The sequence below is a fragment of the Triplophysa dalaica genome, unplaced genomic scaffold (genome assembly GCF_015846415.1).
Source record: "Triplophysa dalaica isolate WHDGS20190420 unplaced genomic scaffold, ASM1584641v1 Contig17, whole genome shotgun sequence".
Taxonomy (NCBI): domain Eukaryota; kingdom Metazoa; phylum Chordata; class Actinopteri; order Cypriniformes; family Nemacheilidae; genus Triplophysa; species Triplophysa dalaica.
In genome coordinates, this window is record NW_026622651.1 from 1,555 (window position 1) to 73,643 (window position 72,089).

The 72,089-nt window shown below is 40.0% G+C and overlaps 4 protein-coding genes and 1 long non-coding RNA gene across 5 annotated transcripts; 3 read left to right on the forward strand and 2 right to left on the reverse strand.

Annotated features, from left to right (window-relative positions):
• The first annotated feature begins 20,647 nt into the window (after positions 1–20,647).
• LOC130417125 (uncharacterized) lies at positions 20,648–24,264 on the forward strand. Its single transcript, XM_056742428.1, has 6 exons — positions 20,648–20,853; positions 21,429–21,715; positions 22,052–22,242; positions 22,613–22,706; positions 23,225–23,424; positions 23,769–24,264. Exons 1-6 carry the CDS (start codon positions 20,758–20,760, stop codon positions 23,957–23,959), a joined length of 1,059 nt encoding a protein of 352 aa, XP_056598406.1. The 5' UTR covers positions 20,648–20,757; the 3' UTR covers positions 23,960–24,264.
• A 313-nt stretch (positions 24,265–24,577) lies between these two features.
• Positions 24,578–25,931, reverse strand: LOC130417127 (uncharacterized). The gene is made up of 3 exons (XM_056742429.1): positions 25,613–25,931; positions 25,231–25,423; positions 24,578–25,111 (listed from the first exon to the last, which is right to left on the reverse strand). The coding sequence occupies exons 1-3, from the start codon at positions 25,781–25,783 to the stop codon at positions 24,807–24,809; spliced, it is 669 nt and encodes a 222-aa protein (XP_056598407.1). The 5' UTR covers positions 25,784–25,931; the 3' UTR covers positions 24,578–24,806.
• Positions 25,932–31,751: 5,820 nt separating this feature from the next.
• On the reverse strand, positions 31,752–33,576 carry LOC130417126 (uncharacterized). The gene is made up of 3 exons (XR_008906148.1): positions 33,434–33,576; positions 33,123–33,180; positions 31,752–31,933 (listed from the first exon to the last, which is right to left on the reverse strand). It is a non-coding gene; the product is annotated as an uncharacterized LOC130417126 (long non-coding RNA).
• Positions 33,577–35,675: 2,099 nt separating this feature from the next.
• Positions 35,676–40,405, forward strand: LOC130417121 (uncharacterized). The gene is made up of 3 exons (XM_056742424.1): positions 35,676–35,906; positions 37,391–39,928; positions 40,017–40,405. The coding sequence occupies exons 2-3, from the start codon at positions 38,152–38,154 to the stop codon at positions 40,403–40,405; spliced, it is 2,166 nt and encodes a 721-aa protein (XP_056598402.1). The 5' UTR covers positions 35,676–35,906; positions 37,391–38,151.
• An 827-nt stretch (positions 40,406–41,232) lies between these two features.
• LOC130417123 (protein NYNRIN-like) lies at positions 41,233–50,424 on the forward strand. Its single transcript, XM_056742425.1, has one exon. The coding sequence runs from the start codon at positions 41,233–41,235 to the stop codon at positions 45,037–45,039; it is 3,807 nt and encodes a 1,268-aa protein (XP_056598403.1). The 3' UTR covers positions 45,040–50,424.
• The last annotated feature ends 21,665 nt before the right edge of the window (positions 50,425–72,089 follow it).

The following is a 72,089-nucleotide window of genomic DNA, read 5'->3' on the forward strand; positions in this document are numbered from 1 at the left end:
CTTCATCTACTAATTCTATCTAAATTACAATATTTTCAATTCACAGCTGTTACAATAGGTGGCAGTAAATTAATATTTTATAAGTCTGTATATTATTATTACATTACTAAATTGTTTATTTTATTGGTTTGCTCAAGGATTGAGATTACGCCAGATTAACATGTTGGAAGATGGAGTGGCTTTCAGTTCAACAACACTTACAAAATGACAAATAAACTCCGAAAGATACACTTAAGAAATAAATTCCTATTTTGTTGAATTAAACTGTGGTGTGCACCGTGGGCTTGAGGAGTTTGTAAAAAATGTATAATCCATGTGCTTGAACCAAAACAAGATGATAGAACTTGGTATTTCATTAAAAGGAATGTACAAAGGCTTTGAGAAGAATAAAAAGAAAGCACCAATTCAAAATCGATGGACGATCAAGACATCAGGTTGTTGTAATTGATGAGTCCAAATTCACTCATAAAAGGAAGGTAAATATATAAATGTCTTTTCAATCACAACGCTAGTTCAGTAATTTAATGCATTGGTTAACCAAGATTTTGTGTGAACATTCCTTGAAGCTCTCCCAAAAAAATAAAATTCTGTTATTATGTCATCACCCTCAGTTTGTTCCAAACCTGTATTAATTTCTTTATTCTGCTGAACACACAGGAAGAAATTTGGAAGAATGTCAGCTCTAGTCCCCCATTTACTGCCATAGTAGGGAAAATAAATACTAAATGATAGGGATGAGCGAGTACAGCATTATCTGTATCTGTATCTGTATCTGTTAACCATATGAATTATCTGTATCCGTAGCTGTACTCGGACTGGGCGGGGCCTAACCAGGAAGTGGGCGGGATTTAACCCGGAAATTGGGTCGGTTTGTCTTGAGATGGCGGGGCTATAACCGGTATGTTATTTTAAGCATGCAATTGATATGGGTTGATCAAAAATTGTTATATTTAATGCTGATTAGAAAAATATTACCATGACAGCATCAGCATTGAGCTTCAGATCAATGGTTTTGATCACGATAACAAACGATCTATATACAGAATAAGTTTGCAACAATGAATACAACACATGCGGTTGCAATTATTAAGTAAAATGTAATGAACAAGAGTTTTCATCTCAACATAACTTTATTTTTTTAACTTTTAATTAAAAACTGGTTAGAGCCAGCTGACGGTTTAAAAAAGACAGGCAGAGACGCATTCATACCAAGCACCACGTCTGAACAAACCCCACGTTTACCAAACTCTACTGGTTAATAAGTAAGTACTACAAACTGAAATAAAAAACAAACCTGAAGCTGAAGAAACCCTAAACGTTAACGGAAAAGACCCGCGAACCTGAGCGAGGGAGAGACAGAGAGAGAGAGAGCTGCGAACACAGTCAGCAACACAATACATCTGTATGTGTGTAGAGGAGGGGCGCTGTGACTATCACAGAACGCAGACACAGTCAGCTACCCAATGAGGATTTTTATTCAATCCGAGCACAGATATTGACTCGTATTACTCGTATAATACTCGTATTCGGCAAAAGTGCTTTATCCGTACCGGATACTCGTTTCAGCCGAGTATCCGGCTCAACTCTAGTGTTTTATGTCCCATTTACCGATTCCACAGACCAATTTAAGATGTTGTTTTTGGTTTTGTTGTGCTTCTTGTTTCATCTTTAACACTCTGATTGTGTCATGTAGTTTTTGGTTAGCTTTGATTTTTCATTCGTTTTCATCTGAACCAGGGCGTAGCTAGCTTTTCAAAAGTGCGGGTTGGATGTGGTTTGTTTGTTAACAATAAAAACGATGAATACAATGAAAGAAGGGTGCATAAAAGATATAAAAGCTTCCCATTTAAATCAGTGATACAAGAAAAAGTATAAAAACACACTCGAAACACACAAAAAATAAGTCAAAACTTTGTTGTGAAAATACACAACAGTAGACTTGCTAAAGAATAAGAATCAGAAATACTTTAATAATCCCAGTGGGAAATTATTTTTGTTACAAACTCCAGATATACAAACAGCATGTATCAAGAACAAAATATAAACATATATATATATATATACACATATATAGGCTATATAATTATATACATGCAACCAACAACACAAGTAACTGACCAATGAACATCTGACCAACCTACCTCTCATTTAAAAGAACCAAAAGTGCTCTTACTGCCCTCCTTACAGGAGACAAACTGTGCAGCAATATTTTTTCTGTTTACCCTGTCCAGCTTGTCTTTATGTACATCGCATATCGCAACACTGTTGAGGCGGGTTTGGGTCATGGTGCTGCATAGCCATGTTTCAGCCTCCGGAGGCTGCTGAAACTCTCTCTGACTCTTCTGATGACACAGGCACAACTAGGAGGAGTCAGGCTACTGTTTCGACTGGGTAAAAGAGACAACGGACCTCTGGATTCATCCCTTGAAGAACAGCAACAACTTCAGTACTAGACTGGAAGCTGTACTTCATTCTGAACAATGCACGATGTCTGGGTTGATTTCTGGGTACTGTTGCACAACACCATGTATCTTTCCAGTTAAGAGAACTTGTTCCAGGTGCCTTAACATTTGCATTCCCTCCTGCTCAAATCTTTCTCTAAACTGCATGTCAGCAACGTCCAGAACTTTGTAGAATTCAGTCCTGTAGTAGTCAGAAGGGGACACATGTACATGTGCAGGAGAACTACCTGTGAAGCGCTGAGGTGGGATACGGACACGAGGAGAGGCAATAGGAATGAGATGGGTGAGATGGAGTGTCTCACACATCCTTCTTGCTTTCCTGTAAAGACCCTGAAAACTCTGTGTTTCTCTTTTTGCTGAATCTTTCCTTGACACAGGCAACAGCTGAAAGCATACCATCTAGGGTCTGTGTTCTGTGCTGGAGGGACATATTCAAAACTTCCAACTCCCCTGTGATCTGCAAAGCACACACAAGACCAAGGACAACATTTCCCTGCGGAAAAGTCTCATATAGCCCCTGTGCCTTACTACCCGCATCAGACTCACTCACTGCCATCTCAGCCAAAGTCTTGATTATGCACTCGTACTGGTTGAGCACAGTGCGGATGTCACTAGTGCGGACCGTCCACCTTGTTGGACACAGAGGTTTTATAGTGTGACATGGACCCTCATCCTCCTCAGACCATGCAATTCCCTTAAATATGTCCTTCAGTTTCCCTGACTGCCCAAACAACACTCCCAACTCATTGACCCAATCCAGAGAATTCCGGATAAATATTGAGGCAGTACAGGACCTCTGTGTAATTAGGTTAACACAGTGGGCAGCACAATGAACATAGGGAGCCAGAGGTTGTATTTTTCTTAAAATGGCCTGTGCTCCATTGTATTTGCCAGCCATATTTGCGGCCCCATCATATGCTTGGCCACGCATCCCAGTGATAGGCAAGTGTAGGCGGTGCAAAACATACATGACTACTTTTGCTAGATTTTCTCCTGATGTCAAAGAAACCTCAAAAAGACTATTAAATTCTTCATGAGGGACTAAATCCTTGTCAACATATCTCAGACACACTTGCTCTTTTCCAGACACGTCTCGTGTCCCATCCATCATCACTGCAGGTGTGGAAGTGATCTGATGTTTTCAACTATTTCACTTATGATCACTCTACTGAAAAAAGTCAGGATTTCATTTTGAACCTTAGCTGAAGTATATACATCCTTTCTACCACATGTCAACCACTTGGTTAGAGAGGGGTCATCCTCTGATTTGTACTTCAGAACCTGTTCAAAATCTCCCTCACCACATTCATGGTACCTAAAAGGTAAGCCCTGGCTAGCCAACATCTGCACAGCACCAATGATTTTGAGAAGACATCCCCTTGATTCCTCTTGCTGTTTCACACTCACACTAGATAGCTGAACCTGTACTGATCGATCTTCATAGATGTACGTAGTCACGGCTGTCCTATGACTATCAGATCCCTCATGCACAGTAAATCGCTCAAGGGCTTTTTTCCAATTTTTGAACCCAGATGAAATGAATGCTGAATCAGCATTCTTGACAAGAGGTGATGTCTCTGAGTTAAAGGCTTTGGAGTAGTAAAAGCTCAATACACCCTCAACACCAGGACTCACATGGAGCCATGGATATTTCTGGTACCACTGAGTTTGAAAACTCATAGTATATTTGGGCAAGGACTGTTTAGCAATTAATTTTGGATCTGGTTGGTTGGGCTTACTGAACTGATGGCGAGTAACAGCCACGTCTGAGTTCTCCGCTCCTCTCTCTACCATTTCATCTTCATCTTTATCCTCTCTGAACTTTCCCTCACCCTGTTCTTCTTGTCTGCCTGCCTCTTGTCTGCCTCCTTCTTGTCTGTCTGCCTCCTTCTTGTCTGTCTGCAGGCTTCTTGTCTGCCTTCTTCTTGTCTGTCTTCTTCTTGTCTGCCTTCTTCTTGTCTGCCTGCTTCTTGTCTGTCTTCTTCTTGTCTGCCTTCTTCTTGTCTGCCTGCTTCTTGTCTGCCTGCTTCTCCTCTGCCTTCCTCAATCCTGGCCACATCCTCACATTCACCCTAATCAAAACATTTGAAATTAAATTGTGAATTTGATATAAACACACTGGTGCACCTGGGATGGAAATGAGCACCACCCATGACCCAAACACACACACACACACACACACACACTTTATATATACAAGGGCAATGTTTTGCCATTTTACTTTAACTTCTAGCACTTACATCATGTTCCATTTTCAAACTCGCAGAAGAGTGACCCAAACTATTACTGTATTTATTTTAAAATCATTTTACTCTACATTTCTGGAGAAAAGTAAAGGCAAACCCACCCCAAACATCAAAGTGCATTCTAGCACTTACACCATGTCCCATGTTCAAACACTAAAAAGTGTTCCCTCATAGGTTTGCTCATTCTTTCAATTGATTCCTGTTCAGACTGACCCTGGCTATTACTGTATTAATTTTTTACTGTACAGTTTGAGAAAAGTAAAGACAAACTCACCCCAAAAAGTACAGTCTTACAGTATTTATTAATGAAATATAAAATAATTCGCATAATTACGTTTATACAAAAACAAACATCTTGATTAGCTTTTTGTGACAACATAAATAAATAAGGATCTGGTTTTCTGGTTTTCACACCTTTACTTTTATTTAGGCAGAAAAATAGATAAAACATCAGAGAAAAAAAATCTAATCCAAGGTTAATCAGTGACATAGCAATTTAAAATTTAAAATGATAATTAAAAAAATACTACAAACATTTTTAGTGTCCACTACATCAGTTGCAATTGAAACATTGCCAGTCCTGATCATTTCCAATTACCATTCTGGGTATATCTACTACACATGTAGGATGATACCACTTTTGGCATTTGAAGCACTGGACCATGAGCTCATTGTAATGAGCGGTTCTGCGACGACAATAAACTTGAATTGCAATTTTGGTCACGTTTGCCTCCACTTTACTCTCTTGAGTCTTCATTCCAAATGTGATGCAGTTTTTTGATAATGAAGCATACAATTGGGCCCTTAGTCTGCCTTCATTAAATGTGCATACCTCTTGTGGATGAAACTTGCACAGAGCATATGCAAATGCTATTGAAAATACGCCACAGTTGCTTAGATTTGATTGCTGCTGCACAACTGGTTGCAGAACATCAAAATGGTCTGACTTTGTCCTTACCACCCAGGACAGTCTCTGTAGGGTTCTTGGGTCCAGAGGGCCACTTTTACTGTCATACACAGAGAGCTGATTTTCACCACAAAATATATTGCTTACTGTGATAAGTTGGTTTTGCCGAATGTTCAATATCTGCACAAACTTTTCTTTTGGAGTTCCCACTATCCCTCCACGTGCAATAACACGTAAGGGTAGAACTGACTGAAACCCATCAATGTCCATATTGTCCTTTGCCATGAGGTAGCTGGCCAGGTCGATAGTATCACAGGTCAGCCAGTAATCCTGGTGAAGGATTTGTTGCAGCATGTTTATTTTGGGTGGCCTGGATAGTCCTCTAGGGGCAGTTATTTCAAATGGACATGACTTGTTCCAGATTGGCCCCTCGATTTTCGATCGTCTTCTCCTGATATTCTTCACAAAAGCTTTCTGTAAATACAGAAAATACAAATTGTTACGCTTTGTATGTCGCTTAAAATTTGATGCTATTTAAACACAAAATGTTACTTTTTAAGGTTGTGTGTGATCTGTGTCTATTAAGTGTCTTTTTAACAGAGAACAGCAGTTTCAGTGCTAAGTTTGGATCAGGACCTTCTAGAGAACCAAAAGATTAACCTGGGGGCCAATGAGATTAAATGCAATAAAAAAATGTAATAATAATAAAAAATGCTATTGAAGCATAATTTCAAGGGTTATTTTAAATATTCTAATGATTTTGCCTTTCTCTTTTCTTCAGTCTTCTCAGGTGTTTTGGGCTCCACATACATTTGATCAGCACTATCACCGTTCCTCTCGGCCTGTGATGTGTATATAGATGAACAAAGCAAATTGAAAACCACAAGATAAACATGGGGGCCTATATGAGATTAAATGCAATCATAATAATGCAATAATAAACCATGCATTGCAAAAATGACATGGTACTAAAGCATAATTTCAAGTGTTATTTAAACCAAAATTTGTTTTTCTAAACAAGCTGTAAAAGTTGTTTTAAGATCATTATACATGAAGATTAGATCAGAAGACACGTTACTGTTAAATGCATACTTAAAATGTATGTATTTAACATATTATTTGTGCAACTTGCTGACAATGTCTTAAAAGGCTATACTGCTATCATAATTATACCATTTCATCTAACCAATTAGTCTTTTATTTCAGATATTAAAGATATTTAGAGACAAAAAAAACTTCTCGTTTTTCCTTGTTTACTTCTGTTTTTTTTCTAAGACTTCTGACAAACACACACACACATTTGATTTATATGATTTTTAGCAAATACATAATTGATTTTAAATAATAATTGTCCATACACACAGCAAATTCTTCTAGATTTGTAATAGTTTATTATAATTATTATCATTATTATACCCTCTGATTAAAATGACCTTGCTTGTCACATCTCTGAATAGCAGAACCTTCACTGTTGGAGAAACGTTTACTCCTTTACGCTTCTGACTTTTCTTTTTCCACTGTTCCATTTTCACAAGAAAGGACTGGAAGAGATGTAGTATATGCACATACATCACTTTTTTTTTTGAAAATAAATTCCAGGATCTTGTGTTTGTAACTAATGGTCATTAAATGTTTTGAAAAAGGTACAAACAAAAAAAATTTCTCCATACTTTCTTTCTTGATCTTTCTGTGTCTTCATATTAACGGAGCTGTGCATCATGCATCCTTTGATATATCTGCACAAAGTCATCCATTCGTGTGGGTCTCCTCCTCTGGAACCTAATTGTTTTGAGGTCCCATTGACTTTTCTCCATAATTCCCTGTGTTCAATTGTCCTGCGTAAAGTTCAGAAAAAATAATTATTTAAGGCAACACATTAAAGCACAAATTCACCTTTTTATCAATGAGTTATTAAAATGAATAATCAAAGTTTTACCTGTTTATTGGACTGACTGACTTTATAAATCTTGCTGAAATGCTGGTACGCTGAACCTGTTGGTATATCGCCTAAACAAAGTATTATCTGATAAGATAAAACGGCAATATGAATATATATATGTGTGTGCTTATATTGTTTTCATCAATAATATGTTAGTTTAGAAAACGTACTTAGCATCAGACCAGACCACAGAGTTGCATGTGGGAGGAAGTGCTTGGCCAATCTCGCAATGAATGTTGGTGCATGATAATTGTTTTCTTCACCATCATGGTCAAGAGGTGCTCTCTCTATTACCTGCTGGAAGTGGCTCTCGAGAGGTATGGTTCCCACACCATTCTGGAAAGAAATGTTTTACATTGTATACAATTAAATATTCATGTTTATGTACTAGCACACTACGTTGAGTAGTTAGACAGTATGTGGCAATACGGGTAGATGAGAGCACGCTCTCAAATAGCAAAACTATAATATGTCACGACTACGCCACCCAGCATTGAACCAGCTGGGGAAATACCCCTACAAGGGCACACAAGTTCTTTCTCCCTCTCCCTCCCACAATCACAAGACATGGAGACGTGAGGACGTACAGAAAAATATAATTCTTTATTTGATAATCATAAATAATCTAAAAGGCTACTAGAGTCAATAAAGCAATGTTGTTAGCAGGCCAGGCCACTTGTTGGTATATGAGCACAAAGCTCAGTCAGTACACAGACATGCAGACTTTCGGGACGGAGCTGGGGTGCACCATTATCTAGGCAGGCTAAGTGGAGGGCCTTAAATTAGCCCGCAATGAGGACACCGTGCCCACAACTTCGCAAGTACACACACACACACTAGTGAAATACACTACAAGAAAACCTCTACCGCACACCTAAAAAAGAGAATTTCCGTCAATAGGCATAAGATGGCTAGCCTGCCCGCTTTTGGGTCCCCCGCTCCTGCGAAAGAAAGAAAACCAATTAACCAAGTAAATAACTGCAGCCTCTCAGAAAACAGCACTAATGGCTAATGTCTCAAACGATAAACAACAAAGAAACACACCATTGCTTACTGATAGCAGCAAGGCAAAAAGCATAAACCCAAATAAATCAATTATATCCTAATCTAAAGCCAAACCAAATATTACAATAGGAAAAAGAAACAAACAAACGTAAAATAGCCGTACGCAACAGCTGCACGCAAAACAGCAGTAAGCAAGGCAGTTGTCAGAAACGACTGTAAACAAATAGAAGCTAAAAAAATTATAACACAAACGATTAAACAAATAAACAAAAACAAATAAACAAAAAGCAAAACAGCAGCGTCGAGGCCAACCAGCATCGTGATCAATCGCCGAATTAAACCCCCAATCAGCAGGACTTCCGTTCAAGCATCGGGCAAACCATTCCTTCCTCCCATTTACGAGCAGGAGAGCAGCAGTCACTCCCAATACGCAGTGTTACACGTTTGATCAAATCTCAGTTAGGAAACCGGAACTTCAACAGCGATGTATAGGGAAACCCTCGCCCAAAACGCTCTGTTCCTCCAAACAGACACCAGCTCACGCAACGAGCAGTAGAGCGGCAATCACTCGCAGCACAACATGTGTGTGCGATCAGTTTACTTTTCTACACTGGAACTACAGCAGCAATGTAACGGGAAAAACCTCAAGCAGTATGATTCGCACCTCCAGACAGACACCAGCTCACCCCCAGACAGACACCAGCTCACCTCCAGACAGACACCAGCTCACCTCCAGACAGACACCAGCTCACCCCCAGACAGACACCAGCTCACCTCCAGAGCACTCGAGCACCGGCAACCAACACCTCGATGACGCAAGGGTTATGCAATATCCTGCCCCTCTAGGGATGCCCCTTATATAGTCCAAATAAGGCCCGCACAATAATCATGGGGCGGGGACAAGCTTAAAGGGGCACTTAACTACAAGTATTTGTTTCAAACATTAAAAATTTGTGTCTGTTATTTTGTGAAGACATTCAAAATGTATGGTCATTTAATATACATTGTAAATTATACTAATAAATAAAGATAAATAATTCTGCATCAGGAGTTTGCATGTTCTCCCCGTGCCTCGGGGGTTTCCTCCGGGTACTCCGGTTTCCTCCCCTGGTCCAAAGACATGCATGGTAGGTTGATTGGCATCTCTGGAAAAAATTGTCCGTAGAGTGTGAGTGAATGAGTGAGTGTGTGTGCCCTGCGATGGGTTGGCACTCCATCCAGGGTGTATCCTGCCTTGATGCCCGATGACTCCTGAGATAGAAATGGAATGGAATAGAGTGGAAAGTTTGTCCATTGTTGCCATAACTGATATGAAATTTTGAACAGAAACTGGACTAATGGGCTGTTTTAAGTATAGAATAAAATAAAATGACAGTTAATAAAAAGTTTCAGTTTGTTATTATTAATACATTGTTATAATACATTATTAGGGATTTCATTCTTGGTTAAGTGACTTGTCTAATTAAAGTGTTATGATTTACTGATTAGAGTTAGATGAACTACTTTGTGAAGTTAAATGTGGAATGCAACACTTGTTACTGATGAACATCAGTTACAGCCCATATGTCTATTCGGCATCTTCGATTTGCTATATGCTTTGAAGACGGAGGCAAAAGTAAGTAATCTCTGAAAATGTATTTAATTTCCCAAATGATATACAAAATCTGCAATAATATCACAAAATCTAAAAATGTTTTATATTTTTTAGGTAAAATGACCTTGCAACTGCCCAGAGCGAAGATGTGAAAGTTTTTTTTTTACGTGATTTTAAACGCCACTTACAAAATCATGGTAGGGTATTGAAAACCATTTAAATTATTAACTTTGCCTCCGACAAATTTGTAGATTACCCTGCACATTTCAAATGTCAGCCCTGTTCTTGCAAAAACAGAGAAAATTGCAGTGACAACAAAACCTTCTGGTGAGTACACTGACAAATGTAACTCAATTCTACAGATTTAAAACAAATAGTGTTGATAATGATAAAATGATAATAACCACAGTGGAATTTGTCATATTTTTCTCAGATGAGGAAGAACCCTGTGAACAGACTGACAATTTACATCAGGAGGAACAAGGAAAGTTCCAGCAGCATGTTAAACTCAAGAAGACATGATAGAGAGCAGCACGCTCGACAGGAAACAATGATGTTCATTGATCCAAAACAGGGCAAAAGTGAGCGGTAAGCCCCTATTAATGGGGCCCCGGCCAGCAGTTCTAGTGCTGGGATTTCCTTGAGACAAGTGAAACTTCCTCACCCTTCTGTTTCCGAAGGGGTTCTCTGAAAACGAGCATGACGCTCATTCAGTTTTGCCCCCATTTTCCCCTCTAATTCCAAGTCAAATGCTCCGACGTGTCCGAGCAAAATTGGCGCTACCTGGATCAGGATCGGCGATCTCGCTGTCCATTGTGAGATTGGACGGCGATGTCGCTGTTTGTAGTTTTATGGGGGCTGTAATTCCGTACCTTCTCGTTTGCCGCACCACGGAGCGTGTTCGAGTCAGACTAAAAGCGCACCATGGCATCAATGACCACGGCTTCCGAGCCTCGGACGAGCACCAGGTCCAGCCGCCGCGACTCCCCGGAGTTAGTAACGAACGGCCATTCCCGGTGGACCTCCCATCCAATGCCTTCAGCCTCGGTTGCCAGGAGACGACAGATCTTGTGGTGCTTCAATATCCGCATTGATTGAATCCTGGAGCACTGTCCCAGGATGTGAGAGACCGATTCCAACCGTGCTGAACAGAGTCTGCATGATGCTGCTGTTGTTTTGGGCCTTCCTCTGAGTCAAGACTCACTTCAATTCAATTCAATTCAAGTTTATTTATATAGTGCTTTTCACAATGTGCATTGTTTCAAAGCAGCTTTACAGGGGCAAACAGGAAAAACAGATAAGTTAGAACACAGCACAGTCCATGGTGTTTATACAACGAGTAAGATCATTCTAATAAATAATATCTAATTTCTAATTAAATAAATAAATGAATGAATGCAGTCTCCCGGTGAGCAGGCCAACACTGCCCTGCTGTGGCGAGGAACCCAAACTCCAATGATTGATTAATGGAGGAAAAAAAACCTCGGAAGAAACCAGGCTCAACCGGGAGGGCCAGATCCCCTCTGACGTGTCATAGCTGCACTCAAACTGGTGACATGTGATTTAAGTTTAGCATTTAATACCAGATATTCTAACTTGAGTATTAATAAGACAAATAGTCCGTCTTTGCTCTTGGTTGGGGATGTAGTGGTCTGAGCTGGGATGGTCTGATGGTCATATTTCTCTTGGCTGGTGGTGGAATTGCCTTAGATGGAGCTGGGATGGTCAGTCAGTCTGCAGCTGTAGCTGGCATAATCTCAAATTGGGGATGGGCATCTGTCGGTCGTCTGGACACGGTGGAACTTCTTCCTACCTCGGGATGCCCATAGAGGCGGAAAGAGAATAAAGAGAATAATTAGCGTAGCTGCTGTTCATTAACTATGCATTATGTGAAGGCTTGGCTGAAAAGTTGTGTCTTTAATCTAGATTTAAATTGGGAGAGTGTGTCTGACCCTCGAATAGTATCAGGAAGGCTATTCCAGAGTTTAGGTGCTACGTATGAGAAAGCTCGTCCCCCTTTGGTGGATTTTGATATTCTAAGTGTTGTCAAAAGTCCTAAGTTTTGAGATCTTAGCAAGCATGATGGGTTGTAACGTGATAAAAGCTCGGTTAAGTAAGTAGGGGCTAAACCGTTCAGGGCTTTGTAAGTAATTAAAAGAATTTTAAAATCAATACGATACTTAATGGGTTGCCAGTGAAGCGATGATAAACCTGGGGTTACGTGATCGTATTTTCTTGACCTAGTAAGAACTCTGGCAGCTGCATTCTGAACTAACTGTAGTTTGTTTATCGATGATACAGGACAACCACTAAGTAGAGCATTACAATAGTCAAGCCGTGAGGTCACAAATGCATGAATAAGCTTTTCTGCGTCTGCAACACATAAACTATTTTGTAATTTGGCAACATTTCTAAGGTGGAAGAAGGCTGTTTTTGTGATATTTGAGATGTGATTTTTAAATGACAGGTTGCCGTCTAATATAACGCCTAGGTCTTTAACTGTTTTTGTTGGAGTAACAGTGCAGCTTTCAAGTTGCAGGCTGTAATCGGAGATATTCTGGTTACTTGATTTTGGTGCTATAAGTAATATTTCTGTATTGCTAGAGTTTAAAAGGAGGAAATTACTAGTCATCCAATGTTTTATGTCAGTTTGGATAGTTTGAAGGAATCATCTGGTCTTGATGAGATATATAGCGGAGTATCATCTGCATAACAGTGGAAGCGAATTCCATGTTTTCTAATAATGTTGCCGTGGGGCAGCATGTATATGGAGAAAGCAGGGGTCCTAAGAAACGATCCCTGAGGTAATCGTAATTTACTTGCGTAAGATTTGATGATTTCCCATTTAAATGGACGTATTGATATCTGTCTGTTAAGTAAGATCTGAACCATTGCAGTGCCTGTCCCTGAATACCGATATAACTGTGTAAACGATCTAGTAGTATTTTTATCGTCTACAGTATCGAAAGCAGCACTAAGGTCAAGCAGGACTAAGAGTGAGATGTTACCTTTATCTGATGCAATAAGAAGGTCATTTGTAATTCTAACGAGCGCAGTTTCAGTGCTGTGATGCGTCTAAAGCCAGACTGAAACTTTTCGTTCATGTCAATTATTTTGTAGGAAGGGTACACAGTTGAGTTGACACTACTTTTTCTAGTATATTTAGACAAGTACGGGTAGATTTGAAATTGGTCTATAGCTTACAAGTTCATTGGGGTCTAAGTTTGTTTTTTTGATGAGAGGCTTGATTACAGCCAGCTTAAAGGGTCCTGGGACATGTCCTAGATTAATTGACGAGTTGATTATGTTACAAATGGGCTCAATTACAGCAGGTAGTAACTCTTTTAATAAAGTAGTCGGAATGGGGTCTAATAAGCATGTCGTCGGTTTGGATGTTGCAATTATTTTAATTAAATCTTCCTGATTTATAGGAGAAAAAACACTCTAGCTTTTCTTTTTGGGTGACGGTTTGAAAGTAATTCTTCCGACACACTTGGAGGTTTGGTTTTAGCTATGTTGTCTCGTAATTATTTCGATTTTCTCAGAAAAAAACTTCATGAATTCATTGCTACCAAGGTGCGGCGGACTACCCAGGTCAGGTGAAGTCTATTGTTTTGGTAGTTTAGCAATTGTACTAAATAAAAACCTTGGATTGTTTTTGTTATTTCTATGAGGTTACGGAAGTGCTCGGCTTTTGCCGCTTTTAGTGCCTTTTTGTAGCAGCTTGCACTCTCTTTCCATGCAATTTAAAGACCTCTAATTGGGTTTGTTTCCATTTCGCTCCAGTTACGCGTTTCTCTTTTTAGGGCGCGAGTGGTGTTATTAAACCATGGTGCTGTGATCTTTTCATTTATCCTTTTTGACTTCATAGGTGCGACCGCTTCTAATGCATTAGAGAAAATGGTGCCCATGTTGCTGGTCATGTCATCGAGCGATCCATATTAGTTGGAAAGGTTATTAGAGGAGTCAGATCTGGCAAGTTCTTTACGAAACTATCTTTAGTAGTTGAGGTGATTGTTCTACCCTGTCGATAACGAGATATTTAAACTGATTTCTGCAGTGCGCAGTGTACATGTTATAAGACGGTGATCGGGAAACATTGCCGCTTTGAGGATAATATCGATATTGGTTAGATCGGGCTCCGTGAGATATAATCAAGTCCTAGGGTATGATTAAGGCGATGAGTAGGTCTATTGATGTATTGTGTTACACCACAAGAGTCTAGTAGATCTTTAAACGCCACAGCTAATGGATCGTTAGCAATATCTAGGTGGATATTAAAATCTCCAACAATCAGTACTTTATCGACGTTAACCAATAGATCCGATAAGAAGTCTGCGAACTCTATCAGAAAATTAGTGTAAGGCCCAGGGGGTCTATACACAGTAACCAATCTAAGAGAGAGCAATGATTTTTTACTTTTGTTTGGAAATGTTATGTTCAACGCAAGCATTTCAAATGATTTAAATGTATGCATTGTTCTCCGAGTAACGGTAAGAAAGTCTCTAAAGATTGTTGCGACACCACCACCTCGACCAACCGGCATGGGCTCATGAATATAACCGTAGCTTGGAGGAGTAGACTCATTTAGACCAAAATAATAATTTGGCTTAAGCCAGGTTTCAGTGAGGCAAAGAATATCAAAACTGTTGTCTGTGATCATTTCATTTACAATAACTGCCTTTGGATTTAGTGATCTAATATTAAGTAGCCCAAACTTTAGGCGTAGGTTTTGCTCATTAAATATATTGTCTTTTGGTTTAATCATGATAAGATTTTTTTTTTTAGGTAACGCAGAAAGGTGTTTCGAGGTGCCGGGGTCGGACGAAACCGCCAAGCTGGGTCGCTCCTCCTCAGGCCGCCGCTTGCCGGCGGTCGCCGTTGCAGGCGTTTTATGAATGACCGGTCGTCTGAGTCTCCCAGGTAAGGGTTTCGGGCGAGGCCCACTCGGCTCCCCTGGAGGCCGAAGCGCTGAGCGGGGAGGAACCCAGTTTTACCCCGACCGTTGACCCGTGGACTTTCGAGTGGCTAGGGGGCCGCCTATGGAGGCCCTGTGAGGTCCGTGTTTTTAAAGGTCTGAAAGACACCAGTCCTAGGACTTATGGCCGTTCAGACACGGTTCTTCGGATTCTCACGGCGCAGCGAGTCCGCCCGCGAGTCCGTCAAGTCACCACCTGACAGCTGCACATGAACCAATTGCAGCTGATTTTTCAGTAGCTCTAGAGAGCCTCCTATAGGTCTGAAAGCCACCAGTCCAGACTATAAATAAAGTCCAGGTATGGATGTCCGAGTCGACACAGCGGACCTCAGCAAGCCCGTGGCAGACAGGGTGCACCAAACCCGGACAAAACCCGCCCACGGCAGCTGATTTTTCCAGAGCTCCAGAGATTTTTTGGATCCCGTATTTTATCTAAGTCCAAACCTCTGGAAAACTCATTGCCATTCAGACATGGAAGTCCAAACCGACTAAGCAGACCTCCGCCGAGTCCGTGACCGGGAGGGTCCATCGAACCCGGACTAAATCCGCCATCGGCAGCTGATTTTTTTAAACGCTCCAGAATGCTGAGGCCCGCAAGCGAAGTGTACTCAACGGAGTCTTACTCTAAAGCAATATGGTTTGCAAACACACGGAAGGAAATGAAGCATTTGGCTTCCCACGCTGGGAGCTAAATCCGGGTCGCTTGGCTGAAACCAGAGGTCCTGACTGCTGGACCACGCCGGACACCTCAGCAAACGGACTGCAACTGTTTCCCAGAGCTAAAGAAATGGAGTAGCGACCCCACATTTTCAAGGCAAGTCGGAGCCCACCCAGGGACAAAGGCTTTGTGGAGAGCAGCTGCAGTTTTCTGACCCCAAAATGCTGAGGCCCGCCAGCGAAGCTTACTCAGAGTCTTACTCTACAGCAATATGTCTTTTTAAGGGAAAGAATCTGCTCTGAAATAATACCCTGCCCCGATGACTGATGTTATTGATGCAAAGGATGGTTGAGATATGATTTGATATAGCTTTCCTGTAGCTCAGTGGTAAGAGCATTGCGATAACAACGCAAGGTTGTGGGTTCGATCCCAGGGGATTGCAAATACCTAGGTAAAATGTATTATATAAAGCAATGCAAGTCGCTTTGGATAAATGCGTCTGTCAAATGCATAAGTGTAAATATATCCAATTCACTGTAAAGAAAAATGTTTCAGTTTTAATAAAATGCACACGGAAATGACAAAATCACACTCGGGTCTTAAATTGCTCTCCTGAAATCAAAGAACATCCAAATGAATGCAGCCTCTTCACATATAGGATCCTCTATAAAAGCAAATATGCATTTTAGTCACTGAGATGGTCTCTGTGTGATAAAATTGTGTGGTATGAATGTCTTTGTTAATGAATGAATGAACAAGGTTTTCACTTGCGCTATAAAAGGGAGAGGAGATGGAAATAAACTGGGTTTACTAACGAAAACCAGCTCCCGACCAGGTTAGGTTCACAGATTAATGTACTATGGTTACTGACTCTGAGTATAAGTAAACCTCTCTTTTAGAAACAGGCTTGAGTTTCCCTGCTTTCTCGAGTTTGACATTCCTCACTTTCTGAAACTGAAAGCCCAGAGTTTCCCTCATGTCAGGGTTAGTATACTCAGAATTTTCACAAAACCTCATTTCTCTCAAAAGTTGAGAATGTCTTAATGCCATGTATCATGACAATTTCATAAATGATAGAGAACTCTGTGTTGACACCACTGAACTTGATCAAGTTCAGAAAGGGAACCTATTTCGCAAGAAATGTGGCATTCATTTCACCAACACATTCAACTACATTAGACATTAAAGGCAACAGCATGGCAGGAGCCAATTATATGCATAGATTCTGTTAATGGAATGCATGTGACAACAAATTAATCTCATGGGTTGAGACTTCCTATACAAGTTCAGAAGTCTTCAATTCTTAAATGTTTTGGATGTGAAGTTGAGACATGCATGGGTTACATGAGTATTGCAGCAAATCGTGGAATCCCTGGGAAAGAATGTTTTCACTTAGAAAGGAAAAAGACAGCAACATCATAAAGCACTGCGCACTGAGTCCTTGCAGGAGATCTTTCAAAAGGGACTTTTTTCCAAATCAAGACAAGAAGAAAGACAGCCAGGCTTGCTCAGAAGATGTTGACTGTGATATTCCCATTTTTGGGGGTGAACATGGCCTCTCTGAGTGCTACTTATACTTCTCTGTGTATACAGGCCAAAAGGACCATTGGTGCAGGTTCGGAAGAACTATCTGCACATTTGACACTACAGCTGGATAATGGCACTGCGGGTGTAGAGGAACAAAACACATAATAGGTAGTGTCCATTGATACCTTTGTAGGTAGTGGCTTTTTCATGAGCATCCCCAGCTGCTACAAAATGGAGTGGAGACCACAAACGAAGAAATTGAAGACATTGAGGAAAAAATTGTTTGTCCGAATGACATCCACCAGCATTTTGAACAGTCACATAGTGATATTATTACACAGACCAGTGGCAGGAATCTGCACGGGACCACTGGGATGCCCTTTTAAGTAGGGATGGGTATCATAAGGTTTTAAACATTATAACTACTTTTATTGTTACTACTTATCGATCTGGTACTTTAACGGTACTCTTATCGGTACTTTTTTTTGTGTTTTTTATGAAAGATAAAACTAAAGCTGGAGTTGTTTTCACTATTTAAAACATTCTTTACAGACCTTACGTATGTTAATGCAGGTAAAAGATGACTGACACCCGCCTATTATTCATAGAGAATTATAATAAAAATGCATGGGGGCCTAAGTTTGTTTGTGTTTTTTGTTGTTGTTTAATAATACAGAAATGGTATTGCAATTATGTGTTGTGGCTGGAGATCTTCTCTTTTGTGATGATGTGTGTAGTGTAGCACATGCACATGCATCAGCAACAGGCCCTGTCAGGTTCATGCCTTAGACACTTTATACATTCAAATCCTTGCTATCAGATGCTCAGATGTAATTTCAAATCATGGTCTTGTCCTGGCTGAGCAGTGTAACATGTTTGGGCTTAAAAGTTATACAGGTTTGGAACCTCTTGCAATGTACACACACAATGTATTTCATCACCACAAATAATTGTTTAGGTAAGCTCTGCTTTATAATTTCTTAAGCATAATTTACTATCATTCATTCATTTTAAATGCAGTACTGTGAAAGCATTTTTTATTTAGGCTATTCTTTAATGTGATGTGAGTTTATTAAATAATTACATACTAATTTAAAGAAAACGTATGCAATGTTTATGTCGGTGCTAGGCTAGCCCCACCCAGCAAAAAGTCATCGAAAAGACGTCATTGCCAGACGTCCAAACAACGTCGAAATGTGGTTGAAAAGTGAAAGGTGAAACGACGTCTTTTTCGCGTCGTTGATAAGACGTATTTTTCGGTTTGTTGAAAGACGTCTATAAAAAGTTTTGTCTTTTTCCAGACTTGAATTTAACTTAATTTTAAGCATAAAATAATTTTTATGTCTTCAATATTATATTATATATCTCAAAATAAGACAACTGACTAAAAGTACTATGAAACATTAATTGTCAGTTACATAACATACAAATGATCGAAACATTTGAATAACAAAATGTAATAAGAACACTTTAGTTTGCACGGTGCCCGCTATCGCCAGATCGCCCAGGGGCCGTGTGGTCTCTCATGACTTTGACTAGGATGTGGTCGGTGGCCTTGCCGTTTCACATTTTGACTGCATCTGCAATGACAAAGAAAAACACATTTGTTCTCAGTTTGTAACTCAAAAGGAACAATTAATTTGTTGTAAAGATGGTTCAGTTCTCATATAGCCTACATGAAATGCCTCGATTCACAGGAATATAGATTTAAGGCGCAATGTACAATAACATTGGACCCGGAAAAGGTATTTTACATTATACAACAGCGGCCTTTAACATTATAAGGTTCAGATGTAAACAGCACATAAAAGACAGGAAACCATGTGTGAGCAGCAGTACATTTAACGGAAAAGACGGTCCGTCAACTGTTCTGTGAAAGCGTGAAAGAAACTGTCCCCTCAGACTGTCTGTGTCCTTTTTTGATGATTATTACTATGATTATTATTACTTTCTTCATAATATGTCATTTTCTTTTGTTGTAAGCTTATGCTTTAGGTTGAGTTTAAATAAAACAGTTAAGTAAAAAGCTTTTACCTGCGCGTGACGGTCACAGACCACAGTTTATATTCCAGGTTTCGCGGGGTTGGCTCGCGCAAGCAGCCGAGAAGTAATATTTTTATATAATTTTTATATATGACATTTTTAAAGTGTATCTATGGAAACACACCTTGCGTTATACCACTTTATGACAAAAGTACATGGATTAGTGTTACGACCTATGGCTCGAAAAGGACGCAACAAAAACGGGTACACAAGAAAGTGCAAATAATGTATAGAATTTATTATTCATAAGAAAAACAAGAGCGCATGAATTAGTCAGGAGTCAGTGGTGTGAAGTAAAGTGTAATGAAGCTAAGTTAAATGTATAACGTGACCGAAGTCAAATCAAGCAAAACAAAGAAAACCAAGTCCAAAAGGGCCACGCTCCCGGTCAATGGCAAATTGCATTATTTAAAGGCATGACCAGAAATCAGCAGCAGGTGTCCTCAATAAACCCATCCGGGAACAATCAGTTACTTAAAGCAACGATGAAGCAGTTGCCGTCACACCCCACCCCTTAAGACAGGGTTCTGTCAAGAAACCCTGTAAGCATAGAACAGAATTTACAAAAATGAATTACTGACAGGGGACAGTTTTCTGGCAACACTAGGTAACTCCCTATCAGACAAAGCAAGAGTAAACAATTCAGCCAATGAAGAATCTACAAGTGGTTCCCTACCTAAGTTGTCTGTGGAAAATGGAAAAGTTAGATCAGACAAATCAGGTACAAAAACCGCAACATCTGCCTTTGACACTCCCCCTGTTCCCTCGGTCAACAGATACTCAACCTTTTTGATCATAGCCCGAGTTGCCACAGCCACAGTGTCGCCTTTTCCCTGAATAACCTCCCCCTCAGACAAAACTACAGGTGATGAGGGTACATTAGGCCAAACTCTAACTCCAGCTAATTTGTTACCCAAAATAAGATGAACACCTTCAATTGGTAATACAGGACGAAGTCCTACCACTACCTCACCAGTCACTAAATCGTAAGTAAGCTTCACTGTATGTAAAGGGACTGATAATAATCCGTGTATCATTCGTTCTTTTCATATTCAATTGAGATTGCAAAATTGGAAAATTAAAAAACGGTTTGTTATTTCGTTATTCGTTTATAAATGTGATACCAAAAAACAAATAACGGGTCATTTTTCGTACTTTTGATTTAATGCTCAGATCAAAAATAGGAAATGAAATAAAGGGGGCACGACCGATTTTGATTTTGATATTTACTTTGTTCGATTTGCGTGAACCGGAAGTTATCTTCGTGTGTGTGCGTGGGGGTTGCAATTGGAAGTTTTTTGCCAAAAGTTAAAAGAAGCCTGAAAACCCTCATTCTTGCAGTTTGCTTGATTCACTTCTTCAGTTTAGCAAACGTTAGCCTTCAATACGAGGTCAATCATGGAGAGTTTCAGTTTCATCTTGTTCAGAGGAACTAAACGGGTGACTGTCAAAGAAGACGACATGACGACCGAAAAAATCGGCAGGATCTTCCAGGTAAGTTAACTTACTGTAGTTTCATCTAAAAATAAGTCTTATTTATTCTGTAAAATTGCACTGACATGATTGTTAGCTACCGTTACTTTATTTTATAACTGCTTAGGGTGACCATGCGTCCTCTTTAACCAGGACATGTCTGGCCAGGAATTTGAGATCGCCCAGAATGTCTGGGATTCGGCTTTTGCTTTCTACAGTCACCATGCATTATGTTTACATTATTACATTTTTTGACACTGACACGTACGTGTCAGCTTGCAGGTCATGCATTCTGATTCACATGGATCCCTACCGAGACGAAAACAGGAATTTTCTTAGCAATGCTAAAACGCACATCAACCGATCACTTGTTTAGCGTTCATGTAAACACTACATTCAGATTCACCAATCGGAATTAATTCAGTACTATTTAATCAAAAGGTGTGCAGGTAAACAAAATGAATGGCGACGATAGAAAGCATAGCCGAATCCCGAATATTTTGGGCGATCTCGAAATCCCGGCCGGACATGTCCTGGAAGAAGAGTACGTATGGTCACCCTAACTAACCCTTCCTTCACTGTTTACATTTGCAAAGGTACATGGCCCCAGTCTCTACATCACCGATGACAGCAACATAGCCATATTTCCTGGGCCTGATGGCCGTTTTAGCACTTTAGACCTCATTGCAAGAGGACATTACGAGGTGCACGGCGAAAGCAGCGTGGAAGACTCATCTACCGGCAGTGTGCCAGCAACACAGCCTACCCGCTTTTCTTTCCACCGCCCAACCACCGCTGCAGGTTCTGCTGCAGGTTGTGCTCCAGGTTCTGCTCCAAGGGTTTCAGCAAATCAAAGAGCTAATCTGACAAAAACATTCCAAAGGTGACCAAATAAAACTTTCTACATCACACCAATGTTAAGAGTATGTTAATACGATTACAGTTGTGTTCAAGGCAATGATATGCTTGTTATGGTAGCCATACAGATATAACATTTATTCACAAGTGTGACTTTAGCATATTTGACACTGATAATACATCTGCAGAAGAATGCGCTTTCAATGAAATGGCTTCATTGTGTTATCAAGTCACTACTATATCTGCATAATTCACCTGGATGCATTTTATAAGCTGTATAATGAATATGGCTGTATCATAGGAATAAAGCCTAAACAATATAAACTGAGTTAAATAAACGTTTTCTATTATCAATATTCAGGAACATCTTCATTGCTGAACTTGTGGATGGCAAGTTGGAGACTAGCACAACGCTGACTGTGCGTTTTTCAGAATTTGAAGCTTCTGTTATGGGCATCCTCTACAAAGTCAATGATGCCCTTGAACAAGAGGATTCACGCATCCTCACTGATGGCCAGGGGAACAAAATCATGGACTCTGAAGGAACCAGAGGTATAACTGAACACTTTGTATAGTTTATATGAAAGAAATATTAAATAATATATATAAATCCAGGATACCTTTACTGTATTACTGTATTCATGAGATGGTGGTCTAGTGGGTTAAACCACTGAACTGGTAAATCAAAAGGTTGCTGGTTTGATCCCAGCAGCCACCACCAGTGTGTCCTTGAGAAAGACACTTTATTCCATGTTGCTCCAGGGGGATTGTCCCTGTAATAAGTGCAATGTAAGTCGCTTTCAAAGCGTCTGCCAAATGTAAGTGTATGCTTCGAATTAACTTATTTGTATTAGGAGTTATTGCCCATCTCCTGAGACATGTCATGCCATTTGCATAATTAATGGACTATTTTTCTACGCAGGATCAGCATTTTGGAAGCAAAATGCAAGGAAAATATTTGCTGTGAAGGAAGAACACTTCTTGCAGTTACAAGCTAGTAAAAAGAGGAGACTGAGGTACTTAATTTGAAAAATGCACGTTACTATTGTGGCATAGTTGTTTGTTTTCATAAATTCGTAGATGAGGAGTAACTGTAAGATGTTTTGCCAATATAGGCCTGTTACAGATAGTCACAAATTGTTCCAGGGAAAGGCAATTGACATTTGTACCGGTCACCCTGAGACGTTTTAAATTATTCTAAATATGTATAATATTCAATGATAATTATTCAAATTAAACCCTATAGATCCTTGTGTGAGTTTCAGTTGATCTTTGCATGACAGAGAGGGTGAGGGATAAAATGTAGTTTAGAATGAGTTCAAATGTTAATTTGCAGCAAGGTCCTTTGTCTACTCGAGGAGTGGTCATTCCTAGTTGGCTGAACTAGTTCTTTCAGTTTTTCCTGTCTTACTATAGCATAAAACCATCTGGCTATTCAATACTATGTCTACAGTGCATAGTAGCTATTGACAGGGTAAAATTGTGGCATTTATTGGATATAATTTGCTAGTTGTACATTGTGCTTGTTTTTCAGTCGACGAGAAGATACAGGCCTCGATCTGGTTTTTGATAGAATTGAAGAGGTGGTCCTGGCATCCCAGGGACTGCAAGAAGTGTCCACTACAATGAAGGAGCTGATGGAGTTTGCAAATTCCAACCGCAGAACAACACTGTCCCTGACTGAAGCCCAAGCAGCTGCTGTTAGAGATGCCTTTGCCTGTATTGTCTGCAAAAGTAATTAAAAAAAAATAGTTTTCTTTAAAACCCTGTATTACCTATAATTCAGAAGTTGTTTAAAAAACATACACTTTTCCATGTCTTTACATACGAATGACAATTGTTGATATTAAGATAAATATGGAAATCCCAGGTCAGGTGTTCTGACAACCACAGATGTGGATACAGTAAATAAACAGATGGTACCATACCATGCCATAGTACCAAAGTTTAGTCTACTTAACACACATATATATGTGCAACTAATTAACTCTTTCCATGAAGAACATAGACCGAATATAGCAATTCAATTCAATCAAATACTGTAGTTTTTTAAACTGTTTTCTGATTTAAATTGGCAGGTCAAGTGGTTGAGCCCATGGTTTCATCCTGCTGCCAAAGCCTTGTTGGCTGTAGGAGCTGCATTGAAGAGTGGCAGAAAAATTCTGCCTTTTGCCCAAAATGTCGAATTGATGATTTTGGTGCCAACATTCAAAGACTTACTGGCCTCGCTGATGCATTGACTGCATTGGGAAGTATATTCTGGGAGTAACACTGTGTACAGAATGTAATCATGTGTAATTGCATTGTTTTACTGTTCTTAGTGTTCAATTTGTTATTGGGTAACATGTCAAGTCTACAGTTTAAGAAAACTCTTTTTTTTGCTCATGTTTTAATGCTGTGAAAGCTAAGTTATAATCCCGGATTTGCACTACTTTGTTGTATGTTTTCTTAAATTGTTGCATTTGGAAACATACTCTAGGAATTATATTGTACACTAAGTAGGCTATTCATAATAGCGTAGTTTTGCCGCTTTGTGTTCTATTTCTTCTTGAACAACAGGTTGAGTTTACAGTTAAGCACTGTTTCATGTGTGTAGTTTTATTAGGTCATTTTAGTTTTTATACCAAGTTACAATTGTAGCAAAGTTAACAGTTTAAATTAAGCATATAAAGTAGCATTCAAATACTAGTGCAATACTTTGTCATTGTATGCAAGATTTTATTTCATCTATAAGGGTTCAATACAACAGAGTTTAAAGCAAAGTTTTATGTGTCAAATTATTCAACTGACAAGTTGGGCGCACAGTGGCAGCTACATATGATTTTTATAACAATCTGTATGCCTAGGTTTTCTTAAGAGCAGGGTTATCCAGGGTGCTCTCATAAAACATACAGTAAAAAATGCAACAATTAAGAGGGTATCAATAGAAGCTGTATGCAGACTGAATACAGTTTGATGAAGTAAAGAACAAAACACACTGAGACCGATCAATAGTCTATTCAACAGTGATTTTATATCAAAACTATAATAGCATAAATGGTGGACAAACTTTGAATCAGCACTAACAAAGTCTGATGTCCTAGCTACTCAATACCACAGCATTCCAGTTACTTTTTTCAGACATATCTTTGGGTGACATTTATTAAGTGCAACAAGGCATCTTGGAAAGGTGTATAGTCATTGTTTACCACATGATTAAAAAGAAGAGAGATGTCAGGGTAGGTATCTGCAAAGTCTTGTTCTGCATGACATCTATCCTCCTCAGATGAAAATGGGTCAGTTCCAAATACTGACTCCCAAGTCAGCGAGGATCCAAAATCTTGCTCATACATGTTTGCCACAACAGAGGCATTGGGCAACAGCTCTTCAGAGATTTTAGCTGGACAGCCACCTGCTGCGAGTTCATTGGGTATCCCACGGCCTAAAACAAGTAAACATAACTAACAAAGCAATGCCATTTATGCTGTATGTGGTTGGAGTTTGAAAAAAATAAAAGAGTTGTACTGCTTCAAAGAGTTGTAGATACTCAGTTTAGCATACCTGGGATCCTGTGTGCATTCCACGATTGCACCACTCTGCCTAGTCCAATTTGACTTAACTGACATGTCAGGTTTGAAATGCAGAATTTAGTCAAATTGTCCTCCATGTTGAGGACTTCTTGGTCCAGCATGTGTACCAGGGCGTGTTTCAGTGGGTAGTTCACCTCGGGCCAAATCCTTTCCACTCGAAGATTCTGTTGGAACACAAACATGATTTTAGATGGTATGAAAATGTAATAGGTTAAAGATTAGTTTGGGAAATTAATTCCCATTTTAAATGCTTTCACTCCTTATTTGTTAGAAGAATAAATGGCCAGTCTCTCTTTCTTTACTATGTTTGATTATATTAGTTGTACTGTTTGTCAGTATTACAAAAACCTCACCCTTTTTGATGTTGTTTGAAGGTATGGTGGCCTGCTAGGGTTGTATCTATGTCTTGACAGCATCTCTTGCATGTACAAGCACATATAAAACTCCTTGCCATGGTCAACCCTGACTTGGTCCCACATCCCATGGTTAACCACTGCAGATCTGGGATAAAATAATGTGTACATGTGCAAAGGGCTGCACTGAACTTAACTTATCCAATAATGAAAATTACATTCAATGAAAAGAGAATATACATTGAACAGAAACTATTATGACAATAACATTGGTTCTGAATGCATTTACCTGTAAACTTCCTCATAAATCACAAGGTTGTTTTTCACTGGCATGGTGGCATTGGCAACAATTTTGCTGCTGTAGCCATCAACTGCCACGACATGCGTCACTCCAAACATCACAAGCTTCTCGTTTGGTCCAGGTGAATTTTATGGCCCATATATTCAGCATTATACGGGATGGGATTTAGATTACGAGCACCCTGAAGAAATTTTGTATATTTTGATTAATGCAGCTCTTTGTCACATGAGGCCAAAATATTCACTAAACATTTTTACAACAAATAAATTATTATACGCATGGGTGGTTATAATATTCTAGTTGTTTTAAGTTCAACTCAATATATTCAATATATTTAAGCTTTTCTAAAGATGATCTACACCAATCAGCCCTATTAACATTATGACCACTGACAGTTAAAGTGAATAACACGGATTATCTTGTTACCATGGCACCTGTCAGTGACCGGGATATATTAGGCAGCAAGTAAACATGTCCTCATAGCTGATGTGTTTGAAGCCGGAAAAATGGGTGTTTAATGTTTCTCGGTGTTTGAGAGTTATACCTAACCTATATTTAAAAAAAACGTAATTTCGTGTTAAAATGCACTGTGGCCACTCGTTAAAATGCATTGTAGTTCGTTCCTTGGCTAAAAGAACTATGACTGAGCCTGGTTCTCCCAAGGTTTTTTCTCCATTCGGTCACTGATTGAGTTTTTTTTCGTCTTTCTTTGCCTTTGTGGCCTTTAACTTTTGGCTTGCATAGTTGGGGACATATTATTTTATATTTATAAATATTATTACAACATTATTTTCCTGTTATCTGTAAAGCTGCGTTGAAACAATCTGTATTGTAAAAAGCGGTTACTTGATATTGTAATGTGCGTTCTTGAGATTGTAATGGGGTAGGCTATAATATCACAGATTTTGTAATGCGTTATATAACTGCGTTACAGCAAAAAGCAATAAATTAGGCCAACTGTAATTGCGTTACGAAAATCTGTGCATAGTTTCTTCTGCTTTTTAAATGATCTGGCGATCTTTTTCCAGTAGCCCTGGGGATTAGATCCATATTTGGTCCATGTAGAGGGCTTGGCAGTGTAGTTGAATCCATCCCCGTTTCCAGGTTTCTTCCCGTTTCTTCGACGCAGAAGTATAAATGCTTTACTCCCAGTGCCAACACTGGCAGGTGGTCATTATGTCATGGTTAATCAGTGTTATTAAAGGGGTGGCATAATGCCCTTTTCACAAGATGTAAAATAAGTCTCTGATGTCCCCAGAGTGTGTATGTGAAGTTTTAGCTCAAAATACCCCACATATATGTTTATATAGCATGTTAAAGTTGTCACTTTTTGAGGGTGACCAAAAATGCACCGTTTTTGTGTCTGGCCCCTTAAATGCAAAGGAGCTGCTGCTCCCAGCATAGGGGGCGGAGCTACAACAGCTTGTGTCCTAAAAAAAAAAAAACGTTTTTTTTTTATTTAAATTTATGAAGCTAATGTGGAGTTAACTATCTTCTAGTCATTGATTAGCATATTATGTCATAATCTATAAATCGTGTTCTGGGGTGGGGGTTATGTAAATTGGGGTTGGTGATGTCACTAACCCGTGAGGAATGTCGTGTAGTCCCTACCAGGCATTTGTTGTAGTCCTTAAAAAGTTATTTCTCTAAAAGCAAATATCTCCCTTTGCTTTGAACTTTGAGTGTTGTAACTTTGCAGATGTTGTTTATGCTCAAACAGCAACATTACACACTAACTAAAGTTAGAAAAGTGAAATCATAATCAACCACCCCTTTAATATTATTATTATTACTATTATTATTAGACCACATAACAATATCCTGTAGGCGTACTTGATTCTTAGCATATAACTTAGCCTACCTGGCGTCGGAATTCGTGGTATGGCTGATGAATCTCTCTCAGGATTTTCCCAACTCGACATTCTCCTGCACAGACTCCAATTGAAGACAGATAGCCAGTCATGAACTTGCGGCCATAAGACGGGCCTGTCTGTTAAGAAAAATACAGCTATTAGCTACAACTAGGGCTGGGCGATATATCGCATGACATGCGCATCTCGTCAGTAAAGCCGGGTCCTTGATTAGTAGTAAATCGCCATCACCTGCTTTCAAATGGAGCGGCATTTACTACACAGAGCCGTAGTTCACTGACAAGCTGAGCCATGTCGCATTAATTATCACGGGCGATAATTAATGCGATATATCGCCCAGCCCTAACATTTGAAAGACGGGCAGGATATAAAATGTGAAAACCTAAATAAAAATCTTACTTCATATATTGATCCAACCACAGCCCTCTCCAGTTCTGTGTCCGATACATGTCTTTTTCGCTTAAGGTTGTGCTGAACACAGAATCTTCTCACACTCATTTCAGAACATCGCTGGATACCCGTCTTCTGCAGCGTAGCGGAAATCTCCTTATGTGTCTTGAAATTTTCAAATAAGTATTTAATTAAATCAGCATATGATTCCAGTGCGGCCATGGTGTCGATACGAAATTACAAAAAAATACTGAGTCAATCACTGCAAGATTGAGGTTTTTCAGGCTTCTTTTAACTTTTTGCAATTACGGCAAACTTCCAAGTGCAACACACACACGCACACACACGAAGATAACTTCCGGTTCACGCAAATCGAACAAATTAAATATCAAAATCAAAATCGGTCGTTCCCCCTTTATTTCATTTCCTATTTTTGATCTGAGCATTAAATCAAAAGTACGAAAAATGACCCGTTATTTGTTTTTTGGTATTACATTTATAAACGAATAACGAAGAAACAAACCGTTTTTTAATTTTCCGATTTTGATATCTCAATTGAATATGAAAAGAACGAATGATACACGGATTGATAATGTATTCAAACCCATTCCCGGAACTAACATACTCTCCCCGATGTCAGATTTCGAGGAAAATGGCAAAATGGATTCTAGAATAAACGAGTCCACAGCTCCAGTGTCATGCAAAGTTTTTATAGGAACTTCTACAGTTCCATCCAATAACGATTCTCGACCTTCTGTAATGAAAGGAGCATAACTAGATAAACATTCATTAGAAATTTCAATCTCAGTCTCAGTGTCACCTAAAGGAGCAGAATTGGCCATAGCCACAGGTTTGAATTTATTTACATCAGCGAATTTATTCTTACTCTCTAGTACCAAACAATCCGTTTTCCAGTGTCCTTTTTCGCGAAAATAGTTGCAAGTGTTCACCGAATCAAATTTGCTTGAAACGTACAACCAAATTGTGGTGTGGAATTCACAAACTGAGCTACATTGGCTCCCTCACGCGTCTGGAACATAGAAACAGTACTCCTATGAGTAAGCACAAAGTCATCAGCCAACGACGCAGCCTCTTCCAGAGACTGAACTTTGTGTTTGTTAACGAATGTTGCAATCTGTTCAGGAACAGAGATTTTAAACCGGGGGTCTCAAACTCAAATTGGCTGGGGGCCATTGCTGTGACTGACATCTCATAGGAGGGCCGTTTTAACATTGAAGCACAAAAAGATAGCACAAAAAGATAGCACAAAAAGATAGCACAAAAGTTCTGGAAATTTACTTTAATTGCTGAGATGTTAGCTCACAAATCTTTTAAAACATTACAAACATATTTGTGTCATGCGTAACAAAAATACAAACAACAGTGTCTGTGCATTGTTATATAATTTTACATTTTTAACAGTAACCTACTTTATTTTAACTTAAGTAACTTATCAAAGCTGTGCTAAAACCTTACACTGAACAACTGCGATCTCTGAATACATTTGCAAACTATTCTATTTCTTCCCAGACACTTGGCTGCGCTTCTGCTCACACAACTGAGCCACGTTTGGACTGATGGAGTTCACAGTTGAAACCCTGAGTGCAGCTTCAAGATGAGCATCACTAAGGCTGGACCTGAATTTGCATTTATTGAAGTTCATAGTTGAGAAAAGTTTCTCATGCAGGTAAGTGCTTCCAAAAAGGCACATTAACCGACTGAACACTTTGGAAATCTCTGGAAAGCGTGGAGGTAATTCTCTCAGAAACTGCGCAGTCTTGTCTGCATTACCTTGTGCCTCTCTGAATTTAGTTTTTAGCTCACTGCTGCACTGCAAGTCAATAAGTTCCATTTGCAACAAATTTGGGACACTCTCCACATCAGATGAGAAGGGGTCTGCAAACAGTCGGAAAGTGTCACGGTGTGCCTTGAAGTCAGCAAAACGCTGATCAAATTCCTGAAGTAGGTTTTCAACAGCAGAGGCATATTCATCACCATTGAATGCTGTGCCCTCCTCCACAAGAGATCTGTATGTTATGAAATGAATGAGATTTTTTGCAGAAAGCTGAGTTTTCCACAATCTCAATTTTGTGGAGAAGGCTTTCACACTTTCATACACTGCTGTAATGAGCTGACCAGGGCCCTGGAGCTTCAGGTTAAGGACATTCAGCTCCTGTATAATGTCCACTAGGAATGGAAGGTCCATGACCCATTTAGGATCATCAAATTCAGGAACATCCATTCTGCCATCTTCCATAAATCTCTTCACCTCTGTTCTTAACTCATAAAATCTCTTCAAAACATTTCCTCTGCTGAGCCAGCGTACCTCAGTAAAGTACAGTACCTGCTGGTGTATAATGCAGTGCAGAACAACTGCTGGATCTGCATTTTCTTCTTCCAACTTTCTTTGTACCAGCGCTACCAGTCCATTTTTTTTACCTGTTATAGATGGGGCGCCATCGGTGGTAATGCCTACTAGTCTGCTCCACGGAAAACCAGCGCGTTCAATCGCGTCACACAGCTGCTGAAATATATCCTTGGCTGTTGTACGGCCGTGCATTTGACACAAACTCAGCAATCTTCCGTCACCTCAAACTGGTCATTAATACCTCTGATGAAAATAGCTAGCTGAGCTGTGTCAGTTTTGTCTGTACTTTCGTCAATCGCCACAGAGTATGCAGTGAAAACTCTAGCTTTCACGCGCAGCTGATTATAAATGTCACTCGATAACCCTGTAATCCGCTCTGCCACTGTATTTGCCGATAAAGAGAGATTTTTGAACATGTTCTTCTTTTCTGGACATAGAATATCAGCGACCTTCAACATGCAGTCCTTCATAAACTGCCCTTCGGTGAATGGCTTTCCTGCTTTAGCGATCATTTCACTCACCACATAACTCGCTTCAACGGCAGCATCAGCGTCCTTTTTGGCTCTGTGGAAAAGGCTTTGCTGGGACGTTAGCTCTCTCTGCAACTGTGTGGCTCGTTTTTTTCTCTCGTCTTCCTGGTACTTCTCATATTGGTCTCCGTGTTTAGACGAATAATGATGCTTGAGATTGTATTCCTTCAGAGCAGCAACTTTTTCTTTGCATATCAGACAGGTTGCGTTCCCATTAAACTCCACAAAAAAATACTGCAGTGTCAATCTTTCTTGAAACAGTCTGTGTTCATCATCCACTTTCCTTTTCTGTTTGGAATTAGACATATTTTCGTTCACAGCCAAACAAAAAAAGGAACTGCTAAAGCCCAGAATCCAGCTAACGTTTTATCGCGTCTTCCGGCAAGCGCAGTGGTTTTTTTTAACCGTGTTTTAGTACATATTGAATTGTGTAGTTTAAATTGCTATAAAACAACTACAAATAATAATTATAATAATTATATATATATATATATATATATATATATATATATAATGTATATATATATATAACGGATTGCGTTATTTTTTTACGTCAGTTGCGGGCCAGAGGGAGGGGGAGTGGTGGCCCACAGTTTGAGACCCCTGTTTTAAACTGTTCTATTATAATCAACTCAAGGAAATCATCAAATCTTTCCGAATTAAGAGAAGTGTAACATCATACCTGCCAACTTTTCAAAAAACCTTGGAGTGAGATTTTGTCAGGAGTGATCAAAATTATGCCGCGCATGCAGCCACACAAGTTGGTGCCTCAGATCTCAGAGAATTGGAATTCATTTGATGTTGTACCCTGCATTCTGGTAGGTTGTGCGGAGGCCCAAATCCGTTGATAGGGGCAGCCTGCTAGAGATGGATAACATTGGTTACATTCTGTGAATCAGACATAGCTGAAGGTCCGCCCCCAGGAAATTTTGGATTAAGTAGATGTGATTTCCTGCATTCTAGTGGATTTTTGAGTGGTCTGCTAAAGATGTGTAATACCTGAACTTATTCTAATTTATGTTCTTCATAATGACTTGTAGGGCCTTCTAGACTTGAGCTGAACAGTCAACCTGAAAAATTATGTTGTGCCTAAATGACTGCCTATGTACCACAATAAAACCTTATTTATAGACCATTGTTTAGGATTTGACCTAGATAGGTTAATTGATATTTTGATTAGAATGGTATTTAACTCATTCTTAACTGAAACCTAGCCTATGTTGTGAATAATTGTATTCTTAAAGGGGTCATTTGACTCGGCTAAAAGGAATATTATTGTTTGCTTTAGATGTAATTCAATGTGTATACACGATTTAAGGTTAAAAACTGTGTATTTTCCACACACCGATCATGTTTGTATCTCCTCTTTGCTCCACCTCTCTGAAACGCGCTGATATTTTACAAAACTCATCGGTCTGAACAGTGAGGTGTGCTATGATTGGCTAGGTCACTAGTGCAAAGTGATTGGTCTAATACTGCACTGAAATGTAACAACTCTTACCATATTCGGAACATCAGGCTGCGCAGGCGACGGTACAATGAGATATAAAAGACCACCCACCTTACTTGAGTATACATTTGGGCGGTCTTAGTCAAATCAACGTGATGTACATGCGTGGGATGTGGTTACAAGAGGCGTTTCAGGAAGGTCTGGGTTCACATTCGCTTTTAGATTGCATGTATCTTTTGTTCCGACACTTATTATTTTTGAATTTTATGTGTCTAATACATGCATGGGCAACTACAACACCCCAAAGACAGAGAAAAACACGTATTTCCGCCATATGACCCCTTTAAGAGCGCTTCATGATTAATGTTCAGCCAAAAACGACACAAGATTACTTAGGGAGGGACATTATTCTTCATTCAAAGCCACACACAACAGAAACAAATAAAGGCCAACAAATAAAGTGCTGAAACAGTACAACTTTTTAAGCAATAAAACAGATGAATTTAATGGGTTTAATAACTCTACTCTCAGTTACAAAAACATGCCTACTTCTATTGCTCAAATTTCTTGTATTTATGTTAAATTCTTTGGAATACATACCTGTTTGGTCAAACAGATGAGAAAAATTCTTCATCCACACGGAGTCCTTTTCGTTGGACTTTTGATAAAAAGATAAATGTGATAGGAATAAATAAACAATGCTATAACCTCATGTCTTGAGCATGCATTAAACCACAAAGTAAAAAGATGCTCTCCTGCTGCTTGTTATGACAGCTGAGCTTACATTCACAACAATAAATCGTGTTCAAAGACACGCACACGCGCACGCACACACACACAAATAATTTATTTCAAGATTTAAAGTTTAAGAGAGTCAGTACTCAATTGGACGTCATTTCATTGTTACATACCTAGTCTCAGATTCATCATTAGACTTGAGGTGGTAGTTTCTCTCATTGTCTTTCAGGGTTTCTCTTCCCCTGTCGCTAACTTGGGGGTGCAGCAAGCCATCAGCGCCATCTACCGTCGGGGAGTTTGAAAAGGAACGAACGAGTCTCGCCCCACGATCGTTATTTTTTTTGCGTGAGAAATTGGATGTGTGGCGTGAGTGCGTGTGAAAATAGTGAAATCCGTGTGTCACACGGCGAAAGCGTGAGAGTTGGCAGCACTGTAACATGTCGTTGTTAATCTCGCACAAACTCCAAATGGGTCTCACCCGGAACCATCCGGCACGACCTAAATATTGATAGGTTTCAGGCACGCACTCATACACTTTCAATATTGCTGATTTAACGGTGTCATAATCTTTACACTCATCAATAGTTAGAGCAGCGAATGAAAGTTGTGCTTTACCAATTAAAACGCACTGCAACAATGACACAATTCTTCGTAGACCAACCTTGTATTTCAGCAACACGTTCAAACAGAGTAAAAAAAACATCTGGGTCTTTAATCTGGGTCTTTAAAATTTAGGTACAAGTTTTAAACTTTGATGAAGTTTAAAACCTCCACCAACACCAGATTCTACTGAACTATCGATATTCATCTTACTTTCTTGCAGTAGTTTGAGTTTGCACATCCTGTGTTTGTTCCATTTCAACTGATAAAATTCCCTTTTCTATCAACTTATTTTTTAACTCAATTAATACTCGCATTGAATCTCTTACCACTGATTTTAATATGATACAACTCTGCAACTCTGATAAGTTGCTCTTTTGTATATTCCGTCAATAATACATGTGAAGGTGAACTAACAAATTCTTGAACATCAGCCATAAACACTTCACACACCGCAAGTAACTCCCGTGCAAACAAACACTCGGAACCTTCCCGCTATCTACCTTTCCAGCGAAATAATCTTTCTATCTTATTAGACCCTGATCTTCATGCAGTTACCGGTAACTGGTTAAACCAGCGACAATTCACAACACCATGGAAGTGCTCCCGAGACAACCGCTACTGCCCGCTTTCACCAAAACACTATGAAAACAACAAACTGGCATGTCTCAAAAGGACACAAGCCGCTAAGCCTAACCGGGAAAAATTCCAAGTAAAATTAAACAAATTTGCACAAGAGTGACTTACCTGTCCATGACTTCAAACTGCTATCCACTACATCAATCACTATCAGGTGCCCCCCAAAACAGAAAGCGGGTACAATGCAACAAATTATTCAAGCAAAATTTCTTTCCAAAATGTAACAACCAACCAAACATTTCGAAACAAAGAAATTTCACCATCAAATCATTCTACGACTAAAAAAGACGAGCCCCCATTTGTTACGCCCTATGGCTGGAAAAGGACGCAACAAAAACGGGGACACAAGAAAGTGCAAATAATGTATAGAATTTATTAACAAAATGAAACTCTACATAAGAAAAACAAGAGCACATGAATTAGTCAGGAGTTAGTGGTGTGAAGTAAAGGTTAATGAATGGAAGTGTAATGAAGCTATGTAAAATGTATAACGTAACCAAGTCCAAAAGGGCCGCGCTCCCGGTCAATGGCAAATTGCCCTATTAAAAGGCATGACCGGAAATCAGCAGCAGGTGTCCTCAATAAACCCATCAGGGAACAATCAGTTACTTAAAGCAACGATGAAGCAGGGGCCATCACAATTAGAAAAAAATTGCAGTGCGGGTTATTTTGTATAATTCTGATCATATTCTGTGTACTATGGGGCTTTTTATTTACCCCGATTATAAAGAAGTATTCATAGGAATGTTTGTAACAAAGACGTGTTAGTAGATCAGAAATCACATTAACTTAGAGATGAGTATTGGAGTAGATCAGAAATCACATTAACTTAGAGATGAGTATTGGAACGATAAGATTGTTTGAATGATATAATCAATACATTTATGCATGATTCTTGATTTTATGAACTATTTTAATCATTTTCAGTAATACAAAATCCAGGGATGGTGTGAAGGCCAGACCCAAATAAATTATAGCACAGCTCATTTTTGAAAAGCCAGATGGCACAACTTATTTTTTAAAAATTAAGTCAAGGTTGAGATTCCACTATTAGACATGAAACCTTGTTGCCTAAAGATAATGGTGGCAGACAAGGACAGTTAGGATGATAAAAAATAAAGTTGATTACCTGATTGGTTCACCTTTGAAAAGTTTCACTATAAGTAGAGGCTGGAAAACACCAAGTTTTCAGATGTTTTGGGGACTTGGAACATCTCACTTTGTTTGACTTGTACAAATAAAGTTGAAACTTTGACACCTGGACCTTCCTTGTCTGAGCAATTTTTTTGAGCTTGAAGATCAACATTTTCCACAACATATTTTTGGCGCCCAACGTGGGGCTGGGCAGAGGCTGAAGGCATCGGACGACACCCGGGGGCGAATCATCCGGCTGACTGCACAGATCAGGTGAGCATGCTTTTGCTTAAAGTGTAAATTTTTATATCTGTGTGGTCTGCCGGAGGTGAGTTCTGGGTAGAGTTGATGTCTATAAAAAGCTTCTCCAGTCTAAGAACTAATTGACACTAATATTGCAGGAGGGCCCCAGGTCTCAAAGTAAAGAATGAACGAAGGCGAATGAATGATGTTTTGAGAAGGTAACGGCCTTTAGTGAGTGGGCCATGTAAATAAGTGTTACCTGTTTTGAGAAGGTAACGGCCTTTAGTGAGTGGGCAATGTAAATAAGTGTTACCTGTTTTGAGAAGGTAACGGCCTTTAGTGAGTGGGCCATGTAAATAAGTGTTACCTGTTTTGAGAAGGTAACGGCCTTTAGTGAGTGGGCCATGTAAATAAGTGTTACCTGTTTTGAGAAGGTAACGGCCTTTAGTGAGTGGGCCATGTAAATAAGTCTTACCTGTTTTGAGAAGGTAACGGCCTTTAGTGAGTGGGCCATGTAAATAAGTCTTACCCGTTTTGAGAGGGTATTTGCCTGCTTGGAGAAGGCATGTATTTATTGTGAATTTACTGCAAAGAAGAGAACCACGTGGGGATGTAGAATAGTTCTGTTTGTCTGTGTCAGTGTCAGTGTCTAAAGAAATGGAGAGAGTAGGAAGGAGGGGCTGCTGGCCACAGTCCCAGAATGAGCGGTGACTATGTGTGTGTGAGAAAGCATGTGTAAAGGAGCAAGGGAGAGAATAGATAACTATAAAACTATAATAAGTAAAGCTTTTTATTTTAAAAGGAATGAGTTTAAGATATAAATAAGAGTTATGAATGTATTTTGGTAATAATTTGATTATAGATAATATGATACTTTGAAAAAATAAGAAAATGTCATTGTATGCTGATATATTGTGACCAAAGTAAAAAAGAATACGAGGTGTATAGGAGACGATCAGGGCATTGCCTTGTGAGAGCTCATATAGGACAAACACCCAGATAAAAGAAGGTGATATATTAGGGATGATCACGGCTGAAAGGCTGTGTGAGAACCAACATAGGAAAATCACCCATGGTCACAATATGATGCATGTACTGCATTTTTTCTAAGCATATGGAATAATAAAAGATACGATAGTAACAAAAGTTATAAAAGCAGAAATACTTTGAGTCTAGATCTGAAAGTATCTGATTTATTAGTCTCAACCAAATACATTTTTAGTTGAGCTGTAAGAGTATTCCCCCTGGGAAAAATTGAGTCTTATAATTTCTAGCATCAAGTTTTATAAAACTACCCTTCCCCAATAGCTACTGTGTTTTATTTTTATTTTATTGCAGCATATTGGAGGATTAACATTGAGGTTTTTGATAATTACTCTTCTTATTGATTATTATAGAATGGTATGAAACTCTCATTGCCCATATTGATCAATGATCTTAAATTAATGGTTAAATTTCATGTCTTAAACTTTTTCCCCATTGGTGATTTTTGCTTTATGTTGTTTTTATTTCAGTACACTGCATTACAGTTGCATGGCTGAAGAGGGGCCAGGCCTTGATTATGAAAGAAGAGAGGCCTTTCATACTAAGATACTGACCCTAAGAAAAGTACTTTTTGAAACTAAGGGAATTGGAAATCATTTTTGGGAAGAAGATACATACATTGATGCCCAGGGGATAGAACAAATTCTGTTAGAAGAAAGAAAAGACTGGTACCTGAGTCAACTGACAGAGATTCGAAATCTAGAAATTGCCCAATCGGAGTGGCCTTACATAAATTGGGAAGAGATTGTTAAAAATTGTTGTAAAGTAAATGTATTGAATCACTACCTGAATGAAGTCTGTGCTTACCAGCATAACAGATCTAATTGTCCCTCAGGTCTGACTGCGAGAACTTTATTGGTTCAAAGGATCCCTATTGGTAGGCTCACAGGGGCTTACTTTGAGATAGGAGAGCTGCAGGGGTTTTCCTTAGGGCGAGGACAAACTGGGCGGCTTATTGGTTTCCCCGAGGTGAGAGTCTATGCAGAAACTCGATATGTAAATTGGACAAGCAAGATACTGTGTACTTGGAATGAAATTGGAGAAGTGGTTCCTCAACAGTTTATGGCAGTAACTTTGAAAAAATTGGTGATGGAAATAGCCCCAGAGAACCCTAGGTCTTGGTTTGCACCTTAATGCTTAAATAAACAAATGAAAAACATTTAAAATCTCTGTATTTTCACTTTATAATAATACATTTAAGAATAATACTGATTTGTGCATTGTTTTAAGTATGTCATCCACCCCTGTAGATTTGTTGGGGTCCAGATACCCGGTATGCAAAAATTCAATAGAAAGAATATCTAAAAAATGGGCCGCAAGAACCAAAAACTTGAGAACAATATGGCCAGAAAATGGTACCTTTGATGTAACAGTGTGTGAGGAAATGGAGGGATTAATTAAAAATTATAAACCAAAAGACAGTAGCAAAAAACGAGAAGAAAAGAGAAAATTAGAACAGGGAGTTCTCAACCTGTTCAGAAACGAAGGAGTTAATTTCCTGAAAAATATGAGAAAAATAAGAGAAGTGTTAAAAAAGGATGATGAGAAGAATGAAGAAAACTTTGAGAAAATGACTCAGCCACCTCCCTATGAACCTCCCAGCCAAAAGTTAGAAAAGATACAAACATCAACCCAAATGCCAAAGGTAGCAATATCAGGAGATGTCAAAATAGAAGGGCAGGTAGAAATAGGTACAGAATCACCTGATAGAAGGGAAGCAGAAAAGAGAAAAGGTGACAGGGCAAGTCAACAATCCCCAGTTTATAGAGACCCAGAAGATGAGGAAGGCAGAGGTGCATGCAGTCCCGATCCTTATAGAGAACTGGCAGAGGCACTGAAAAACATGACAAAGAGACGTGAGGAGACCTACGAAAGTATGACAGAAGATCTAATGCAAATACATACAGATTCTGCACATGCTTTAAGTCAAGTTTCAGGCAACACCTCAGAAGAAGAAGATGAGGAAGAAGACGATGCCGTAAAAGCCAGTAGCCAAGAAAGGACACGCCAGCCAGCGAGCAACCAAAGAGTCCGTTCGAGAGCGGCCACAAGAAGTCTGCCAAAAGGGGAGCGAAAGCTGGTCACAGGCAGTCTCTATCTCCAGGATGCAGACCTCGAACCGTGGCCACTGCCCTGGACCCGAACTCCAGAAGGGAGACTGAGAAGATCTGCAAGTACCACCCTCCTTCCTGAAGCCACAATACCGAAGTCACGCGGCACCAAAGAAGGGAAGCAGTTCCCCATACTGATAAAAGGGGCTCAAGCACAATACGTGCCATGGGCATCTCAAGACCTGGATGGACTGGTTGCACGTCTACCAAACCTAGATGAAGGGGCAGGCAAGTGGATAAGAATGCTGGAGGAGGAGACAACAGGGAAGCTATTGGCATTGGGGGATATCAAAGCACTCCTTGCCAAATGCGTGGGAAGTTCCAAGCTGAATGAACTTTTAAGAGCAGCACACATCCGAGCGATTGACATCCCAGATCTTGATGGACACCCATTCGACAGATATAGAAGGGATATATGGCAGGGGTTACGAGACGAATTTCCCAATCGCATCGATCCCAGAGCACTCAAGGGAGAACAGATGGGAGAAGAAGAGAACCCTGCCACATACATACAGAAACAACTGAGGAAGTGGAAGAAAGAACTTGAAAGAGATCCTGAAGAAGACTTATTGATGACGACATTGTTCAGGAATGCTGTTGTTGATGCAATGCCTCTGCTAGTTAAGACCAAGCTGGAAGATGTAGTGGGTCTGAACTCCAAGTCACATAAAGAGTTCTGTGATCATGTGACCCATGCAGTCAGACAGTATAGAAGTAATGAACTAAAGCTGAGGAACCAAGAAAAAGAACTTCAAAGAAAACTGGTACAGCTGCAGCTCGAAGAACTGGCAAGAAAGAAAAAGACGCAAGCCATGGTCAAAGACAAAGATGAAGAAAAAGATCATGCAGCAATGATGGCTCCAGTAAATGTCCCAGTTCCTATGACACAGCAACCGGGTGCAGTCACTGTGCAACAGATACCTGGAAGTGGACCTCAGCAGCCAGCACCTATCGTCATCTATGTGAAGCCTGAACAACAAAATAGATTTGGCCCAAGACCTGGGCAGGGAGAGCAAGGAAGACAGAATAGAGGAAGGAACTCATGCTGGGGATGTGGTCAACAGGGGCACAATAGAAGAGACTGTCCTACCAACCCTTGGAATACAAACCAGCAACAGAGTTCCCAATGGCAAGCAGGCCAACCACAACGACCTCCATGGCAAGGTCAGAGGCAGCAGCGACCCCCAGGGCAGGAAGGGCAACAGCAACCCCAATGGCAAGAGCAGAATCAACAGGGACCCCGCTGGCAGGACCAACAAAATCAACCAGAACAAGGACAACAGCAACAGGGACCAGTCAACCCATGGCGTGGTCCAGATATCGGATACTAGGGCTGCCAAGAAGATCCTACGGGGAGGGGTCAGCACCCACTGATAACGGAAGATGCTGTCACAGAACCGATGCTGCAGGTCAATATTGAAGGCAAGAACACACCAATGATGATAGACACTGGAGCAACTTATACATGTATAAGTTCAAGTCATGCCTCACACCTCCCCATGTCTGGCAAGTTCACAAAGACAGTAGGATTTTCCGGGCAAACGCAGCTAATTCCAATAACGGCTCCAGTGCGTCTGAGGACAAAGGACAAAGAAGTAACTCTGCCTATTCTAGTATCAGAACAGACCCCTGTTAATCTGCTAGGGAGGGACGCCCTATGTAAACTAAAGCTACAAATATCATGTTCCCCCGAAGGTATTTACATAAGCAGCAAGGGAGTTAGGCAAATGGTAGTCACAGCCCCCCAGGCCAATGCCTACTGGATAGGAGATTTAGAGGAAGAGGTAGGAAAGACAGTGCAAAAATGGGAAAAGTTTGTTAAAGAACAACTAAAAGATCCTAAGCTACCTGAATTAGAATTCCACTGTACCATGATATATGACCCACTGAGAAGAGTAGACATAGAGAAAAAGTGGTTGCAAGAAACAAAAGACAAGAAAGTTCCCCTCATTTCACAGCACATAATTGTAGGACCACAAGGAGCGGCATTACAAGTTGACAGGAATGATTTTATTAAAGAATGGTTCCAGATCCCAAATTCAGTCCCCCATATAACATTATATTTAGAGCAGGGAAGTGAGAACAAAGAAATAGGCCCAATGATGAAGAAAGCCAAGGGAATACAATGGAAAAGCACAGACAACCCCTTAATTTTTATTTCAGCAGATAAACATTTCATGAAAATTGCATGTGCAACAATTATGCAGGGAACTCCTAGAGAGGTGGAAGTCAGTAATCAGAGAAACATGAGTTCGGAAATCATCCTAGAAAAAGAGATGAAACAAACGGAGCTAATTGAAGAAATGGAGCAATTAGTTCCTGAAAAATTGTGGTCAAAACATGACACAGATGTTGGGCTGATAAAATCTGCTAGCCCTATAGTCATTAAGACAAAATCAGGGGCTAAATTGCCACACAAGTACCAATATCCCTTAAAACCTGAGGCAATAAAAGGCATCAGAGGTACTATAGAAGGACTAACCACAGCAGGAGTGCTGTTTGAGACATCCAGTCCTTGTAACACCCCTATATTGCCAGTTACCAAAGCGGATAAAGCAAAATGGCGCTTGGTGCATGATTTAAGGGCAGTCAATGACATAGTAGAAGATTGGCCAGCAGAAGTTCCGAATCCTCACACCCTGCTTACAAATGTGCCGCCTGATGCTAAGTATTTTACAGTGATTGATCTGTGCTCTGCCTTTTTCAGCATTCCATTGGCAGAGAGCAGCAGGCATTTGTTTGCCTTTACTTATGAGGGGAAGCAAATATCCTATACAAGGGTCCCTCAAGGGTTCCGCCATAGCCCTCACATATTTAATCAGCTGTTAAAAGCTGATCTGGAAGATCTAGTACTGGACAGTACACTTCTCCAGTATGTGGATGACTTGTTGATCTGTGCCCCTACACTTGAGCAATGCCACAGAGATTCCATTAAGGTTCTGACTAAATTGGCAGAAGGAGGACATAAAGCCTCCAAGACAAAGCTGCAGTATTGTCTTCCCCAGGTAGAATACTTGGGAAGAATAATTGCATATAAAACCAAAGCAATATCACAAAGTCAATTGGAAGGAATTAGCAAAGTGCCGCTTCCACAGACTGTTGGTCATATGATGACATTCCTGGGCATGACTGGATTCAGCTCAGATTGGATAGAGGATTATGCAATCAAAACTGCCCCATTAAGAGCCTTAATGAAACAGGCAGGGCAGCAAAATCTGAGAACCACACTAACATGGAATAATGATGCGACAATAGCATTTGAATCCATTAAAAGAGAACTGCAAAGTGCTCCAGCTCTCACAAGTCCTGACTATACAAAACCCTTTCACCTCTATGTAGCTAACAGAAAAGAGGGATATGCCTCTGCAGTATTGATGCAGGAGACTTGTAAGGGGAGGGGAAAACAGCCCATTGCCTTTTATATTACAAAGTTGGACAGTGTAGCACAGGGGTATCCTCCTTGTTATCAAGGACTTGCAGCTGTATATTATGCTTATGAGAAGGCTTCTACTTTGACCATGGGATACCCTGTGATAATATATGCACATCACAAGGTGGTTGAAATGTTGGAACAAGGTAGATTTGTTTTAACACAGACCAGAACCCTGGCATATTCAGCTCTTTTGACATATCCTGATGTAACATTAAAATATTGTGCTACTGTAAACCCAGCAAATTACATACCTCTGGATAATGAAGGCACGCCACATGATTGTGTGTCTGAATCGTTGCCGTTTACCCGTCTTAGACCAGATTTAGAGTCTACGCCCATACTAAATGCGGCGGCTGATTACTTTGTAGATGGCTCCTGCTTCAGAGACCATTTAGGAAATCATGCTGGTTTTGCTGTGGTCAAACAAGAAGGAAATGAATTTCTTCCTGTAATTTCTCAGCAGTGTGAACAGCCATGTTCAGCACAACTGGCTGAGTTGAAAGCCTTGACCACAGCTTGCCAGCTAGCAAAGGGGCAAGTTGTAAATATTTATACAGACTCTGCATATGCTCATGGAGTTTGTCATCTTTATGGAGCAGTTTGGAAACAAAGAGGGTTCAGGAAAAGTGATGGTTCCCCAATACAGCATGCTGAGCAGATAGTACAGTTAATTTCAGCTATGATGCAACCTAAACTCTTGGGTATTATTAAGTGCCAAGCTCACAAAAAGGGAAATGACTTTGTAATACAAGGAAATAATGCTGCCGACGCAGAGGCCAGAAAAGCCTCAGGGTGCCAAGTTGCTGTAATGGCCCCCATGGTGTTAATACAACCCGAGCCCCGAATTACAGACCTTGCTCGCATACAAGAGCAGGCAAGTGCTGTTGAACAATCAGTATGGCAGCAAAGGGGGGCCACAAGAGATGTAAATGGAGTATGGCGATCTCATGAAGGACTAATCATTGCACCACATGTTCTATTGACTGTGTTAATTTCTGAGACACATGGATTTGATCATTGCGGTCGAAATGAGATACTGAGAAAAATCAAGCAACAAGGATATTGGTCACCTTATTTGCAAGCGACAGTGGATGATTTTCTAACAGGGTGTGATATTTGTGCTCAGAACATGTGGACTTCAGCACCTATAGGACACATCCCTGTACCCGAGGGACCTTTTAAACACTTGGTAATGGATTATGTCGACATGATCAAGTCAGTCAGAGGGAAGAGATACATGTTGGTGATAATAGATAGATTCAGCAGATGGGTGGAAGCTGTGCCATCATCAGACCAGGGCTCTGGGACTGTGATAAAGTTTTTGACAAGAGAAGTGATTCCCAGGTTTGGAATTCCCTCTGAGATCAGTTCGGACAACGGCTCCTCATTTATTCAAAGAACTGTAAAAACTGTCTTGCAACAGTTGCGAATAAAACAGCGGCTAGGGTGTGTCTACCATCCCCAATCTCAAGGAATGGTTGAGAAGGCAAACGGAACCTTAAAAGCAAAGATTAGCAAAATCTGTGCAGACACCAAGTTGAACTGGGTAGATGCCCTACCTCTGGCACTAATGAACTATCGCATGCAAACTAACAGGACTACAAATTTGACACCACATGAGATGCTCACGGGTAGGCCTATGCCGGTGCCCTACTTAAGAGGCCCATATGATGGACCGCCTTTGGAACAGCTGCAAGTTGAGTTAAGAACTTACATGAGACAATTAACTGCTATACATGAGGCTATATCTTCACAGGAGCAACGTCGAGGGCCTAGAGAGGACGAAGAAGCTCCATGTGCAATCGTACCAGGAGACAAAGTCTATCTAAGAGTCTTCAGAAGAAAATGGAATGAGCCAAGACGAGAGGGGCCCTACACAGTCACAAGAGCAACACCAACGGCAGTACAAGTGGAGGGGAGTACTACCTGGTACCATCTGAATCACTGCACCAGAGTACCACAACTGCGACGGCGAGATCCTGAGCAACCTGACGAGGAAGCCGAGGACCTATCGGAGACTTCAGACGAAGGTCAGAGCCAAGATGATAGTCAGAGAACCCCTGAGGGGATTCCAGAGTCCGCACCAGAGACGCCGAGGGCAGCTGAGGGACCGGAGCAGCTCCCACAGCACGAGCCAGAGCAGAGGACACAGCAGGAGGAGCCACACCAGGAGCCAGAGCCGGCACAGTCAGAGCACGCATCACAGCCAGAGCAGGAGTCCGACGAGCCAAGACAGAGCACAGAACAGAGACACCCGGAGGAACATGCCATCAGGACTTTATACGATCCTGACATACATGGGGAACATAGTGCAGCTCGAGATAGCCGCCATAGACCAGAACCAGACACCACCCCAACCGCAACAGGCGCCGGTGAACCACGGCCGGGCCCAGGTCGGGAGGGAGATGCAGGACCTTATGGTCACGGTACTACTCTTGATGAGCTTGGTGCAGACCATACCACAGACCGAGAGTTTGCCAGCCCAGAATTATCCGACGAACAACTACTGGCAGAAGAGTTCCCAACAATTGACTTGTCAGCACTTGAATGGACACCCTACGAGTTCAACATGTGATGAAGCGCCCCAGTATGAGAGACTTTGGGACATTGCTGTTCAAAATGAATGGTACAGGTGGGCACACTTCACAGTGGACCAGTCGTACATGGATAGTTGCGTGTTTTGCACCCCGTCACCATTGAGCAAACTGTTCGTTGTACCAAACCCATATGATTACAGACATTGCGCTGGACATTATGCAGGGCACTGCAGTGCCAAGAGAAACACTGTTCCTTTTTACCATGCAGAATGTTAAGCCCTGGCAGGCCGTGAAAATAGGGAACGTTACTATGCTCATTCATTATGGGGAGAGGAGTGTATGGATATTGATGTGAGGATCCCAACAAATATGATTGAAGTTCCCGCAGTTTATGAAATAGATTATACATTGCAGTACGAATGTTACAATAGCACAAATGAAAAAGAGGGCAATAATGTGGGAATTTTTGAAGGGAATTGTATAACTATTTGGCATTTAGATAAGACTATGAGAGGGCAGCAGGGGATAATAAGACAATGGAATAATAAATTTGCTTCCGCTACAATTTCAGATAATTTCACAGTGATAGGATGGGAAAATTGCCCAAAAATGACAATAGGATGGCCCTTGATTGAATCGTATGAAAATCAGGCTAATGCTATAGCTGATTACTTTTGGGTTTGTGGTGGAGGCAAACTAAGACCAACACTACCAAAACACTGGAGAGGTTTATGTGCAAGAGTAAAGCTAATACAAGATGCCACTATGATCACATGGGATCCGAATGAGAATGTTAAAAGTGAGCCAAAACAGAAAATAGTGAAAAGGGCCTATCAGAGTGACCCAAATGTTTACATAGATGCCATTGGTCAACCTAGAAATATCCCACACCAGTTTAAAGCAAGAGATGAAGTTAAATCTGGATTTGAGTCTATTTTTGTATGGATTACCCCAAATAAGAACACAGAATGGATAAATTATCTGTATTACAATCAACAAAGGTTTATTAACTACACAAATGATGCACTTAAAGCTCTTGGAGAACAACTAGCCCCAACAAGTAAAATGGCATGGCAGAATAGACAAGCTCTGAATTGGTTATTAGCTGAAAAAGGAGGAGTCTGTGTAATGTTTGGAGAAGATTGCTGTACTTACATTCCTAATAACACTGCCCCTGATGGATCTTTTACTCATGCTATGGAGAAGTTGAAAAACCTTAGAGATGAAATAACGGCTAATGCAGGAAGAGATGTGGCATTTGGGACATGGTTTGAGACAATGTTTGGGTCCTGGGGAAAATGGCTGACCAAAGTAGGAATAACGATTGCTGTTGTATTAATGATCTTTGCAATATTGTTCTGTTGTGTTCTCCCCACACTAAGATCGTTGTTGGTTAAGGCCACAGCTAGACAAATGTTACTGCATACAGAGATAAATGTGCAACATGACTCTGAAGCATTTATGTTAACCATGATTACAGCAATGGACAAATGTGAAGAATCTGAGACCCCTTAGCTTGTTAAACAACCAAACCAGAAAAAGGATGCCACTTTTATTTTGCTATTATGACTCTGTTTGTATATAAGAAAGGGAGAAAGTCTAGAATTGTATTTCCTTTTGGGGCGTGTAGCGTAGTTATATTCTTTTAGATATAAATAGGTAGGAAGATAGCTGATGTTTTGTTTGTTGTTTTTGGCAAAAAACCCTTTCCCCTTGTTTTTGTTTGCCCATGGCAGATCCCAAAATGACAATAAGAGGGACATGCATTATGTGTTTCTTTCTTTCTTTTTCTCTTTCTGCTACTATTATCACAATATAGAGGCCAAGGCTGGGTGTGTTCCTGGGAGAGAGTTGCAGGGGATCATCAAACTGACGTCAGCAGCGAGATACAGAAGACGACAGGAGGTTAAGATAGGATGGAAGCAACGCCTTCCACTGCAGGAGGAAGAATACGCATGGGGAAGGCAACAACACTGGAGTGAGAGAGTGGTGCTACATCCTTCACGACCGTGGTACCCCAGACTACACCTAGGACCAGCAGCACGACAAATACTGGAACAAGATCCAGCGGTTCTGGCCGTAGGACATTCAGTCGCTGTTCAAGCCTATTACGACAACCTGGCTGGAATAACTATTGTCTTTTTCTTTACACAACCTGGACAACGACCAGTTATAAATCGAGCGCAGAACATTTTGACAACTACACGTCACAACTTACCTATCACGGAGTGGGAATACCAGTGTGCACATTACCCAAGAAACTAGACCTAAAAAAGGAATACATGATTGATGTCAGCTGCCTTTAAGCAGTTTGCTGAGAAGTTCAGGCCATATCATATGATCGATTCTCCACACCGACAACCACCTGCGGACCGAATAAGAAGGACATCGCTCTATTTTCCATCAAGAAGTGAATGTACTGAGAGACAGTGTTGTTATGACTTGGTGATCTCTGGTTATGTGTCTGCATTTTCAGGACAAAGACAACCACAGTCACAGATAGACACTTTGAGATTGTTACCGCGGGATGATGCTATACTGGCAGTAGGATTTACTTCAACACAAGAGGATACATGGACTGAAAGAAAACCTAGTTGGACTTTGACTGTGTACACCCAATATTTGCTTTGGCCCTCAATTAACCTACATACAGGGATTTTGACATTAAAACCACATAATTGTCATACACGATTCAAAGCGGGATCCAGGTTAAAACCAGGTCAGTGGATGATCTTCAATTATCGTACCGAAGGATACGAGGTGAATTGAACCGTAGCAGCTATCACAATGGAAGGAAAGCGACACCCATGGCATCCCAGGGGGTTTCGAGGACTGTGCGGAGAGCGAGGCATAGCTTCTATGATGTTCATTTTAACATGTGTAATAATAATACCAATTATTATGAGAAACGGCATGAATATGGATCCAAATGACATGGACGTCTTGAACACTACCTTGGGACGGGTGGACTGTGGAGTAAATGGTACATCATCTGAACATTTGTTCGGCGATCTACTGGTTCCAGAGTCTGAGTCAAAGCATCAAAAGAAAAGACGAAGTGTCAACAGCAAGATGAGACAGCCTTCCGACGCATGGATGGAACACCCCAATCCCCCTCATCATTATGCTACTAACATGTGGTGGAGGTTGACGAATCATACCGTAAGAATGAATGCTGCCGGACACTGTTATGTTTGTGCTCACTTTCCTCACAGCACCACCGGAGGGGATTGGTGGCCACATCAGAATCCCAACAACACATTTGAAGCAGCCAAGGCTGCAGTAGCAGCTGCTGGACGAAAGAAAGGCCTTGACGCTAAATTACGAGAAGAAATAGGACTAAAGTTACCCCAAATTGATGAGAATATGATGCACGACACTTGGATTCCACACCCTCTTCCTAATAGACTTTTTGCTCAGATAGCAACTGTTAAACATGTCCCTAACTATCTAGTCTGTTATGAAAGAAAGTCAGGAAGTCATGCTTTGGGGACGATACCAGAGCAAAAATGTTCAGACATCTATAAGCCTATAAGCAAATCGGTGAAACAAAGTTGTATGGCCTGTCTTCGGTATGCAGACGACTTAAATCCCCCTGTTACAACTTTCACCGTTACTCATAAAGTACCACAGCCACTTGTTACCTACCAATATCTTCTTACTTCCGAAAAAGGACGAGCAAAATGTCCATCATGCTCAACTGTGCATGTTCCTGATCGCAAGGGAACTGGAGTCGTTGAAGGATACTATTGGCTCTGTGGCTATCAAATATATTTGTCACTACCAAAGAACTGGACAGGACTGTGTGCTTTGGTTCAGTTACATGGAGGAGTTATTATCTTGCCTCATCAAGCAATGAACAGTCTACGGCGTGTGAGAAGAGGATTGTTCAACTTCCTAACGGACAGCCCAGTGCCAAAAAATCATCACATATGGACAGTTGCAGAAAAGATTGCGGTTGCATTTGCTCCAGCAATAGGAGTAGAATCACTGATGACTGGTTTGGAAATCACTAGATATGAGTTTTCTTCATTCATCAACACAACAAAACTCATGATGAGAGAAATCAAGGAAGAATTACAAGGATTACGTCTTACTGCTCTTCAGAATCGTTTGGTATTGGATCAACTTACTGCATCGCAAGGAGGTGTTTGTGCTATGATTGGAGAGACTTGTTGCACATACATACCAGACAACGATGCAGATGGACATCTCATCGAACAAGGAATACAAAATATTTCAATGCTTTCTGCCATGATGGCAAAGGATGAAGTAGATTCAGATAATTGGATATGGAACTGGCTTAACAACATATTTCCCAATTTGCATAATATATTGATGTTGATAATCTGCATTGTGGCGCCAATTCTGATGTTACTGTGTTTTTGGCCTTGCATAATGCAGGCGGTAAGGAGGATTGCTAGACCTGCTCCTCACCATCAGATGGTAGTATACTCAGTCAGGGACGATCAATTTTTTGCAATCTAATACAGAGGGCATTGTTATTAAGTAAATGGTAACAAGCAGGAGTTGTCCGTGTTACGAGATAACCAATCGGTCAGATGGATTTCTATTTTTATAGCTTATAAGCATGTCCTTTTAAGGCAATAACTATTATCATTGCTGTTAATTATTCTTGCTCACGCACACATATATTCGTTTTGAAGCACACATATATTCGTTTTGAAGCACACATATATTCATTTTGAAGTACACATATATTCGTTTTGTAGAACACATATTTTAAGTAGAAATTCCTCCTATGTTAGTAATAATCATGTGTGGGACTCTTACGGAGTCCCAAAGGGGGGAATATATTGTGTATAATTCTGATCATATTCTGTGTACTATGGGGCTTTTTATTTACCCCGATTATAAAGAAGTATTCATAGGAATGTTTGTAACAAAGACGTGTTAGTAGATCAGAAATCACATTAACTTAGAGATGAGTATTGGAGTAGATCAGAAATCACATTAACTTAGAGATGAGTATTGGAACGATAAGATTGTTTGAATGATATAATCAATACATTTATGCATGATTCTTGATTTTATGAACTATTTTAATCATTTTCAGTAATACAAAATCCAGGGATGGTGTGAAGGCCAGACCCAAATAAATTATAGCACAGCTCATTTTTGAAAAGCCAGATGGCACAACTTATTTTTTAAAAATTAAGTCAAGGTTGAGATTCCACTATTAGACATGAAACCTTGTTGCCTAAAGATAATGGTGGCAGACAAGGACAGTTAGGATGATAAAAAATAAAGTTGATAACGGGTAATTACCTGATTGGTTCACCTTTGAAAAGTTTCACTATAAGTAGAGGCTGGAAAACACCAAGTTTTCAGATGTTTTGGGGACTTGGAACATCTCACTTTGTTTGACTTGTACAAATAAAGTTGAAACTTTGACACCTGGACCTTCCTTGTCTGAGCAATTTTTTTGAGCTTGAAGATCAACATTTTCCACAACAGGGTCCGTAAGCCTAGGCTACCTATAGTGTTGTGTTTGGCTCTTTGCTAAAAAGTACACTTAGTAACTTAGTAACTAAGGGCTAACTAAATACAATTTGATCACATTTCATATTCGTGGTGTCTTAAAACAGGGCCGGCCCAGCCTGTGTTGGTGCCCTAGACAAGGTTTTAGATTGGCTGAGTACACTTATGTTTTTAAGATTATCTCAAGTAGTAATACATTTAATAAAAATTGTAGAGTTACTAAAAAAGTATAAAATTAGTGTACAAAAGGAGAGCACTATAAGTCCATAATATAAGTGTACTTTTTTATCATCTGACTAGGCTACATATCATTTTAATGAATACATTTTAAATTATGTATTTTTTTAACATTCAGTAAATAATGTTTAGTTTTTATCACATACATTTCTTGAAAAATATGGTGGTATTGTAAATGGACTCAATGAGTCCTTTGCCCGGCTGTATAGTTGTCTTATGTTCATTTTATAGATATGACCTTAAATAAAAATTGATTTCCTTAAGTAAACGAAAACATTTATAATTATTAAATATGAGATTAAAAATCTAACCTGTTTCCCTTTTTTCAATGAGATGTGCAGTGAAGAACCTTCTCATCCAATGATCTTTTTCTTCAATGGCATCAAAATTTACTTGTTGCAGAATGAAGGCATTGGTTTTGAAATTTGAAATGAACTTTGTTTAAAATCAAGTCTTCATTTTCTCAAATCCACTGCAGTCCTGGCCATGTCACAAACCTTATTCAAAATATCTACCTTTGAGTTCAGCAGAACAAAGACATTAACACAGGTTTGGGACGATTAGTAAATTATGACAGGATCATAATGTTTGAACTAGAAACTATTCTGAATTTGCCTCAAAGAAGCTCATTTTGTAGTTTCATCTAAACATAGAACCCAGTTTATTGTAAAGTTCCATTAATGTGCAGCAACTGAAAAGCAGGAGTTTGGTTTTGGATAAGAAAAGATAATTTTTGTGCTTTGGTCAACGACTTTGTTTAATTTAATTTAATTCAATTCAAGTTTAGTTATATATCGCTTATCACAATGTGTATTGTTTCAAAGCAGCTTTACAGGGGCAAACAGGAAAAACAGAAAAGGTAAAACACAGCACAGTGCATGGTGTTTATACAACGAGTAAGATCATTCTAATAAATGATATCTAATTTCTAAATAAATTAATGAATGCAGTCTCCCAGTGAGCAGGCCAACACTGCCCTGCTGTGGCGAGGAACCCAAACTCCCATGATTGAACCAGGCTCAGCCGGGAGGGCCAGATCCCCTCTGACGTGTCATAGCTGCACTCAAACTGCTGACATGTGGTTTAGGTTTAGCATTTAATACCAAATATTGTAACTTCAGCATTAATAAGACAAATAGTCCGTCTTTGCTCTTGGTTGGGGATGTAGTGGTCTGAGCTGGGATGGTCCGATTGTCATATTTCTCTTGGCTGGTGGTGGAATTGCCTTAGATGGAGCTGGGATGGTCAGTCAGTCTGCAGCTGTAGCTGGCGTAATCTCAAATTGGGGATGGGCATCTGTCGGTCGTCTGGACATGGTGGAACTTCTTGCATCCCGAGGCAGAGGCGGAAAGAGAATAAAGAGAATGATTAGCGTAGCTGCTGTTTGTCAATATTTGTCAATATTGATTGACAATGATGATAAGGCATAATAACATTAATGCTTTTTTTTGGCTCTGTAAAAGCTGTAGTTTTGTATAACAGAAACCGGAAAAAAACTAATGCACTCTGTAAATTGCGGAGAACGGTTGCGTGATAAATAAGGGAAACTCTCACGAATACAACATTATGAGCAACTATTAACAACAAATTGACCAACCTTAAGAAACATCTGAAAGATATTTGCATCATAAAGAAAGCAGGGAAAACACTTGAATTAGCAATAGTAATAAAAAATGAATAAGCAGTCACAACGTTATTTTTATGGATATTTTAAATGTAATATTACGGCTTCCATTATAAGCATATCGTCTCATTATATAAATATTTGTGTTCTTTAGCCACATTGTTGAACTAGTTAAATTATATCTTAAGAAATAGTCGCAACACACGTTGTTATCAAGAAACTACTGCAATGTGATTTTCTTTTCATATCAATATTAGTAATATATTTGGTCCGAAACAGGCCTCTGATCTAAGATTTTGACCAAATCGGACGGATTTAACAACGGCCAATTTTCAACGACTAAAGTTGGACGAAATTTCGACATTTAGAAATTTCTGTGTAGTGTGTGACAGACGGACATTTCACGTGCGAGAGTAAGAATAACGAAAATGAAGGTAAATGTCTTAAATATTATCACAAATTAGAAATGGTTGGTCAGTTAAAATATGCTAGCTAACGTTTAAGCAATAAAAAATATGAAATGGTTTTCTTAATTTCTCCAGTACCGACAGCAGTTACACTTAGATTTTTGGGCACAGGTAGATATGATGATTTACAAGTACAAACTGTTTTAAAATGTTTTTGTAATCACCAGGGGAATCGTTTGCAAGCGGTCTGATTTCTCCAGCTCCGACAGTTCAAAGAGTTTCAACAGGAATGTTTTGAGTGTGGCGTATTTGGAGACGATTGTGGATTTCAGGAGGAACCCCCCTGCACTCCCCCCTCTCACCATTATGAACAGCACTGTGGCAGCAGTGGAGTCATTCAGGTTTCTGGGCACCACCATCTCTCAGGACCTGAAGTGGGACAATCACATTGGCTCTATTGCTAAAAAAGCCCAGCAGAGGTTGTACTTCTTACATCAGCTGAAGAAGTTCAACCTACCACAAACTCTATTAAAACAGTTTACTCAGCAGTTATAGAGTCTGTTCTCTGCACATCCATCACTGCCTGGTTTGGCTCAGCCACAAAGTCAGACCTCAGAAGACTACAGAGGACGGTTCGGACTGCTGAGAAGATCATTGGTGCTCCCCTGCCCACCCTTCAAGAACTCTATACATCCAGAGTGAGGAAAAGGGCTCAGAAAATCACCCTGGACCTCTCACATCCAAGCCATCATTGCTTCAAAATGCTGCCGTCTGGTCGGCGCTACAGAGCACTGAGCACCAAAACAACCAGACACAAAAATAGCTTCTTCCCTCAGGCCATCTACCTCTTGAACAGTTAATTTTATTTAAAAAAAAAAAAGTCTTGCGTGCAAGACTTCTTATGTGCATTTAACTCTGTGCAATATAAATAAAGTGCAATCTTCAATATCTATTTTTTATACAACTTTTTCTGTAAATTATATTTCATCTTGCTGTATATAACACATACCTTTTACTGAAATAGTCTTTTCTATTTTTTACTTGTACATATTTACATACACACATAACTTTACTCTTATGTTTATTGTATTGTATTTCTTTATTTTTATACCCATAGGCCCTTATTTAAATCATCTGTGTAACTATTTTTTGTATTGTTTGATGGTCTCTGTGTTGTTGCTTATTCTGTGTACTGGATGCCCCTTTCACCAAAACAAATTCCTTGTATGTGCAAACATACTTGGCAATAAAGCTCTTTCTGATTCTGATTCTGATTTGCCGTCAACCGGAGGAACCTCTAACAGCACCATAGCCCTGTGTCGAGGCATCTAAGGCCGCTACACGTGAAAATACTTTCTAGCGTCATGTGTTATTCCTCACAGCTGGAACTGGGCCTCGATGTGATGAAACCATGGCGTGGGTTGTCCTGCCAAAAGTCTGGTAATTTGACAGTGGTGGCGCAGGTCACACAGACATTAGCCGCGCCGCTAGCAGCAGCATTTTCACTACCGTAGTGGTGTGACATAATTCAGCTGTATCCAACACGCGTCCGGGTCACCAATTGTGGAGTGTAATAAATGAGGTGACAAGATACGAAGATTTGTCGAGTCAGCATTACTCTACGCTTTAATATATCTCAAATTGAACAGCGAGTGAAGTAGTGATGTGTCGTTCGCGAACGAGCCAGCTCTAAGATTTGATTCTTTGTAGCGAACGAGAAGAGCCAACTCCCATCGGGGAGAGCCAAATCTTAAGCCGCAGGTAGGGCGGGACTTTATTTGGATGGGCACACCATGCAGCCAATCACATGGGAGGACAGGTTAGGATAATATCATGTGAAAGAAGGATCTGATGATAGCGAGAGTAGTGGTATAGGCCAGGTACAGAGGGGCGGTAAGCGGGGGAGCTGGATTTAAGTGTAAGCGTGCAATAAGAAATGAGCTAAAAAAACAAAAAGAAGATATCAGCCCATCCAATCTGAGGCATCTAATATCTCTAAATGCCAACCTGCACTAAAAAAGTGACTTAAAGGGACAGTTCACTCAAAAATGAAAATTCTGTTATCATTTACTCTCAGGTTGTTTCAAAATAAATATATTTGTAAGAATGTGAGATTTTCAGATCTGTAACATGATCCACTTCCATAGTATGAAAAATATTGTATATTTTGTGTTCTGTTGTACACAAAGTTGGATAATTTGGAGAAATTGGGAACACTTACAGTTCTGGGGACCTTTGACTACCTTCGACTATTGTTCCTACTATGGTAGTCAATGATGTAACAGAATTGAAAATGGCTAACATTCTAACAAAAATATTTCTAATTTATACAGGTGTGAGAAGACATGAGGGTGAGCAAATGACAAAATTTATATTTTTGGGTGAACAATCACTTAAATGTTAAAACTTTTCCATTTATTTGATTTGTTTGCTGTCGTCCTGTGTTCAATATTTAAAATAAAGGTTTATAAAAGTGTTAAATATTAGGAATTTTGTGTTTTACTTGTAACAAAAAATGCCATAAATTAAGTATTTTATGAAAACATCATACAAAATGCTTAATAATACTGAAAGCATTCACAATTGACAGTTGGGCTAAAATTTAATTTGATAACAAGTCAAGAGCCATTTTGGGGCCGTAATAGCCGGATCATTGAAAAGAGCCGGATTTCCCATCACTAGAGTGAAGTCAAAAACGGCCACACACATCAAAAATCCAAAACACAACAAAACAAACTCCTCCCTCCCTTAAAGGTACAGTTCGTTGGTGAATGTCTCTTTCATTTTACTTGTGGATTGCCACAATATAGCATGTTTTGAAAACTTTAAAATATAAAATGTATATTTATTTGCAGTGAAAGTGACCTATTTGGGCTGCATTCTACTTCACTTTTAGACACACCCTTTCTGATTTCCCCAAGCACTTTCCCTCAGGGGAATCCCCCCGCCATTTTGAAGTGAGTTAAGTGGACGAGGGAAGTTTACATGGACAGACCGTCATTTCCTCGATTTTGACTGATGGAGCGAGTCAACTTCATATGTACACTTCAAGCTGTACTATATCCCACAATTCAACTTGATGTGACGGCACAGCAGATTGCTCAAATGTAGTCTAAGATGTATTCATTTATTTGTGAATGAAAAGCATATATTAAGGTAAATTAGATGTGACCTGAAATTTATACCCGAGTAGTGAACACACGCACAGCAAGTATGGTGGTTTTTCTTAGTATAATACTGAGTTTTCTTCATATAAAAAGCATACATTTAAGATAGTTATAGAAGTTGATGTACTTCTATGATCTTAACAAAGGCTATGGGCCTCATAGGATGGACACCAAGCAGATATGGACCTCACATCTGCTTAGCATAACACACACACACTTACACTAGGTGGTACTAGTCACAGACGGGCACAGAATACACTATTATATTGATTTAAGCACATGTTTACCCTTTAGATACACTAAACACTAAGCCAGGTGTAGTAAAAGACAATGTGAAGTATAGCTGCATGGATGGATGTGCATTTCTTTTTTAAGCTTTTAAAAGGTTTTGCCACAGTTAAATACTGATATATGGAGCTTGATATTTAACTGTGGAAGGTCAGAAAAGGATGGACTACAAAAATAGGTGATGTCATGTGAAACCTGATTAGTTTAAACGGCGAGAACAATGTATAAGAGATGGAGTCAGATATGTGTTGGTCAGACATCTTCAGATGAACTCTGAATGTCTCTCTTTGTCTTGTTCTAACAAATTAAAGATTGAAACCCTTGAAACTTGGCTTCTTGGTCTTCGTGATTTCTCTCAACATTTGATGATTGATTTCGCTAGGCTAATGACTTCTCCAAGAGCTAATTGGAGCCAGGAGTCAGCCAACCTGGGGTCCAATCAATGTGATGAGATTGGATGTGTCGATTAAAGCTAGCCTGTCCAATAAAAAACACACACCAGTTTTGAGTTTGCTGTTCTGAAGAAGCGTTGTCTGATGTGAACCATGCCTCGCACAAAAGAGCTCTCAGAAGACTGTTGGACTTTAAAAAATGTCCTGCATGTCCAAAAATTGGAGAGAGGCGATTTCTAATCAAACTGAGGTTTATTAATCAGATTAACAAAAATACAGCGCTGGGTTGCTGGACAACACTCCTCTGTCCTTCCCAGGAACAACAAGCCCCACAGCACATATTCACAGCATTTATTGTTATTTCACGCCGATCTCTCTTCTGCCGGGGGGCCAGGGGCCCCCTTGCCTCCACCAATCACCAACTTCTGCCTTATCTCGTTCCTGGAAAACACTTCTGAAACAACATTGCAAATACCTCCCCAACCCCCTAAACAACTGCAGCCGAAGATGCCTTTTCTCCCCCACAAACTCACATTCATTTGTTGCAAGCCCTTTAATATCAGCACATAGCTTGGGTATCAAATGTATGTATTAAAACACTCACAATATTATGACTTCACCTCTATATAAGACAAAACTAATTAAATTATTAAATCCTTCAAGACCTACGATCAAGAATTGTTGACTTACATAAAGCAAGCCTTGATATCCATGTGTCCACGGTAAGACAGATTGTCTACAAATGGAGAAAGTTCAGCACTGTTGCTACACTCCCTAGGCGTGGTCGTCCTGTAAAGATGACTGCAAGAGCACAGCGCAGAATGCTCAATGAGGTGAAGAAGAATCCTAGAGTGTCAGCTAAACACTTACAGAAATCTCTGGCACATGCTAACATTTTTGTTGACAAATCTACAATAAGGAAAACATTAAACAAGAATGGACTTCATGGGAGGACACCACGGAGGAAGAATATTGAATATTGCTGAACTGAAACACTTTTGTAAAGAGGAATGGTCCAAAATTTCTCCTGACCGTTGTGCAGGTCTGATCTGCAACTATAGGAAACGTTTGGTTGAGGTTATTGCTGCCAAAGGAGGGTCAACCAGTTATTAAATCCAAAGTTAGAGGCGGACTCGCCCATCACCCGGGCTGAAGTCACCGAGGTAGTCAAGAAACTCCTCGGTGGCAAGGCACCGGGGTGGATGAGATCCGCCCTGAGTACCTCAAGTCTCTGGATGTTGTGGGGCTGTCTTGGCTGACACGCCTCTGCAGCATCGCGTGGCGGTCGGGGACAGTGCCCTTGGACTGGCAGACCGGTGGTCTTTTTAAGAAGGGGGACCGGAGGGTGTGTTCCAACTATCGGGGGAATCACACTTCTCAGCCTCCCCGGGAAAGTCTATGCCATGGTACTGGAGAGGAGAATCCGGCCGATAGTAGAACCTCAGATTCAGGAGGAACAGTATGGTTTCCGTCCCGGTCGTGGAACACTGGACCAGCTCTATACCCTCTCCAGGGTGCTGGAGGGTTCATGGGAGTTTGCCCAACCAATCCACATGTGTTTTGTGGATTTGGAGAAGGCATTCGACTGTGTCCCTCGCGGCATCTTGTGGAGGGTGCTCCGGGAGTATGGGATTCGGGACCCTTTGCTAAGGGCCATCCGGTCTCTGTACGACCGGAGTAGGAGCTTGGTTCGCATTGCCGGCAGTAAGTCAGGCTTGTTCCCGGTGCATGTTGGACTTCGGCAGGGCTGCCTTTTGTCGCCGGTTCTGTTCATAATTTTTATGGACAGAATTTCTAGGCGCAGCCAGGGGCCGGAGGGCGTCGGGTTTGGGGACCACACGATTTCATCTCTGCTCTTTGCGGATGATGTCGTCATGCTGGCCCCATCAGACCAGGACCTTCAGCATGCACTGGGACGGTTTGCAGCAGAGTGTGAAGCGGCTGGGATGAGAATCAGCACCTCCAAATCTGAGGTCATGGTTCTCAGTCGGAAAAGGTAGGCTTGCTCACTTCAGGTAGGTGGAGAGTTCCTGCCTCAAGTGGAGGAGTTCAAGTATCTGGGGGTCTTGTTCACGAGTGAGGGAAGGATGGAACGGGAGATTGACAGACAGATCGGGGCAGCTTCTGCAGTAATGCAGACGCTGTACCGGTCTGTTGTGGTGAAGAAGGGGCTGAGCCGCAAGGCGACGCTCTCGATTTACCGGTCAATCTACGTTCCTACTCTCACCTATGGTCATGAGCTGTGGGTCATGACCGAAAGGACAAGATCGCGGATACAAGCGGCCGAAATGAGCTTTCTCCCCAGGGTGGCCGGGCGATCCCTTAGAGATAGGTTGAGAAGCTCAGTCACTCGGGAGGAGCTCAGAGTAGATCCGCTGCTCCTCCACATCGAGAGGGGCCAGCTGAGGTGGCTCGGGCATCTTTTCCGGATGCCCCCTGGACGCCTTCCCGGGAAGGTGTTCCGGGCATGTCCCACCGGGAGAAGACCCCGGGGAAGATCTAGGACACGCTGGAGGGACTATGTCTCCCGGCTGCCCTGGGAACGCCTCGGTGTCCCCCCAGAAGAGCTGGAGGAAGTGTCTAGGGAGAGGGAAGTCTGGGCATCCCTGCTTAGACTGCTGCCCCCTCGACCCGGCCCCGGATAAGCGGAAGAAGATGGATGGATGGACACTACACATTCTTGTTTCAATCATATGAAGTGAATGTTATCGTTTTTTTTGTGGTTAAATTGTGGAAGTTATTTGTACACTTGTTGACATCATTAGGTTCTCAGGGAGCTTAATATGATATACAATGTGGAAGTTCAACCGAGATAGCTGTGGTGAGCGAATTGGGGTTTTCCTTCATAGATGGATCCCAAAATGTGAAGAGAACTGTCACTGAGGTACTCGCGATGGCCCAGAGGCAGCAGGTGTGTAGGTTATTGGACGTTTAATGCGTTTTAAATGTATCGAGTCATGCACCTCTTTTATATGGGTTTAGTGACAAACATAGACAAACATTTTTTTCTTTGACAATATTATTGGTAAATTATGTTTCTAAGGTAAGTTTTAGTTTTCAAGTTCGTGTTTTTTCGGAATTTCACTTTTCCAGTTGTCAAAATGTTAATAGATTACATTGTCAAAATTAAACCGTGTTCATCACATTATGTAATCATATTGTTGTGACAACATCGGATGGTTAATATATATGAGGAATGCATATTCAAAATTTAGTTGATTTATTTTACAACAATACACAATAACATTTTTATAGTTCTGCTTCAACAACTGTCAAAAGAATAAAATCTTCAAGACACGTGGAGTAAGTTTAAGATATTTGTACAGATATTTAGGGCTGGACGATATGGCCAAAATTGTTATTGAAATATTTTTTTTCATTTCGACCTATTCGATATAATTTAAATAGATCATAAGAGAAAATAATTCTAGATGCCAGCAGTGTTCAAAGGTACATATAATGATATAATCTTTTTGTACAGGCCTGTGCCCTTACCTTGTGTAAGCTTTAAATGTAGAATCATGGTACCAATAAAAGGGAAAATAATTTCTATAAATGTGCATCAAAGCATAATTCCATAACTTGATAATTTGCTTTGAAGCATCTTCAAAGCTATATTTGGGCACAGGGAATGCCATTTCTTGACACTTTATTTCTTGATAGCCTGCTTCTGACATTTATCTAAATGAATCTTTATTTATTAATGTCTAATTTTGTGTATGAATGTTTTTCCAAATATTTTAGTCAAAACTAAGTAGGCCTGCAAATTTGAATTTTTTTCAGTGCTTAAAACCATATCAGTTTATTGACACTGTTAAAGCTCATTCATTTGTAATAAATGGGGAAAAAACTTGTTCAGGTTTGACTGGATGTTTAAGGACAATTTATATTACTTTCAATATATTTCATAATGCTTCAGTTTCTTAGCTGTAAAAAAAACTATGTGAAACATGCCGTTCCGCTCATGAAATTGACAGTGAGAACTGTTTAAACTTGTATGTTTATTTTCTGACAAAACCTGTATTTAAGACAAAATGACATGATCTGTATAATTGTGTTTCATTGCTGTTGCACACACCATGAACACAATGTTATTTATTTCTAAAACTATGAATCAATGAATAGATTAGGATGCAGCAGAAAGGAAACCTAAGGTTAATGTTTGTTTGCGTTGCTTTTACAAGCATTAGTAAGTTGCAGATCTGTTTTGTAAATTACTAAATGAACAAAAATGTTCAATGTTACACTTAAAGGTACAGTGTTTAGCATTTTGAACGATTTATTCACCAAAATGAAATATTTAATACAAAACTATGGTGTGAGTGGTGAAGAAATACCTTACAAAATGAACCGAAATGTTCATCTTACCTTACAATGAGCCATTTTATGTATATACACCGCGGGCACACCCTTCCATGTAATTTATCAATGTGCACAGCCATGTTTCTATAGTAGCACTACACGGACAAACTGAGCGCGTTTTGTAAAATGAAGGATGCATTTTATGCGATAATGGCGGACCACACATACTCTGCACAAGAGCCGATAGAGCGTCAATCTGTTCGTTCAAAAAATAGAAAATACGATTCAGCTAGGCGAAGTCGAGACAAAAAACGGCAGAAAACCTGAATACACATTGGGTATACTCTTCCCCCAAATAGAGGGCACTGAAGCAGGACAAGGGTTTGCTAAGCGACGCAGAAGTTGCCAGCTTTCTGCTGGACCGGTAAATTTGTCTAATTTCCGCTATATAAGTGAACTGTTTGTTTGATAGCTTTAGCTAATAGATGAGCTGATCATCAAGAAAAGTAGCGTTTTTCCTTGTAAATACTGCTTAGCTTCTGTGCATACAAATGTGTAATTTAATAATTGATAGGATAAAATCCAAACTTCCAAGTTGCATAGTGTATCAGCAATACAGCGTCAACAAAGATTTGAGAAGATACAATTGATCAATTGGATGGATGCCAATCGTCTGCTAAAACTTTCGCGGTTAGATTACACGCCTTTTGCATTAGCAAGCGGTTTCAATAGGCAGTAAGTTACCGTGCCAAAAAATGCTATGCAAAATAAGCCAATACATCACTGACACAATGCTAAACAAGTAACAATAATATTCACTATAACGTTTAGAGTAAATAATGAATTAAGTCAATTTAATTTATTTATTTTTCTTTGTAAATAAACCTTGTCAGTTGACTTGCAAAGGTTACTCTATACGGTCTCAGACGATGACATCTCTGTCCTGTGTCCGTAACTTCAGTCTGTGTTCGCCAGTGAGACGTAGATTGCAATTATCAACACCACCGATAATGGCCGCTATCATATACCGAACCCTTTTGTCCTGTGACGGCAACCGTAGCTTCTCTAATGGGAGGGAGAGGAGCTGTAGGTTGCAATTTCCTACATCGCCAATAGTGGCCTCTGAAAGTTACACACAGAACCTTTAAACTATACATTTATATTGGGGCATGACAGAGTGCCGTTCTACTGTATATAATACCTGTAGTCGCTGCTGCGGAGCAGAGCAAGTGCTCAGACAGGACATGTAAGGTGTATTGAAATAGTGAAAATGTGTTAAACATTATATCAGCTTTACATTAATTAATTCTAGATATTGTTAAGCCCCAATGACAAGTATAATTACAGATTTTTTTGTTTTTTTGTTTTTATTTCTAGGTTGGTGCAATTGATGTTCGAGTTGTTGACGTGGCTATTGCAACTCAAATGATGGACGTTAAATGTTTCTCTGTTGAAATGATGGGACAGATTTCATTTCAGTTGTGCGACAAGCAAATTGGGATGTTTGTGCGTGGGAAGACTTATCTTATCAGCAATGTGAACACAAGGGAGTTTGATGATGTCTGTTCCTCACAGGCACACCTTACAAGAAGTGGCTGCAATGTCTGGTCCAAGTCCACATGGTGAGTATGTGGCACAAGAGGTGGTGACAACAGTCATTGGTGAGATTTCTGCAGCTGAGATAGAAGTGTCTCAGAGGTGTTCAAAATGACAGGTTTGGCAGCTTCAGTTTAATGCGAAGAACAAATTTCATCGATGTCAAAAATGTGGGCTGTTACAAAAATCTGAAAACTATCAGCGTGTTGCATCAGGAAGAATATGTGTTGTAGGTGATTTTGGGGGACTTGACCTTAAAGTGTCAAACTCTGTGTTGAAGAGGTACTTGGGGACTGAAAGTCTTCTTAATTTGCTTGTAGAGCATCAGAATGTAGAGGAGCATTTGCTGAGCATGGGACGGTATAAACTGAAAACTCAAAATGATGTACTTGTTGGGATTGAGAAAATGGTGGTTGAGGAAGCTGCTGCGTCAGTGAATGTTGTACAGGCAGTTGAGGAAGGTGTTACATCAATGAATGTTGAGTCAGTTGAGGAGGATTTGGCACTTGAAGATTTATTTGAGGTAAGAGTTACACTAAAGGTCTAGAGTAAAAGCAAAATGTTTATTATTGTTTGCACTATTTTTGTAGTGATCGTTTAGGTGTTTGTTGATAAGTCCTTAAAATATGTTTAAGAAGTTGGTTTTATTTTTTTGGTTTGGGAAATACACAAGTTGCATTCAGAAATAGGTACAGTATGTAAACCTGGTTATTTAAATTGTATGTACTCATTTATTATTTTATTTTATCATTTCAATGTTGAGTTTAATTTAGCATATAGTTTAAATAATGGTGGTATGCCTTAATTGTATGTTATTTCGATAATACTGATGTATATTTATTTGGAGATTGTTTACTGTGCTTAATTGTTTGTTTGTTTTTTCTTTTTAAACAACTGCATAGTTTGCACTGGTTACAAATTGCATTACCATTTCATGTTGAATGTTTAAGTTCTTAGTGTCGAAATGTTTGTTTTTGCATTTGTTTAATTCATCTTTTAGTGGGTGTTTTAAGCCAGAAAATATCCTGTACAAAGCTTAGATCATTTCAAATGTTGGAACAAATTTGTTTCAACGTTTTAAACATTGTGTGTCAATGTATTTGTATATAGTTTTTATAAAATGCAATACTTTAGTGTGTTTCGGTAAACCCTGCATGATGAAACATGCACACCAATAAATCTGTAGTAAAGATCTGCTGTGTGTTTCCATCAAATGTCTTAGATGCACCTTAGAGACCTACTGCAGATTATTTGGATGTAGACTTTAATAAAACAATAATAAATGGCTAAAAATCATTCTCAGGAACTGATAGATCACCTTAGATGAGTCTTTGTGGTGCCTTAAACTACATGCAACAGATTTGTGTCACAATATAAACTGCAGTTTAAATAAGATATGCTGCAGTTGAAAAGTACAGTTGTGCTGTTTGTAAACATGCTGCTAATGCAAAGCATAGAGGATTTCTATTATAGTATTGAGTTTTCTTGTATGTAAAAAATCTCTCTCGCGCACCTTCCGGATCTGTTCCACCTATGTGGAATGATCTACCCGCTGCTTCAAGATCTGCAGATTCTGTAGCATCTTTAAGAAACGTCTGAAAACACATCTCTTCCGTCAAGATCTGACTGATCTGTTATGACTCTATTTTCTTCTCTACTCCAAAAGGAAAAGGAATGAATGAATGGTTTTGTATACTGTGTTAGGTTATATGAGACCAGTCTTATTTTTTGTTGTACTTATGCTGTCCCATTTGCTTCCATTGCCTACCCCACCGGTAAGTCGCTTTGGATAAAAGCGTCTGCTAAATGACTAAATGTAAATGTTATATAAAATAATACATTTAGTTAGTTATAGGTTTCATGTATTCTTATGAAACAATATTGGGCATCATTGGGCATCAACTCCCCACACACTTTTGTAGAGAAGTTTAATTATGTCGCATACAAACAAGGACACTGGGTAGCTTATTATCGCTAAACCATGAGCTCATTTTTAATAAAAACAAGTGTAAATCATGTATCATCCGAAACCCCCAGAAAAGTGTCAAGATAAAGAGGCACTTGTTTTTGAGAGGCTCACGCTACGATTAAATCCTAATATGTTAGGCCGGAACTATGAGCGCAGAGGGACGGACTAATGAAAAGTTGATGTCATATGAAACCTGATTGAAAGAAGCTGATGTCAAGTTAACATGATTGTTTTAAACTGTGATAACTTGAGAACAATGTATAAAAGATGGAGTCAGATGTGTATTCGGTGGATCACTTCAGATGAACTCTGTATGTCCCTCTTTGACTTGTTCGAACAAATTGAAGATTGAAAACTTTGAAACTTGGCTTCTTGGTCTTCGTGATTTCTCTGAACAATTGATGATCGAATTTGCCACGACATATTGGTGACCCCTTGACGTGATCCAGGCTAGAGGGCAGGAGGCTGACGGCTGTGACGGGTGGACCAGACGCAAATCGCACAGATTGGGCCCAAAACACCAAAATCTGGTGAGCATATTTGCTTTATAGTATAAAATCTGTGTGATCTGCGTGAGGTAAACCTTGAAGGACGTTGGTTCTCGTATGCATCTCCTAAATTGAACAAAATTAAGGTTTAAACTGCACTAGTTTGCTAAAAAAGTAGAAGATCCAGGTTTCAAGGAAAATTGTCTCTATGAAAGATTGTATATAAGTTTCCTGCCAGTGGAGCAGACGGAGAGTAAATCTTACTTTGAGAAGTGAGTCGCACAGTGGGTGTGTCGCGTTGGGACGCGGGAGTAAATCTCACTTTGGGAAGTGAGTCGCACAGTGGGTGTGTCGCGTTGGGACGCGGGAGTAAACCTTACTTTGAGAAGTGAGTCGCACAGTGGGTGTGTCGCGTAGGGACGCGGGGTCCTGTCAGGTAACGGGACGTAAAGTATTTACAGTACATATAGTGTGTGTGAGCAAATTAAAATCCTGTTAGGAAACAGGTCACGTGGGGGGTATGAATGCGCTGTGATATATTTTTATGTTGTTGTATATTGTATTGTGACGATAGAAAAACTCAGGAGTGACGGAGAGAGAGAAAAAACCTCAGCCTGTGAGACTCTGTGTGTGTGTGTGTGTGTGTGCGTGTGTGTGAGCAAGATTGGGAGGCAAGGAGGCTCCAAGTGTGTGTGTATGAAAAAGTGAATGAGAGAGAGAGTGCATATGTGTGAATGGTAAAAAAGGACATGGAACAAATAACAATTGCTGTATAATGTTTGTCCAGTAAAATGTATGAGAAGAAGGAGTGTTAGGGTTTTTTGTTTAAAGAGGCGTGCGTTACGAGACTAGGTGCAAGGTTTTGCAGTGTGTCTGTGTCAAAGTTTCATGTGCTAATAAAAGTATTTGAGAAAAAAAGATGAATGCAAAATAAGGTGTGCATTTGGGTTTAATAGAAAAACTGTTTGAGCACATGAGAGAACCAAGAGTGTGTGTAGAAAATAAAGAGGTAATTTATGGAGTCAGATAAAGATTTGAAGGGCGTAGAGTATGTGTGAGTTTGGCTCACTGTGAGCGCATGAGACATAATGGCAGCCGAAGAATAGAGTCGTTTTGATTAAAGCAAGAAGAGCATTGTCAAATGAAAAAATAGAAGATATATTTTGTTGATTACAAATATGTTTTAAAAATTGTGAGATACTTTTATGGTATAAAGTCGGTAGAATGTACCCAGAAAAAATCTAAATCTCAGACCATAAGGCCTGAGTGTGTGTGTGCTGGAATCTGTGAGAAGTGATTTATTAGACAGCAGAAGGGCCTCTGGAGTGTGTGAGTATTCTGCGTGCTGTGAGCTTATGAGACCAGAGTGCTGCTGTGAAAAGAACTGTTTTACATTGAGTGAAAAGTGAAAAGCATTGCTGGATTGTGAATTATTTTCAGGTTCCACTGATGTTTTAAAGACGTATGGCTGGAATTAAACTGCTAGATGAGGAAAGCTTACAATCATATTTTGAGAGAATAAGAGTAGCCAGAATATTGACTGAGACGAAGGGAGTTAGTGATCACTTCTGGAGAGAATCTTTTTACAGGGACTTAGCAGACATTAAGAAGCCACTGACAGAAGAAAAGAAAAATTATTTCTTGAACGAATTAGTAGACGTTCAGAATTTAGAACAAATTGAGCAAGAGTGGCCATACGTAAATTGGAGAGATATAGTAGGCAGGTTGTGTAAAGTAGGAATATTGAGAAACTACTTAGGAGTTTGCTTCCATAGAATTAATAGATTTGGCAATCTAGACACCGCGTTACAGCGTGTCTCACTGATCATAAAAATCCCAATCCACAACCTAGAGGAACCCTATTTATTGCAAGGAGTAAGACACGGTTATCCACGAGGTGGAGGGAGAAACTACAGATTAATCAGTCACCCAGAAATACAGGTTTATGCAGAAATAAGATATGTAAATTGAGAAAGTAAGATATTGTTTACAACCAACGAGCAGAGAGAAATAGAGCCACTGCAGTTTCAGGCCGTTACACTGAACTAAAAAAGGGCTCCAGCACTAAGCAAATCTAGATTATTCGAAAACTTTTCATTTATATGTGGCCAACAGGAAAGAAGGTTCACAGTTATTATCATAATTACCCAAATATTGCTAAAGATATATTGATATAAGATTATAATAGAATAAATGAATAATGATTAATATGATTAATATTAAGTCTAAAATGAATTATGGGCTTCACTAGTGATAATGATCTTTGAATTAGTTGATCTAGTTGTGTGATCTTTGAAGTATAACTACTATATATTAGGATAAAATTAGATATTTAAAGAGTACCTGAAATAATAATGGGTTAGATTTGAACACAAATACAGGCAAAGGAAGAGAACATTTTGTTTTTATTTTTATAAATAATCTCCACAGCCCATATTTAGTAATCATTATGGTCTAAATAATAATCAAACACCTATTATGTAAACGTATCTGAGAGGTGCGCTTTCTAAATCTCACTTTAATGAACCAACGTATGTAAACCAATAAATTTAAAAACTAGACACTGTATTAAACAGGGAGACTAATGATAATTATGTTATTTAAGAGGCTCTTATGAAGGACATTTTTTGGAACGATTGCATGACCAATTGAGTCAGCTTTACTAATAATCAGCTTCATAACTGTCAAGTGGACACCACCAAACTGACACATGCTGTTGGGAACTGACCTAGTATTAAAGACAGTAACCCACCGCCATTCATGATGAATCTAATACAGTAAATGGACACATTTCACAGTGAGTAGATTTGATCTAATTCATTAAGTGATAAAGGATTTGTTAAATATTGGGACGTCATGTTTCACGTCAAGACTTTTTTATCAAATTTTTAATAAAATTAAAAAATATTTTTTTGACCTGATCTCTATGCTTTCATAGATCTAGGATTTTATTTTTAACAATAGATTGAGTAATTTATCCAAAGTTCAAGTTTTTTAGGGATTCGTCAGCTGAGCTCTGTGAGAAATGTATTAAATTTTTGTTGATAAAGTGAGTGCTATCTGTTATTCTTTTGCCTCACAGCTCCAAGACCTGATGTCTTTGAATTGACTGTCCAGTCAGGCAAAAGTGTCCAACTGTTGATTAAATCATCTTTGGGCAGTTTTGAGTCTGATTTGTTGAAAGTGTTTGATGTAGTTCTAAACAATAGACTGGGTCACTAAAGTTTAGTGCCGTTTGACTTTAAACAATAAATAATTTTTATTTTAAATAGTTTTATACACTGTGTCGATAACAGTGACAGCATTGAAGAACACTTTCTATTGCTGTCCACAGCAAGATCAGTTTTCATAGAAACAGAAAAGAATATACAATTAGCCACTCAGTATAACTGTACGTTTAAAGGCATCTAGAGTATGGATAAATTCAATATGAGCACATTTATGGTTTAGATATAGCATACTATAATCATTATAAATGACTTAAACAAAAGAAATTGAGAACATTTTTAAGTGACTTACTTTAGTTAGTTTTAAATTGATATCATGTTCCTGATATATATATTTTATATTCCCCTAAACAGCAGAACTAATCACTAACGGTTAGACAGAGACAATATCTTTAGATCAATTGAAAAAATGCATATAAAATATGTATATAATAAATGAATATGAAACAATCGGTTGTCATAACATTAAACTATACTTAGCTATCCTTATAGAGTTAACAACTAACATTTAAGTGAGAAGGCAAAACCAATCATATTGGCGACAAATTGCAGAAAATTAAACTTAACCATTTGTGTACCATATGCGATTGTAAAAGATTCTAAATTTCAATTAAATGATTTCTGGATAAATAAATGTTGAATAAAATAAGTAATAAGTAAATCTAATGAGGCACAGATGGGCATGTTCCCAGGAAATTGTGTAACGATTTGGCATCTTAATAGAGAATTGTTTGCTGAAAAACGAACAGCAAGATATTTGAATAACAGGTTTGCCTCAGCCACAATAACCGACAATTTAAAAATCATAAGTATGTCAAAGTGTGAGAATCAAACATTAGCATATAAAATAATTGTACCATATGAAAAGCAGGGTGTGCCCAGAGCAGATTATTTTTGAATATGTGGGGATAAAAATTTAAGACCAACACTGCTTGGCACCAACAAGTAAAATGGCCTGGCAAAATAGACAAGCACTGAATTGGCTTTTAGCAGAAAAAAGAGGCGTATGCATAATGTTTGAAGAGGACTGTTGTACATACATTTTAAAGAACACTGCCCCTGATGGGTCGTTCACAAAAGCTATGGAAAAATTGAGAAACTTAAGAAACTAAATAACAGCCAATGATGGCTAAGACAAAGAAATTGGAACATGGCTGGACTTCTTTGCATCATGAACTTCATGGCCAATTAAGATAGGAGTTTTTGCAGCAATAGGATTTACTATATTTTCTGTAGTATTTTGCTGTCTTTTACCAGTTATAAGAGCTATGGTGGTGAAAGCTACAGGCAAAAAGCTGATGTTGAGAACGGAATTAAGTGAGTATTACAATAATGAAGAAAACATGCTGAATATGTTAGCTGTTATAAGCAAATATAAGGAATACGATGAGAAAGACAAGTGTCCAATGAATTACTCATTGTTTTTTGGACAGCAAGGGAGAAGATCTTAGAATTGTATAATCATGCGGTGGAATAGTTTTAGATATTACCTTAGACATTGTTAGGCAAGTAGTTAGATTGATTTTTGTTTAACTTTTTATTATTTTGACATCAACACGTTTCAATGTTTGATGTTTCAGTTAATCATTAGTGCTCTATAATCAAACACTATTATGCGAGTGCACTTGCTGCATATGTGTGTATTTTATTTTGTTTTATATATTGTTTTTGAATCTAAAACATATAACATGTCATTTTAATTTATTATTTTATTGATATAATCAAAACTGTTATGTAAGTGTATCTGGTGCACATATGTGTATTTGTCATTGTATCTTCCTGAATTATGAGAAGTTGCCAACCAATTGAGCTGCAGAGCCTGATCTAAATAGCAGCAAGTGGTGGCGCCAGTGAGTGTTAAATCTGAAGACAGCATCGTCCAGACGGTTTTCATCTGGGCCAGTTCAAGTGTGGGTCCCTTGGTATGCATAGGGCGACGCAACGCAAAGGACCCAGGCATCTTGACAAGTCTTCCCGACCACATTGAATGACTATTCCGACAACAGAAAATAACTACTATCTAAGAGAGAACCAGATTTGCTGACATGAATAGCAAACAACTGGTCAATGTTACCCTTAATTGAACTACACCAAATGACACTGTGAAGCTTGATGAAACGATTGACACTGTAAAGAACTTTGACAAACTGAGTGACACTACACTTCTGTTATGAGCAAATGATCAACAAGATGTGCCGCACATATCGAGATCACTCACCATCGGTGGGTCCAGGAAAGTCTCCCTGAGTGCACGCAGCTCGTACAAGATCGCCTGTGTCACCGGGTGCCGAAGGCGGAACAAAAAATGACAGGGTGTGTTTAATAGCAAATGTGTACCCATTTAAATAAAGTAAATAAAGGGAAATTGCGGCAGCTGCATCGAATTAGAGTCCGCCAAGTCGGCGATTAGGACGGGCCTGTTAGAATGGATATAAAAGCACGGCTGAGAGGATCTAAACGGAGCGTTCGGGGGAGAGAAACAGGACGTGACAGACACGAGCGAAGGGAGTAAGTCAAACTCCCCACCTGCCCGCGAGGGGCCGAGGGCTTTACGCCAGAAGCGAGAGCCCGCGGGGGGCTCGCCTCCCCGCCTCACCGGGTGAGTGTGGAAACGATAAGAGAACGAGGCCGGGCCTCCCACTTATCCTACACCCCTCATGTCTCTTCACAGTGCCAGACTAGAGTCAAGCTCAACAGGGTCTTCTTTCCCCGCTGATTCCGCCAAGCCCGTTCCCTTGGCTGTGGTTTCGCTAGAAAGCAGGTAGGGACAGTGGGAATCTCGTTCATCCATTCATGCGCGTCACTAATTAGATGACGAGGCATTTGGCTAGGTTTATGAGAGGACAAGCCGACAGCTCCCCGCCGTACCTGGACGGCGGCGAGGGGTCCTACCTTTCTGGCACTGTTGTATATGGGTGGCCGTCACCCATAATACATTAGTGTAAAATGCTATTCACAGATCGATACTTACGAATAACCGTATAGTGGATTGCGCATTCATGTCTTGTCGCGGCAAGAGCTTGGCTCCTGATTCATCACCTGCCACCGTTTTACCGGCGCATATTTGAGCCCGCTCCGTAGTTATAATCATTACAAGGTCCCACTGTCCCAAGTCGTCCGATACCGTCATGGACTTAACCTCCGCCGCCGCGACTCCGCTCCCGCGCCCTAGGAGAGAAACCACAGCCACTTTGGTCAGTCATATCACCCTGCATCTAGAAGATGGTTGTTGTTTAAACCGGCTTGTTCAGAGGCTGTTTCAACTGGCCGGACCTCAGCCACCCACTCTTGTTCTATTTCCGCTCCGGAGAGCCAGGTCACCACCTGTTGACAGCGGAGTAGAATGACCAAGTGCCCGACCGGCCCCACAGGAAACGGCGGTCCGAGGCGCCCCCCGAGGTGCACGACCCGCCCCGACCCCCCCCCCGGCAACAGGGAGGAGAGCCGAACCGGGAGGAACAGAAGGGGGAATCCCCTTCCCGCCGCCCCGCAGTTAGAGGCAAGATTCCTCCGTACTCACGTCGACCGCCCCGAGTCCACCTCCCCATTACAGGAAGTAGGAATCCCAAACCGGAACACGCAAGGGAGAAACCATATCTACTACTGAGCCGTTCACCACATGGCCCTGATCGGGGGCGGGCCCCCAATCTCGGAAAGAGGCCTGTGGTTGGTGTGACCCCTCTTAGCGCCTCCTGATGACTTCCGTTACACTGCATCGTCCGTCACCGTCCACTACCTCCACGTCATGGCTGCTGTGCGCATAGTTTGGCGAAGGCCCGCAAAATGTCCAGCGAGTAGAGAAGAACTCTCCTACAAGCCAGCTTAGCGAACGATCTCGCCCTGGGACGTCCCATACCCAGAGCTTCCAAGACCTGCTCATTGGCACGGT

Bases quoted from the DNA above. Each gene is read 5' to 3' on its own strand.
- LOC130417125 (XM_056742428.1), top strand. From the start codon at position 20,758: ATGGAGAGTTTCAGTTTCATCTTGTTCAGAGGAACTAAACGGGTGACT. The intron at 22,243-22,612 runs GTATAACTGAAC...TTTTCTACGCAG, and splicing joins GGACTCTGAAGGAACCAGAG to GATCAGCATTTTGGAAGCAA. The intron at 23,425-23,768 runs GTAATTAAAAAA...TTAAATTGGCAG, and splicing joins TGCCTGTATTGTCTGCAAAA to GTCAAGTGGTTGAGCCCATG.
- LOC130417127 (XM_056742429.1), bottom strand. From the start codon at position 25,783: ATGTACACATTATTTTATCCCAGATCTGCAGTGGTTAACCATGGGATG. The intron at 25,424-25,612 runs GTGAGGTTTTTG...GTGTTCCAACAG, and splicing joins TTCAAACAACATCAAAAAGG to AATCTTCGAGTGGAAAGGAT. The intron at 25,112-25,230 runs GTATGCTAAACT...TACTTGTTTTAG, and splicing joins GAATGCACACAGGATCCCAG to GCCGTGGGATACCCAATGAA.
- LOC130417121 (XM_056742424.1), top strand. From the start codon at position 38,152: ATGTCATCCACCCCTGTAGATTTGTTGGGGTCCAGATACCCGGTATGC. The intron at 39,929-40,016 runs GTGCAGTCACTG...ACAACAAAATAG, and splicing joins TCCTATGACACAGCAACCGG to ATTTGGCCCAAGACCTGGGC.
- LOC130417123 (XM_056742425.1), top strand. From the start codon at position 41,233: ATGCAGGGAACTCCTAGAGAGGTGGAAGTCAGTAATCAGAGAAACATG.